Below are 72,089 nucleotides of genomic sequence, written 5' to 3'. Positions count from 1 at the left end.
CATGTACATAACCACTGAAATATAGAGACGCAGTAATTTTCTGTACCTAATCACAATATGAGTCACTACAAACTAGTAGAAATAATAGTTTTTTTCATACCATCAAGCAAGATTAGTACTGACAGCTTTTGGCGCACGTGCTGTGCATTTTTCGCTGCCTATGCACGGTCCATATCCCCGACGTTATCACAATTCGGCGAGAGTCAGCAACAGCAACTGATATGAACATATGAACACGGCGGCCACGGGGATCGCTGAGATGTTGTGTCAAGCTGGTTTCAGGATCCGGCACCAAACTCGAAAAGAATGTTGTAAATGTCAGAGTAGTATCATTAGACACAATAAGCAGATAACATACAGAAAGTCACTTTTATTGCTAATTTAGTTTGCAGTTTTTAAAATACGGTCGGGAATAGAATATAAAGTGCAGGCTGCATTAGACCATGCAGCATATCAGCACGCTTTCTAAATTCGTTTATTTTTTTTTTAATCTGAGCTGCTGCGCTATGCACAAATCTATAAATAACCAGAATGAAGTCACAGACTGGGCTCAAGCTTTTATAACCTCTACCCATATTTTTCCACGTAACTTGATAATCATGAAAGCGATCTGCCGCGCGGGATTAGCCGAGCGGTCTTAGGCGCTGCAGTCATAGACTGTGCTGCTGATCCCAGAGGAGGTTCGAGTCCTCTCTCGGGCGTGGGTGTGTGTGTTTGTCCTTAGGATTTAGGATACTTTAGGTTAAGTAGTGTGTACGCTTAGGGACTGATCACCTTAGCAGTTAAGTCCTATAAGATTTCACACACATTAGAACATTTTTTTCTTTTTTGATAGCGATCTATGGAATTAACTGACTCTATTTAAACGTAGCTGCTTTACAACATTTTGGATTCTCAGAATCGAAACTTATAAACCGTTTTGAATTTCTAATCATTTGTGGGTTCTCATATTCCATTTGTGCGTTGTCATATTCCTAACTTGTGGTTCAAATTTTTTTCCGGTCCCTCGTCTTCTTCCTGTTATTCAAATTTTCATAAACACTGGTGCGTTATTGTCATACTTACAATTTCGGAGTACAAAATAAAACTTTTTGTCGACCAAAAACGTTTTCTACTTCGCAACTAGTAAGTCAGTTCAAACGACTGCTTTGCTGCGCTTTTTTCCATCAACCTCATGCTCGAACAGTTGTTTTAGACTTAAGCGCCAAAGAAATTGTTATATGCATGCGTAAACAGACAGAATACGGCGCTGCGGTCGACAACAAGACAACAAGTGTCTGGAGCAATTGTTAGATAGGTTACTGCTGCTACAATGGCAGATTATCGAGATTTAAGGAGTGGTGTTATAGTCGGCGCACGAGCAATGGGACATAGCATCTCAGAGGTAGCGATGAAGTGGAGATTTTCTCGTACGACCATTTCACGAGTATACCGTGAATATCAGGAATCCATTCTAACATAAAATCTCCGAAATTGCTGTGGCCGGAAAAAAATGCTGCAAGAACGGAACCAACGACTATTGTAGAGAATCCTTAAGTGACAGAAGTGCAACCCTTCCGAAAATTGCTGCAGATTTCAAAGCTGGGCCACGATCAACTATCAGAGTGCGAACCTTTCAAAGAAACATAATCGATGTGGGCTTTCGGAGCCGAAGGCCCACTCTTGTACACTTGATGACTGCACTATTCCTCGCATGGACCCGTCATCATCGACATCGGGCTGTGGATGACTGCAAACATGTTGCCTGGTCGGACGAGTCTCGTTTCAATTTGTATCAAGCGGGTGGACGTTTATGGGTATGGAGACAACCTCATGACTCCATGGACCCTGCATGTCAGCGGGGGTACTACTGTTTAAGCTGGTGGAGGCTCTGTAATGGTGTGGGGCGTGTACAGCTGGAGTGATATGGGACCCCTGATGCGTCTAGACATGACTCTGACAGGTGACACGTACATAAGCATCCTGTCTGATCACCTGCATCCATTCACGTCCATTGCGCATTTCTATAGACTTCGGCAATTCCAGCAGGACAATGCGACGCCCCATACGTCCAGAATTCCTACAGAGTGGCTCAAGGAACACCCTTCTGAGTTCAACCTCTTCCGCTGGCTTCCAGGCTCCCCATACATAAACATTATTGAGCATATCTGGGACGCTTTGCAACATGATGTTCAGAAGAGATCTCCACTCCTTTGTAGTCTTACGAATTATGGACAGCCTTGCAGAATTCATGGTGTCAGTTCCCCCAAGCACTACTGCAGACATTAGTCGAGTCCATGGCACGTCGTTTTGCGACCTTTCTGCGTGCTAGGTGGGGGGGGGGGGGGGGGGAGGGGGGGGCTACGCGATATCAGACTGGTGTATCAGTTTCTTTGGTTTTTCAGTGCATCATTTTCTAAGGAACCAGGCACGTCTACGAAGTCCCGCTGCTGGATCTCAAGAACGCAGTTTTGGGTTCCGTACCTCAACCGGTAAAAACGGAACCCCTTTAGAATCGCTCTATTTTTCGACTGTCTCTCTTTCTGTCTGTATGTCCGCCCGACTGTTAAGAACCCTTTTTTCTCAGGTACGGGAAGGCCTATCGAGTTCAGATTATGTCACATAGTGAGGACTACGATCTCTTGGAGGTGTAAAACATTTAAGCTTCTAAGTCAATCCAATGCAAAAAAATATAGCCATTTACATGACAAACCAAAACATATGTGCTACTTCCCGTTGACCTAGAATTATGAAATTTGGCAAGAAGCGGGGTTTCACAGCGTAGGTAAGGGATAAAAATTCTAAATTTGGTTAATTGTAATTATATCACACATAAAATATTTTTTTTCCATTAGAACTTGCATTCATCATCCGCCAAAGGCATAAAATATTTCATTAAATCTTTTCAGCCATAAATAAAAACTGAAGTCCTCTGATCGCTTCTTTTTGTATGCCAAGGCTAGTCTCAGGAACCACTATAGACATTGTGATACGGTCTTGGAATACCTGGGACTGATATGTTGCCAGTATCTATGTAGATAACAGGGAAAAATCGATCCCGGGACGGATGAACTATGTGTGTATATAACTGAGTTTTTACGAAACCCTCTGTGCGCGAATCCTACTCGCACTTGGTCAGTTTTTCATTTTCCAGCTGTTTCGTTTTCATTTGACTGCCACCTGCTCATCCACCTTGAATCATGGTGCCGAGTGGTTCCGAGCTGAATGGTTTGGCTAGCTGTTGCAAACTATTTATATTGTCGAATCTCCATGAGTTTGCGGTCAAATAAACACAATTTGGCAACACTGTAAACATATTTACGGCAATTGTGTTCTTTCAGTACTGTATAGCTGCACTGCCCAGTTGGTGCAGTGCGTTGTTTTGAGTTATAAATGGTTCAAATGGCTCTGAGCACTATGGGACTTAACTGCTGAGGTCATCAGTCCCCTAGAACTTAGAACTACTTAAACCTAACTAACCTAAGGACATCACACACATCCACGCCCGAGGCAGGATTCGAACCTGCGACCGTAGCGGTCACGCGGCTCCAGACTGTAGCGCCTAGAACCGCTCGGCCACTCCGGCCGGCTGAGTTATAAATGGTTCTATTTCAGGTCTGCATGTAGATTTTATTCTTAAATATAGTAAATGTATACTGCAGGACAATGTGTCCAGCTTCTTAATAAATACACAGTATTCCAGCAGGTTTACACAGAACAAGAGTAATTATTATAGCTACCACATCAATGACGTGCAGCTGTCTTCATTATTCCACTTTTGGGATGTATTCTGCCTTTAAACAGTTCTTCTGTTCTCCATACACTACGCTCGTCCACGCTTCACGGTCCATTACGAGCGATGATTCGCTTTCCTTCAGCTTATAGCCTTTCCTCCCAAAGTGAAAATAGAAAACTGACTCCAACCCTCTCGTCATTGTTCTATAAAAACAATTAATTATTAAATTTGTGGCAAGATCTTATGGGTCAAACTGCTTGGGTCATCGGTCCCTAGGCTTACACACTACTTAATCTAACTTAAACTAACATATGCTATGGACAACACACACACCCATGCCCTAGGGGGGACTCAAACCTCTGAAGGGGGGAGCCTCGCGGACCGTGACAAGGCGCCTGAGATCACGCGGCTACACCGCGCGACGTTGTTCTATACCTTGCGTCTTTCAGCGTAGGTAGCTTTCTTGCAACAATGGAAATCATATATTGAAATCGTCAAAGTGTTTTATTTCACGGTACTTCATCAACAACATTTGAGCCGGCTGAGGTGGCCGAGCGGTTCTAGGCGCTTAAGTCTGGTACCGCGCGACCGCTACGGTCGCAGATTCGAATCCTGCCTCGGGCATGGACGTGTGTGATGTCCTTAGGTTAGTTAGGTTTAAGTAGTTCTAAGTTCTAGGGGGACTGATGACCTCAGCAGTTAAGTCCCATAGTGCTCAGAGCCATTGAACCATTTGAACCACTGACTAGCCGTTCTCCAGTTGACGGATACAGCAAGACCCCCAGAGAAATACGAGTGAGGAAGCGAGGCAACTACATGTCTCGCAGTACGTGGTCGTTGTGTTGCACGTTGAAGAGATGTACCCGTATCGTTATCCCTTATTGAAACGCCACCATCCTGCACTTTTGTGAATGGTTCCAAGACCAGCAGGAAGCCGCCAATGACTACATCATAAAAATTGTTATGTGATATGATGAAACTGCGTTCCAACGTGACGGCATCTTCAGTATGAGCAACTGCAACCATTTTAGACTCAAATTATGGGATATAATTCTGGGAGACAGTGTCCTGGATCCCTAAATGGTGTCGCACCCGTTACTCGAGGAAAGGTATCATGCATATCTCGCAAACGTTTTACCAACATCACTAGCAGATATTCGACTTTTTGTTCGGAAGAAATTGTGGTTCTAACACGACGGCGAACTTGCAAATTTTGGAAGAAAACACGCCTAGATATTTTAGTAGAGTATTTCTTGGGAAACGGATCAGTCGTGAAGGTTCTGCTTTATGGCCTCCATCTTCGCCTGACATTACTCCTCTGGATTTCGTATTTTCTTCACTCGAAGGAATTCTAAATCATGGTTTAAATGACTCTAAGCACTATGAGACTTAAAATCTGAGGTCATCAGTCCCCTAGACTTAGAACTACTTAAACCTAACTAACCTAAGGACATCACACACATCCATGCCCGAGACAGGATTCGAACCTATGACCGTAGTAGCAGCGCGGTTCCGGACTGAAGCGCCTAGAACTACACTACCGATAATGTGTGATGCTAATGTGCTTGCAAGCTGCTCTTGTAGCAGAAGGTGAAGCTATGCTCTGAAGATTCGCTAAATATTTTGAGATGCATCAAGAACGCTGGGAGCTTCTGCTCTGAAGATTATGCACATTTTATGAATGACGTGCTGTCACTGACAGCGTATTGAAAACATGGTGACTGCTCGTTCTTACTGAATGTAGTATGTAAGTTAACACTAGTTGAGAGGTGTTATAGTCATTTCGGTCCTATCAAAAGTAATTTATTTTTTAAACGGAATATTATTCTTCATGAATATTTCTGACATTTCTGAGCAATAATTATGTTCCACGGTAAAGAAACTGTTATTGTAGGATATGTATCATTCAAATACAGCGTATAATATGCCACTGTTGGAAGGATCAAAATCAGAGCCGTGCGGGTTAGCCGCGCGGTCTTGGGCGCCTTGTCACGGTCCGTGCGGCTCTCCCCGTCGGTTCGACTCCTCCCTCGGGCATGGGTGTGTGTGTTGTCTATAGCGTAAGTTAGTTTAAGTTAGATTAAGTAGTGTGTAGGTTTAGGGACCGATGACTTCAGCAGTTTCGTCCCATAAGATCTTACCACAAATTTCCAAAAATCAAAATTAGAAAATAAAAGCGTTGCACTTCGCCCCTGAATTGAACTCCCAAACTCGCGGGTAATAACGTGAAATTTTACCCAGAGCTCTCTTTTCTGTGGTCGATTTGCTTCTGTAGTAATGTGTAGATGTTGCAGAACATCCATCACAATCTTTCAATGAAACCTTTTCTCACTTTTTAATTCTTTCAGTTTATTTCAGGCGCTGACCATTACTTTCACCGAAGACCCTGAGCCACTTTTTTGTCGTGTTATCTGTTTCATCGTCGTTTCTCCTCATCATTCTGTGCAAATGTCGCACGACGCCTCTGAAATTTCATCGATGAAATCATCACTCAGTTTGTTTTCCATTTATTACAGGACGTAGCCAGAGCCTTGAAAACACGCTCAGCTAATGTGTCGGCTTAACTGCTTGAGCAGCCATCTACGTGATACTGACTGAAGACACTTATTATACACATGGTTACAATTTAGCCTTACTTGGGGGTCTATTTTCTACTGAAAATATAAACGGGACGAAATTTTGTTACAGACTTTTTTGTACTGTTAGTACACATGGACGAAGTTTGATTCCTATATCTGACGAGACTTCGTCCCACCTAGTCACAGACGGTCCATAAAAAGTTTATCGCTCTATTCCAACGCATTTCAGAGACGAAATAAGGAGAAAAATGGCCACATAATTGGTGTGGTGTAGACTGTGTACTCCTTCTTGACAGTGTAGGACCCCATACGGCTTACATTGTTCAGGATTTTCTTTGTTAAAAACAAGGTGCAATTGTCCCCCATGCTCTGCGTCCGCCAGATTAGCTCTGTGTGACTTCTACCTCTTCCCCAGGATGGAAATCAACTTTGAGTTATACTGTATCTTTTTTGTAGTAACTATCAAATATGAAAGCACAAACACAAATACATACTTACTCATTTATCGAAAGAATGTTTATCTTCAAGTGAGATATTCCATGACTTGGTGTCTTTTAATTTCAGTGGCACAAAACCTTTTTTTTTTCTTTTTGTGAATGCGAGATATATTGAGCTTGAGGTGAACAGATTGTGCAGGTGTTCAGCAAAAAGGTTCAAATGGCTCTGAGCACTATGGGACTTAACTTCTGAGGTCATCAGTCCCCTAGAACTTAGAACTACTTAAACTTAACTAACCTAAGGACATCACACACATCCATGAACGAGGCAGCATTCGAACGTGCGACCGTAGCGGTCGCGCGGTTCCAGACTGTAGCGCCTAGAACCGCTCGGCCACCGCGGCTGGCCTTTGTTCAGCAGCTTAGCAGTGATTCAGAAATTGTCTGAACACGAAATGTAGTTCACAGTAAAAGAAATAAGTATCATAACGTTTACATCTATGCAACGGATGTGTGATACTGACGCTTTAGTTGCAGCTGTTTACAAACGAGACAGAATTAGTGCAGACAGCTGCCTAATGCGAACATACGAGTAGCTCGAGCGTCCGTCTAATTAATCATGGAACGAAAATCGAATGAGGAAGTACGCATCGCATCAGCTCTCGGCCGGCTGTGAGGCACGGATAACTAATCAGTTCGCATGGACGCCTAACACACATTGATTTCGTTAATTCTCCTCGCCCCCCCCCCCCCCCCTCACCTCTCTTACCATCCCTCTCTTTTCCACAGTGATGTTCTACTTCTCTTCCGTCAGATGCTCCGCTTTTGGTATCACTCATATTTTTGGGCATAGTGAGTACAGAGCTTATGACGCCCACTTTAACCATTCTTATTTTTGCATTCAACTAGTAAATGTTGACCGTAATCCACTAGTTTGTATATAATTCGCTGCAGAAGTAGTGGACAAGTGACAGCACAGAAATTCGTCCTGCAGCTTCGAAGGATCTTCCTTGTAAATATAACGACCGTGATGTGAAACTGTCGTAAACGAAACTAAAAATTCAAGGTAGGAACTATTTTGTGGAAACACGATAAGGAGAGAGGAAACGAGGGAAGATATGACAAAGGAAGCTTATTGAACAACTGTCCTTAGGTCATGTGTCTGTGAAGATGTTACGGCACATTCTTAATATACAGGGTGCCTCAGGAAGTATGGTTAATATTCAGGAATAAGACAGAAATGATCACGCGAAGCAAAGACGGATGCTTAAAAGGCATACTCTCTATAATGCGTACCTTAAGAGCTACTAGTACTTCTTCATCTTCGATACTGTGTAACAAATCTCTTCTACTGCAAACTCTTTGCTTTCCACGTTTTGAGAGGTGGTAGTGGGGACGAAAACAAGAAAAAAAGTGTCCAGTAAACGTGTGCTCTAAGCCGCATACCTTAAGAGTTACTGTGAAATACATGCCTTACACTGTACTGAAGAAGTATTGAAGCAGTGCTTGTAGCTCTTAAGGACTGCATTTTAGAGCCCATGTTTAGCAGACTTGTGCTTGGAATGGTAGTTCCTGTCGTATCCCAGAATATTTGCCATTCCTCCTCGGACAACCCGTATACCGGAGAATAAATTGCTGTTCATTTATACTTGAAAACTGTAAAACAAGTAGTCACATGAATGTTTCACTGTAATTCGTACTAACAACATTAAGAGAAGCTTATTATGCTTACAGTATCGTTTCTCTATAGAAACTGTGATTCTGTATCATGCTCCGTTTTCTTGATGGTCCTGGTGTTCATCTGAGGTGATTTTGAGGGACGAATTAAATACCGCCACGTTCGGCTCATATTTGATTACATGCACTCAAAGATGTTTTCTGACATTAAAGATAGCGAGTTCGTTACTTATTAACACATAACTGAAATTTCCGATGAGAGAATCCAAAAACTCTCGAACGGTATTATTTTAGATCTATTCATTTTTATTTTATGCTTGAAATCTGCACAAAACTTGTACTCGTGACGTGAGAAACAATTGATACGCAATGCGTTGGAGAAGCGCGAAATTCCTTTTCACTTAAATAGTTATAGTTCCAGAGAAAACAGGTGCTGAGAAGCGCGAATAATACAGAATCATCAGTTGAATAAGTCATTGCTGCGAAAAAAAGACAAGAATTATTTACATAAGAATGGAAACAGCGGTAGAAGTCGACCACGGAGAAGAGTCGTTGGGGTTTCAGAGAAATGTAGTAACACGAGAGACAACACTGATCCTACGCCTTAACTTAGGAAATAGGGTGAAACAAAGGCACACCTACGTTTACAGCCTTAGTAGATTTAAAGAAGGCTTTCGACAATGTTGGCTGTAACATACGCTTTCAAATTCGCAAAGCAGCAGGCATAAAATAGGCCTACAGGGAGGGAAAAGCTATCTACAATTCTACGATAATCAACTGCAATGATAACAGTCGAATGAAATGAAAATAAAAGAGTAATTGTGATGTGAATGACAGGTTACCCAGTCTGAATACTGACCAAGCTGGGAAGGAGACGGAGGTATTTGAAAAGGGACTTAAAGTTCAGGGGATAGAAATAAAAACTTAAGAGTTTGGCCGATGTTGCAATTCTACCAGCGGTGGCGCAGGACTTGGAACTTTAGTTGAAATGAGCCGTTTATTTATTGTAAGGAGTTTATAAGATGAATATCGACCAAATTAAAACAAGTATGCCGGCCGTTGTGGCCGAGCGGTTCTAGGCGCTACAGTCTGGAGCTGCGAGACCGCTACGGTCGCAGGTCATGGGTGTGTGTGATGGCCTCAGGTTAGTTAGGTTTAAGTAGTTCTAAGTTCTAGGCGACCGATGACCTCAGAAGTTAAGTCGCATAGTGCTCAGAGCCATTTGAACCATTTGAAATCAAGGATTATGGAATATATTCGAATTAAATCGCGCAATACTCCGGGAATTAGATTAGGAAAAGAAATAGTAAAATTATTAACGAGTTTTGCTATTTAGGTAACAAAATAGCTACGTTTGACCAAAGTAAAGAGAAAATGAAATGTAGACGCGTAATGGCAAGAGAATGCTGAAGATTAGATATGAAGATTTTGTAACTAATGAGAAGTTATGAATCGAATTGGGGAGAAAATAGATTTGTGACACAACTTGACAAAGATGATGTATAAGTTGATAAGACATTTACTGAGGCATGAAGCAATCGTCAGATTTGTTAATGGGGATGGGAGTTGGACGGGTAGAAATTGTGTATATGTCTATCAGTGAGTTAAGTCTTTCGAATGCAGGTAAAGAAAAACGTTTTGATTTTTGAAATGTGATGAACTTCATTTACTTGCAACGTGCATACAATGAATTACTTAGCTGTGACAATTGTGCAATGCCAACTGAAATCTTCGGAGATTACAAGTAAGTGTTAAAATAAGACGAAGATTTACTCTACTGAACGTATCAGTGATCTGTTTTAGACGGTCGCCTGAGTCTGTTGAGAATAAAACTAGCTTCCCTTTGTCAATATACTGAGCGTTAACAAAGGAACTACTTTCCAATCAATTGGGCACAGATACGCAGCGTCATGAATCGATGACTTACAATGTCAAGCTAATCTGCACCATGGAAATAATATAAGTGTGCTAAATTAAATCTTCAGTTGACTCTCTTGTGTGTCCTTTCTACTTCCTGACCCTTTCCATTTGATTACAAGCATAACAAACGTATTCCTTGAATTATACGAAATAGTAATACGTGTTGAATTATTATTTAACTTATTTTGCCAGTTGATGATTTTATTGATACATATGGACGCAGTGTTGCAGTGCTGAAGTTCTGTAATCGATGTCATCAGGTAACCATCCCCGAATAATATATTTCATCGGTAGGAATGCTAGTGTGTTTCTTGTGATCAGTGTATGCAGACAGTATTTCTTTCAAGGAAAGACCATGTAAAACACGGAATAATGATAATATAGCCTTTCCCAAAGTTACGTCTAAATACACTGCTGGCCATTAAAATTGCTACAACACGAAGATGACGTGCGAAATTTAACCAACAGGAAGAATATGCTGTGATATGCAAGTGATTATCTTTTCAGAGCATTCACACAAGTTTGGCGCCGGTGGCGACACCTATAACGTGCTGACATGAGGAAAGTTTCTCATAAACAAACAGCAGTTGACCGGCCTTGCCTGGTGAAACGTTGTTGTGATGCCTCGTGTGAGGAGGAGAAATGCGTACCATCACGTTTCCGACTTTGATAAAGGTCGGATTGCAGCCTATCGCGATTGCGGTTTATCGTATCGCGACATTGCTGCTCGCGTTGGTCGAGATCCAATGACTGTTAGCAGAATATGGAATCGGTGGGTTCAGGAGGGTAATAAGGAACACCGGGCTGGATCCCAACTGGCTCGTATCACTAGCAGTCGACATGACAGGCATCTTATCCGCATGGCTCTAACGGATGGTGCAGCCACGTCTCGATCCCTGAGTCAACAGATGGGGACGTCTGCAAGACAGCAACCATCTCAACGAACAGTTCGACGACGTTTTGCAGCACCATGGACTATCAGCTCGTAGACCATGGCTGCGGTTACCCTTGACACTGCATCACAGACAGGAGCGCCTGCGATGGTGTACTCAACGACGAACCTGGGTGCACGAATGGCAAAACGTCATTTTTTCGGATGAATCTAGGTTCTGTTTACAGCATCTTGATGGTCGCATCCGTGTTTGACGACATCGCGTTGAACGCACATTAGAAGCGTACATTCGTCATTGCCATACTGGCGTATCACCCGGCGTGATGATACGGGGTGCCACTGGTTACACCTCTCGGTCACCTTTTGTTCGCATTGACGGAACTTTGAACAGTGGACGTTACATTTCAGATGTGTTATGACCCGTGGCTCCACCCTTCATTCGATCCCTGGGAAACCCTACATTTCAGCAAGATAATGCACGACCGCATGTTGTAGGTCCTGTACGGCCCTTTCTGGATACAGAAAATGTTCGACTGCTGGCCTGGACAGCACATTCTCCAGATCTCTCACCAACTGAAAACGTCTGGTCAATGGTAGCTGAGCAACTGGCTCGTCACAATACGCCAGTCACTACCCTTGATGAACTGTGGTATCGTGTTGAAGCTGCATGGGCAGCTGTACCTGTACACGCCACCCAAGCTCTGTTTGACTCAATGCCCGGGCTTGTCAAGGCCGTTATTACGGCCAGATGTGGTTGTTCTAGATACTGATTTCTCAGGATCTATGCACCCAAATTGCGTGAAAATGTAATCACATGTCAGTTCTAGTATAATATATTCGTCCGATGAATACCCGTTCATCTTCTGCATTTCTTCTTGGTGTAGCAATTTTAATGGCCGGTAGTGTTGCACAAAATGATTGTGCCTCGCTACCTTTGATCTTCGACTATGAACATTTTACACGTAATCAAGCACATGTAGAAATGAGTGCAGGGTATTTGGGCATCACAGTGCCCTCTTGAACTTCTGCGTTAGTGGAGCGCCTTTACCACGAGCTGTATATTTCACATGCTGTTTTTCTCTGAACAGGCACTTGTGGCATTCTGCATGAATGATGCAAGCCAGCAGTGCGACAATTAGACGTTAAGTGCAGCAAGTTATTCCTCTCAGAGATCTAGGCCGTGTGAGGTGACATGACTTGTTGAGACTTACGCCTAGTACTTATGTCCGTTGCGGGCTGGAGTGCTTTCTCTGCAGAATAATTCTTAACGAGGATACTCGTATCTGTGTGGAGTCCTTCATACACACTGACGTGAACCAGAAATTTAACTGATTTAGGGTGACGCTGGAAGTGGCGTGTTCTTACTCGGCGTCAATAATTTATCAACGTAGCACATGCTTCACCAAGCAACTTCACACCCGATACTAACAAGTAAATTCCACTAACTTCAAGGAATATCCCATTTCCCACAGAAGCCGTTTACTATCGGTGTACTGACGCATGTTATTGTGAAATCGTAGTAAAGGGATACTTCGATGTGATTGTAAGCATGTGGATAGTGCAGTAAGCCCTTAAGGGCAGAGGGAAAATGCAACTTCACTTCCTTGCATATTTTTTATATCTAATGGATTTCTGAGGTGAAAGTTGGTTTCCAAGCAGCAAGCGCCACTCGTCCATCTGAATGCCTTGCGCCGCGTTGTATTGCAGTCTTTCACTGCTTTCGTCGACAGAGCCTCTCTCATTATGTTGAGGAACAGTGAGTCTTGTTGCAACTCTTGTCCACAGTACGAGCGGCCCTTAGCGGCTCACCATCTCACAAGTGTTCAGGACGACGCCTTTCCGGCTGAGATCTTTTTTAATACACTCCTGGAAATGGAAAAAAGAACACATTGACACCGGTGTGTCAGACCCACCATACTTGCTCCGGACACTGCGAGAGGGCTGTACAAGCAATGATCACACGCACGGCACAGTGGACACACCAAGAACCGCGGTGTTGGCCGTCGAATGGCGCTAGCTGCGCAGCATTTGTGCACCGCCGCCGTCAGTGTCAGCCTGACGGACTTTGAGCGAGGGCGTATAGTGGGCATGCGGGAGGCCGGGTGGACGTACCGCCGAATTGCTCAATACGTGGGGCGTGAGATCTCCACAGTACATCTATGTTGTCGCCAGTGGTCGGCGGAAGGTGCACGTGCCCGTCGACCTGGGACCGGACCGCAGCGACGCACGGATGCACGCCAAGACCGTAGGATTCTACGCAGTCCCATAGGGGACCGCACCGCCACTTCCCAGCAAATTAGGGACACTGTTGCTCCTGGGGTATCGGCGAGGACCATTCGCAACCGTCTCCATGAAGCTGGGCTACGGTCCCGCACACCGTTAGGCAGTCTTCCGCTCACGCCCCAACATCGTGCAGCCCGCCTCCAGTGGTGTCGCGACAGGCGTGAATGAAGGGACGAATGGAGACGTGTCGTCTTCAGCGATGAGAGTCGCTTCTGCCTTGGTGCCAATGATGGTCGTATGCGTGTTTGGCGCCGTGCAGGTGAGCGCCACAATCAGGACTGCATACGACCGAGGCACACAGGGCCAACACCCGGCATCATGGTGCGGGGAGCGATCTCCTACACTGGCCGTACACCTCTGGTGATCGTCGAGGGGACACTGAATAGTGCACGGTACATCCAAACCGTCATCGAACCCATCGTTCTACCATTCCTAGACCGGCAAGGGAACTTGCTATTACAACAGGACAATGCACGTCCGCATGTATCCCGTGCCACCCAACGTGCTCTAGAAGGTGTAAGTCAACTACCCTGGCCAGGAAGATCTCCGGATCTGTCCCCCATTGAGCATGTTTGGGACTGGATGAAGCGTCGTCTCACGCGGTCTGCACGTCCAGCACGAACGCTGGTCCAACTGAGGCGCCAGGTGGAAATGGCATGGCAAGCCGTTCCACAGGACTACATTCAGCATCTCTACGATCGTGTCCATGGGAGAATAGCAGCCTGCATTGCTGCGAAAGGTGGATATACACTGTAGTAGTGCCGACATTGTGCATGCTCTGTTGCCTGTGTCTATGTGCCTGTGGTTCTGTCAGTGTGATCATGTGATGTATCTGACCCCAGGAATGTGTCAATAAAGTTTCCCCTTTCTGGGACAATGAATTCACGGTGTTCTTATTTCAATTTCCAGTAGTGTATGTGACTTGTAAGACCTGCCTCTTTTCGAGTCAGTAAAAACTTTAATTTTATTAATGTACTATATAGCTAATATTTCAGTACAGTTAGTCTAATTCTGAAGACGACGCTCATAGTAGCGTCGAAACCAGGTCAATTTTGACTTAATATTTGTGACCGAGGGCTTATTTGTTACAATATAACAGTAAATTATGCCCAATTAATTTATGGTTTTAATTTTCAACAGTCTACCGGAGTTTTTACCATTTTTGCGCATTTTCTAATTTTTTTTCTTGTAGTACACAACTATGGTATGCCAAGTGGTGTATCACTAACTATTTAAACATTTCTTTCTTACATCAAATTTCTCTCGTTATAAAAAAAACGTTGCCAGGGTATCTAATGGAATGAGCCGGGAACATGATAATAAATTCCATACCGAGCTTTTTAACACAGTCACACAAGAATTTCGTTATTATTCTTATTATTAATGAAACTTTTTGCCAGATTAAAACTGTGTGAAGGAAGAGACTCGAACTCGTGCCCGTTGTCTTTTCCGGGCAAGTGCTGCGCCGACTGCGTTCCCCAAGCACTGCTCACGACGCGTCCTGCGCCAGCACCTCATCTCCTACCTTCCACAATTCTCAGAAATTTCATTCTGGAAACACTCCCCAGCCGTGTCTCCGAAGAATTCTTTCTTCCAGAAGTGTTAATGTTGCAAGTTTCGCTGAGGACGGGTACTGGTGAAAGTAAAGTTGTCAAGAGGGGTCGTGGCTCGTGCTTGGAAAGCTTAGACGGTAGAGCACTTACACGCGAAAGGCAAAGGTCCCGGGTGCGATTCTCGGCCCTGCATATACTTTTATTCTATCAAGGAGCACTTTATCAGTGCATATCCGGCTGCAGAGTGAAAATTTCATTCTGGATTAGTATTACTGTCAACTTTATTTTCATGTCATGCAATCTATCTGTTACGTTTCGGGCCCACTGCAGACTGCTTTCAGTTTTTTAAGCGTAGAACAGATTCTAGTTGTAAAAAAGCTCATGGAACATGCAAAATTTCCCCGGTATACTGACAGTGGGAAATCTGAGCTCAAACTCGAGCATACGATACTGTGAAGTTATGAAGACTACTATCTTTTACTTTATTATTTTTTTATGAATGCATCTGACTTTAATTTCATAACTGTCAGAATGTTTTAAAAGCGTAGCAGCCGGCAGACGCAGCAAGAGCAGTGACGCTGCGACCACCAGAGAGCAACAGTCTGTGACAGCGCACGCTGCTGTCGTCAGCATATTTTAAAAGCTATGCTTACAGATTTATTATTTTAACCCACCATCCATGACACCATTGTGTGCAAAACTGAGAATGAGTAACGATGAATCAATATAGTAATTATAAAAATGTACGTGCGGCAGCACCTGTAGCTGGTGGTAATTAATGTAACGTTTTATTTAAAAATGTTTTATTTAAAAATTTAAGTTTTATTTAAAATATTTTAAGGTTTTATTTCAAATAGTACTGTGACTACAACATGTGATGACAATTATAACAGTTTTACAATGGACATTTCTGAAGATTTTGAGGGAATGTAAATATGAAATTTTGAGGTATAATTCACTGTAAATGGAGACAGCGCCCATGAACACACAGTAAATAAGACGTTTTAAGATTTTATTGGCCATAAATCAAGACAGCACGCTTGAATTCGTAGCAACAGACCGAAAAACCTTTCAGGCTCTCCTACACTCATGCTCATAAATTAAGGATAACTGCAGAATGTGGTGCCACACAACTTGGCACTACGCAAAACTGGCGCTAATAGCATAGTCACATAGGGAACACACACGACACAGATCTGTAAGTCCATGGTATTGGTGATAAGTTGAAAAAACCGTCTCAAAACACATGTGCTACAAAAAGCCACTGTTTTCGGTGCATATACCCGGACATTAATATGGGATATTATCACTACGCACACGTAAACAGGCCGCACGAAGGGTTGGCATACACTGGATCAAGTGGTCGTGCAACTGCAGGGGTATAGCCACCCATTCTTGCACCAGTGCCTGTCGGAGCTCCTGAAGTGTCATAGGGGTTTGAAGACGTGCAGCGATAATTCGACCGAGAGCATCCCAGTCGTGCTCGATGGGATTTAGGTCTGGAGAACAGACAGGCCACTCCATTCGCCTGATATTTTCTGTTACAAGGTACTCCTCCACGATGGCAGTTCGGTGGGGCCGTGCGTTATCATCCATCAGGACGAAGGTGGGTTCCACTGCACCCCTGAAAAGGTGAACATACTGGTGCAAAATGACATCCTGAAACACCTGACCTGTTACAGTTCCTCGGTCAAAGACATAAAGGGGTGTACGTGCACGAACCATAATCCCACCCCACACCATCAAACCACGACCTCCATACAGGTCCCTTTCCATGACATTAAGGGGTTGGTATCTGGTTCTTGGTTCACGCCAGACGAAAACCAGGCGAGAATCATTGTTCAGACTATACGTGGAGTCGCCTGTGAACATAACATGGGACCACTGTTCCAATGACCATGTACTGTGTTCTTGACAGGGGTCAGTGGAATGCACCTTGCAGGTCTCTGGACGAATCAACCATGTCTGTTCAGTCGTCTGTAGACTGTCTGGAGACAACTGTTCCAGTGGCTGCAGTAAGGGCACGAACAAGGCTACCTGCAGTACTCCGTGGCCTTCTTGTGGTGTTGTACACTGTGGACGTCCCGTACTGTAGCACCTGGACAGGTTTCGTGTCTGCTTGAATCGTTGCCATAATCTTGAGGGCATACTTTGTGACACACGGAGGGCCCGTGCTACGACCTGCGGTGTTTGACCAGCCTCCAGTTGCCCTAGTATTCTACCCCTCATAATCAATATGTTTTCTTTGAGCCATTTCATTTTCAACACACAGTCACCATTAGCACGTTCAAATGGCTCTGAGCCATATGGGACTTAACTTCTGTGTCATCAGTCCCCTAGAACTTAGAACTACTTAAACCTAACTAACCTAAGGTCTTCACACACATCCATGCCCGAGGCAGGATTCGAACCTGCGACCGTAGCAGTCCCGCGGTTCCGGACTGCGCGCCTAGAACCACTAGACCACCGCGGCCGGCCATTAGCACGTCTGAAAACGTCTGCACACTTACTCGTTGCACCGTACTCTGACATGCAGCAACACACCTTTGCGTACGTGGACTGCTGCCAGCGTCACAGTGCGACGACTGCAGGTGAAATGCACCGCATGGTCATACCCAGAGGTGATTTAAACCCACAAACCGTCCACCAGAGCGTTTTTTCACCATGTATCAGCATTATTCTTAATCTATGAACATGAGTGTAAATACGTTTTGTTGACCTTATGTATGAACAATTCTTTTGAATATTCTCTTGTAAGTATGTTACAAACATTAGAATTGTGGGTATGTCATAACCTGATTATTATACTACTGTAATCTGTGCATACGGAATTTTATTACTATTTATGTACCTTAACATTATGTATTTGAAGTTTTTATCAGTATTTTATCTTCTGATGTAGGAAAATATTTCGAAAACAAGCATTCGAAAACACTCACCATTAAAAATTATATGCAGCTTTGGCGGAAATCTAAATAGACAATACAAAAATGTTTATTAAACTGCGACAGTAACCATTGAAAATCCCATCCTAATGTTATCACACAGTCCATACATCAAGCGCATAAAAATATCAGTTCTGATATTGGTCTCAGGTCTATAACAGTAGTGTTTATACCTCGCTAAAATGTAGCGGAACTATCCAAAACTATTAAGGAACGTCTCATTTTAGTTGCAAATATTGTTAAAAAATTGATGTGGGAAGAACTGGATGCACTCTTGCAAGAGCTCTGTTGCAATTTCTGAAGCAATGATGTCTTTGACAACCCTTACTGTTCATGGATAGCTCAAAGAATTTGACCCAAATAAATATTTTCATCTGGTAAATTTTATGAAATAATTCAGCAATGCTAATAGACCAATAAGCCATGATTATACAAGACGAAAATTCAGCAGCCGCTTGATTACGTGCAAGATAACTGCCAGGTGAATTTTAATATAATGATTCGTTGTCATTCTCTGATCTGATACACTGATTCAGAGCATGAAGATTAAGCCCATCGGCCATTAAACGAACTTTGGTTTCTGAGTGGACCTGTTTCGATATGTAATAAAGAGGAAGTGTCATACTGAAAAATTAACACAATAAAATACGAGTACAAATTTAAGTGAGACATCAGGGGAGATTTCATGCTAGAGAAAAATAAAATGAGTGATCAGGTCACGATGGCAGTAGCCGAAATTAAGTGTCTACGTACAAGCACTGATTGATTCAGGAAATACGCTTGTCATAATTTCTAAATACTCATTTGAGCGCCTCAAGGTTGTTGTGGTATTATCACGAGTTCCGTTAATAGTGTCTACATTGAGACAGCAATAGACAATCGAAGTTGTGCTGATGCTGGGCAAGCTCTAATTACATAAAGTTTTTTACTGACTAGTTCGAAGCTGGTGTATTGATTATTGAGTAATTGAATTTTTGGAGAAATTTGTGGAGAAAAGTTCTAAAGATGTTGGAGAAGATTATTTGATGTCTAGTTGTGAAGGTCGTTTAGCGATGATCTTTTGGATTTGTTAGTGATACAGAAGAGGTTATGACTTTTTGAGAGTCGTTAAGAAGAAATTTGACTAAGACGTCGAAGTGTCAGTACAGTTAGAAAATTTGGTATCTACGCCGAAGTAAAAGCAAAATAAAGATGGTGCCCAGGGCATTGACACAAACATTAGTCGTTTGGCAGGCTTGTCAGAAGCACAGAATGAAGAACTACCGGATGTTCTACATATGTGTACTGATGGTTTTTTCAGAGATTCATAGATTAACAAAGGGATGCTAATCCGAATTTAAAGTCAAACCTTATAAGCCACTTGTGATAAACTGTTTTCCAGTACCAGGATCAAGAAGTCCAAAAAGATCAGCCTGAAAGTATCCAAGAATTCTTGAAGAAGTGTAATGGTGTGAATTATAAGTGCTGTCTGTAAAATGCTGAGTAAGTCGCTAAGGAAAAAGCCGTTGACTGGATGCAAGCTGACTTTATTATTCCAATATTACGCCATTATTAAATATCCTCGAACATCATGTAGCACGTAGATATAGAAGTTACATGTTGTAGTAGTATCTATGATAAGCAGTCTGCTTGTAACTCGTTACAAATGTTACAAAACTACCCAAACTATTATATATGGGCTAATTGTAGTGCCACATATTGATAAAAATGTGATGTGGAAAGAATTAAGTGCGCTCGTGCAAGAGTTCCTCTTCATGGACAACTCAAATAACTTGACCCAAATAAATATTTTCATGTTGTAGTAGCAACGATCACAATCAGTCTGCATATGATCGTTACTACCACAACACTTATCTTTTGTACCTACGTGCAACGTGATGATCCAAGATATCTGATGACGGCAATGTCCGAAACGCGTAATATTGGAATAATTGCATCCACTCAATGACATTTTCCGAGGCGACCTACCCAGCATTTTTCAGACTGCACATTAATTTCGACATAGTCACATGCCTCCTTCTTGACCTCGTGTCGCAGCTATAGTATGAATTACGTCAGCAACCTTGATTTGGTTTTTGTAACTGAAATTAGATCTCATCTCAAGAACAGAAAAAAATCCGCATTTCGCTATTATGGACATCGTTATTACCCTCCATATTTCTCCAGTAAAATTTTTGAAGGTTTTGGAAGAGATTCTGAGAAATAAATTACTGCACAATTTTGTAAGTTACGGGGATGAGTTTGTCAGTGTGGTATACTACCTGGATGTTATAGAAAAAATCTAAGTATTTGATATCAAGTGTATATTAGTACGGTTGTTGGGAGGCATTAAACTGAACCCAAAAAGTTGAAGCCAAAAAAAAAATTGCTGTTTCACTTCTCGAAAACTGTTACAATCATTCCTCAGATTCTATAGGAGATTCACGGAAGGTGTCAACCAATGACTATTATCATTTCGGCATTCAGTACATTCTGGACGAGTCCAATGTTCCTTCCGCTGTATTATTTACAACACAGCCAGGGCAATTGAACTTTCCAAAGCGTTTTTACAGAATATCGATGCATACAATCACAGTATTTGCGTATCATGTCAGTTTACATGTACTTTAGTGCTATCGAAATTAATCTTGCTTTTTGTCGCGTGACGTCAACAACTTTCTACGAAATTCAACGTCCTGACAAAGACTGAAAAATATTTCCTTTTTAATTTGGATGTTTATACAGAATATTTTTAGTTTCTTACTAGCTAAGTACCCAGCATGACGTGGGTATGTATTTATTCCAATCTTTTATCACTCCATCTGCTCTTTCCCCCTTTCTCTCTCCCTCCATCTCCTCATACCCACCCCTTAGCTGTCCATTTCCTTCTGCTTCTCTCTGTCGATCTGTCATGGTCCCTCTCCACGTTCATCTGGTGCTACACCCCCCACCCCCCGACCATCTGCTTCTACTCCCTCTGTCCGTCTCCACTTTCACCCTCCCTCCAACCATCTCCTCCTGACCCCTCTCTCTAACCAACTCCCCCTCTCCCCTCTCTCCGTCCAACTCCTCCTTTCTCCTCTCTCTGTCCATCTCCTCCTCTTCCTCTGTCTATCCCTTATTCCCTCCTCCTCTGTCCATCTCCTCCTCATCCCTTTCTCTGTCCAACTCCTACTTTCACCTCTCTCTCTGTCCATCTCCTCCTCTTCCTCTGTCTATCTCTTATTCCCTCCTCCTCTGTCCATCTCCTCCTCATACCTTTCTCTATCCAACTCTTCCTTTCACCTCTCTCTCTGTCTATCTCTTCCCTTTCTGTCAGTTTCAACCTCCCCTTTTCTGTTATCTTCTCCTCCCCCTTTCTGTGACCATCTCATTCCTCCTCCCAGTCTGTCTGTTTGTATCCTTATCTCCCCAACTCTCTCCACATTATCACAGCCAACCCAGGAGGTTGCTGCTCCTCTCCTCCTCAGTATTGTTTGCAGATAGTACCTAATATGTGTGCCAAGTGTGATTGAAATAGGTCTAGGGTTTAGGAAGAGGTTTTTATTCGTGGCTTTGCCTGCTTACCCACATGTCACATGTATTTCACCTGCACCTCTAGTGAATTTCGCCCAGCACTTTCGTTCTCATGCAGCTCAGAGTTTATGACATAATATTTACTGAAATATGTGTCGTTCAATGATATAATTTTCTGGGTACATCCAGTGGTATATGTGGATACTATCTGCAAAATGAGTTGCGATTAGAGCTAGTAATAAGGAAGTAACAAATTAAAATGTCATTTATGATGCCACAGTTCTTCCACATATCTCTGAGGTTTATGACGTCATATATCCTGAAATATATGTGGTATAGTCACATACATTTGCAATTACATCCATCGGGATATGTGAATACTGTCTGCGAGATGGGTTGCATATAGAGTTGGTACTGAATAAGGAATAACTTGAAAGGTCATGCATCAGTTTTACTGCATGAACAGCGAAAATGTAGTAAGCAACTCAACTTCATCATTTAGCGGGGGGAGGGGAGGGGGTGAAACGGTCTAGTAAAGACATGTAAATATGTGGAAAGTTGCCAGTCATTAAGTGCTCTCGTTATCAAACACTGGAAGGATATAGCCACGTTATTTGCGCGTCGCGATTTACGCAAGTTTTCATTCCCAAGGCTTAGAGAGATACAAAGGTCGCTCTTATCCTCACAGTTGTTAGTGGTTCCTACACAGTAATTGATATGTGTATCAAGTTAGGTTGCCGTCTACCCACCGGCTTGGGAGGAGATGTGGAACGCACATACATCCATTTTTATAATATGTGTGGGTACAGGATGTCCCAGAAGGAATGGCCAGTGTTTAGGGATACGACAGGAATGCTCATTTAAAGCAAAACAAGAAAACAAAATGGTATGGACGTATAGCCTATTCCGAACGGTTTCCAAGATAGAACATAATAATGTACGTCTGTTTTTGGGCTAGTGGGAGAACTAATATGTGTCTTACTCATCCAACCGCTTTGACGTTTTATTCTAGCCCGACCTACATCGTTGCTTTCATCCTCGTCGCTCAGGATGTATTTTTGCCATAGGAATAAGCGTAAACCCAAAATTGAACCCTGTGGACATCCCTTTGTGATTTCTAACCGCTGTCACTAAAATTTTCTGTATTTACAACGATTTTTGAAATATACAGCAGAAGTTTTTGCATTCTACTTATTAAGTCTGATTCACACGAGTCGTGTGTAAGGCCATCAGTTCCATAAACAGCAACGTACATTAAATGTGCTCTCTCTCGTAAACCATTCAGAATAGCGCATACGTCCATGTGAACGTTTTTTCTTAGAATTAGCATTACTGTCAAATGTCTGTCCTCCTGGGACACCCTGCATAAAAAATATCGTGACTTTCAATTGCAGACTTTATAAACTCACCGGACAAAAAATTGATCATCCCAATGCACACGCAGAGTGGATCATTAAGTCTTTACAGATGGCGCAGCGATCGAGTCACGTGCTCAACCATGAGCTCACTGCTCCTACGTGAGCATAAGAGCAGTGGGCAGTGAGAAATTTGTGTCAAGCGGGTATTTTGCGTAAACATTGTTAAATACAAGGCCGTGACAGAGCGGCAAAAACAATCGTGTTTGGCCGACGGCCATACTGTGTTAAGTTGCTGAATTTTCGTTTCGCGGCTGACTGTTCAACGTGTCTACAAGAAGTGGTGTAACACACGTGGCCACGAAACAGGCCGTCAGAACTGGTCGGAAAAAGACCTTGACACATGGAGCAGAGATGCGTTTCGCTACTTGTGAATCAAAATTGGTTCCAAACCCGGCAGTAAGTGCTGCAGCAGTGAATGAAGGTCCATCATAGCCCGTCGGAGATAGAACATCGCGACGGGAACCACATAGAATGAACATTAGCAGTCGGTCACCACGCAAGAGACCGTTGCTCACGCAGGCACATAACGACAACAACAAAGTTCCACCTATTTACATCTCAACTGGGCCGCAGAATCACCTGAATTGAACTCCATTTAAAATCTGTGTGTCATGATGGAACAGCAGTTAAAACGCCAACATCAGCATCCGTGCAATTTGGTGTAATGGTGCGATCAAATTTTCAGCGGGCTGCTTAACCGAGATGCTACCCTGCACAACGTTGGGATTCACTTCCTAACAGAATCAAGTCGGCTATGAAGTCCAGGGGCGGAATTGCACGCTATTAAGTGATACTTGCAACAATTTTTCTAGGGGGTAACTAATTTTTTTGTCCAGTGAGCTGTTTGTTTTAGGATTTGAATATTATTGTCAAAATATTGCAATTGCACGTAATTAACTTGACGTTTGAGCTCTGGATTTATTGACGTTTTGTTTTGTGTCTTGGCATTTGAAATCGGAGACTTGTGATTTTCTGGTGTTTGTTTTTCGGCAGAAAACGAGTACATTGAAAAATATGTGCGTATCTCCATATTTTTTTGAGTATTAATAAAGAGCAGATGTGCATCTTGGGCGTCAATTTCAACATCAGTTACTTGTCATATGGCTAATTCTACACTGGACTGTCCCATGTGACTACTGGGAACTTTATTTCAAGAGACAGTTGCCATTAGTCGTATGGGGCAATACAGTGTAGGTAACTGACAATGAAATTGAAACCTAAATAAGCTTACAAGAAAAAGAAATCTAGAGTACCATGTACTGTCGGTAAAGTCATTCACTGACAGCTAAAAACAACATAATGACAATAGAATATTTTATGAAATCTTACTAGAAAATAGATATACATTACATATTATTTGTTCAACAAATATGTCTCACTTACAAATCATTTGACATGTTTCATTAAGGTTACTGACAATGAGAAAACGAAAACCAATGCAGAACAAGAATGGTTATTACTATTTTTAATTATGTACAATAAAAGTTTTTGAGTGGCATGTGGGACCCTTTCGAGAATAATGAAGTCTCGATGTACTTCTCAAGTGCAGCACTAAGACGTGTCTACAGATCCTTATGCTGATTGTGGCGCACACCGTTATCGGTGAACACATAATTTGGTTGCACGCCTCAAGAGAGCATGTTCCAAATACAGACTCAGTGCATTCTCGCTCTACAGAAATAAGCTAGCGTATAAACATGGATGTCGCTAGCTCTCGAGTAACTGCAGTTTAATGAAATACTTCTTACAGAAGTTGGTCAGACCTGCACGAGCACGAAACACTTTAACAGCCCACTGATGAGTGACGCAATAAACAGGACTCAGTGCTAGGACTGTCATACATCGTCGTCCAGTGCTTTCGAGGTACTGTCGTCGTTGGACGTTCGGTAGCCCGGACCAGCACGGTGCCCGACGTGTAGGGCTACAGGGCAGTCACAAACGAAATATGGCTGGAGTGGTAAGTTTCCGGTTCCCTTGGTAGAACGTGGGCTACGAGGGCGCGGCGTACCCGCGGCGCACCATGGCGACGAAGGCGTCGCCGCAGGGGTACAGCGAGAGGCGCTCGTTGAGCAGCTGCTTCATGACTCGCAGCGTGGTGGGCACGTCCTCCACCTGCGAGGCCCAGCGCGACAGCACCGCCGGCACGTCGCTGCGGCCGCGCTCCATCAGCGTCAGCTCGGTCGCCTCCAGGCTGCAGCGCGGCGCCGCTGCCGCCGCCGCCGTCACAGCCTCCGCAGCCGCGTCGCCGGGAGCAGCCGTCGTCGACGAGGCCGACGCCGCCTCCGGGAGCTCCCGGAAGCGAACAGTGGCGTGCACTACGCGGTCGCGGATCGTCGTCTCGAAGTCGCCGTTCGGGCCGATACCATTCACCTGCAAAGAGCCCAGTCTCTTCTCAGTTTCCAGTTTATGTCATTAGACAAAAGTGGTACAAATGGCTCTGAGCTCAATGGGACTTAACATCTGAGATCATCACTCCCCTAGAACTTAGAACTGCTTAAACCTAACTAACCTGAGGACATCACACACATCTATGCCCGAGGCAGGATTCGAACCTGCGACCGTAGCAGTCGCGCGGCTCCGGACTGAAGTGCCTAGAACCGCTCGGCCACAGCGGTCTGCTTTCATTAACACATAGCTGGCCATTAAAATTGAAACCAAAGGTGTTGCACTGGATCCATGTCGGGACTCTGAGGAATCCAGTCCATTTAAGGAATGTTAGTACCCACATACCATTGCATCACAGATGTTGCTTTATGACAGGACGCTTTGTTAAGCTGATACAGCCATCGTTTCCGAACTGTTCCCCAGCTGTACGCGGTACTGTAAAAAGTGTTCACATCCTTCTGCACTTAGCAGTATTCTTAACTACACAAGTGGGCCCCTAACCTAAACACGAAAAACATCCCCCTCCCACACGCCTCGCCTTGGTTGCTCCGTATTTTCTGCTTCTTTCATTCCTAAGGCATTTGTATTGCTGTATACCTGTCTTTGTCTGGAGGGTTTTTGAGCCGTGTGTGGCTCGTGTTGATGCCGTTCATAGCCTGGCATCTTGTAATAGCGATAGTGTCTTCACTGGTGGCACTACGTTTTGCTCGCTTTGTCTGTCCGTGAGTGGCAGCAGCAACGCTTATCGATAGCGCGTATTGTGCTACCATCTTTGGAGCGGCCTCTAGTATTTCCGGGTCGTCGTGTGTTTCGAGCGACTGGAGTTGGGACAGAGCAGCAGTGAGGGCCGGAAAGCCAGCACTCGCCCGACCGCTGGTGACACATATATGGCACACATATGAGCGGTTCTAGGCGCTACAGTCTGGAACCACGCGACCGCATGGATGTGTGTGATGTCCTTAGATCAGTTAGGTTTAAGTAGTTGTAAGTTCTAGGGGACTGATGACCTTAGAAGTTAAGTCCCATAGTGCTCAGAGCCATTTGACACACATGCACTTTCCGACGGAAGGATGTGGTCGCGATAGTGCACGACCACGTCAAGGAGCGGATTCAGCGAGTTGTAGTTGAATGGACCGTGATGTGCGACTAGTGCAACTTTCACCTGTGTGTGTGTGTGTGTGTGTGTGTGTGTGTGTGTGTGTGTGTGTGTTCGCCCGTCGAAGTGACCTCATGGGCTGGACGTGTTGATGCTGCCCCACACGGCGTGTAGTTCGACAGCCTTTTGAATTATACTGTGCTTATGTTTTTGGGAGATCTACCTCGGTTCTAGTGTTTCCTTCGGTCTTGGGCGTGTTTCTGAAGACGTGGGCTGTCCGTCTCTTCGGTCTTGCCTAAGAATATTCCATGGTTGTACCGGTAATCGGACGTTAGGCCGATTGGTTAGTCGGTCGGTCGGCGTTTAAGCTACCCCTAGTGTGAGCTGCCAACCTGTTACGTGAGTACCACTCTTGGCTGTCTGTCTCACCGCTTACTCAGCTGTAGTCAAATGGTTCAAATGGCTCTGAGGACTATGCGACTTAACTTCTGAGGTCATCGGTCGCCTAGAACTTACAACTAATTAAACCTAACTAACCTAAGGACATAACACACATCCATGGCTGAGGCAGGATTCGAACCTACGACCGGAGCGGTCGCTCGGCTCCAGACCGTAGCGCCTAGAACCGCAAGGCCACTCCGGCCGGCCAGCTGTAGTCACCTTCCTCAGGTCGATCCAGGGAGCACTGTCTGTGGATCACTCCGTCTTATTTGGACAAGTTGTCATAACTGTTTAAAATTTACCATAATGTTTTAACATGTTATTGCCTTCCCCAATTGTAATTCCGGCCTTCTGCAGTTAATTGTTTGTAACACTTCTTCTGACCTTCAGCAGACAAATTATTTTCGATTTTCTCTTAGTGACGCCATCAGCCGTCACTATAGCTTGTTACAAGTTATTAAGATTATTAGAAGGGGTTTTAGTATTTTTAAACTGTAATCGTCCACCTTATTGGAAATTCAGGCCTTGAGCCCTTGTGTATTCTGAAACTGCTTGTGGCCTTCAACCCACGAATACTTTTGAACCTTCTTAATCAGGCCTTCAGCCGTTGGTTGTGTGTAACATAGCTTGTGGCCTTCATTCGACAGTAACTTGCAATTCTTCTAATAAGGCTTTCAGCCACCGGTGTAGTAAAATCCACTAAAATGATTGCTGAGAGTTTGTTTTATTAAAAAGAAAGTGTACGTGTTTTCAGTGCAACCAAAGGTAATTGATTAGGCCCCGTCCACACCTTTCCTGCTTATCCTAAGTCGCACGGCTCAGTGACATTCTAGTAGTGCAACTTTCACTTGTGTGTGTGTGTGTGTGTGTGTGTGTGTGTGTGTGTGTGTGTGTCCATTCAACTAAAGCTCGCTGAATGTGGCCCTTGACGTGGTCGTGCACTCTCGCGACCACATCCTTCCGTTGCACAGTGCGTGTATGTCAGCAGCGGTCGGGCGAGTACTGGCTGTCCGACCCTCACCGCTGCTCTGTCCCAACTTCACTCACTCGTCACACACGACGACCCAGAAATAATAGAGGCTGCTCCGACGCGCTACGCGCTATCGATAAGTGCTGCTGCTGCCACTCACGGACAGACAAGGCAAGCGAAACGTAGTGCCACCAGTGAACACACTACGAAAAAGAGGCGCCACTATCGCTATTACAAGATGCCAAACTATGAACGGCATCAACGCGAGCCGCACACGGCTCAGTTTTGTACTTCCTTCTTTCGTCGATCAGTCGAAGTACAGTTTCTTCCCAGTCTTTAGTTGAACTGCTTTCTGAATTGTTTCCGCCCAACCCAGGTTATTTCTTTGTCACTTGTACCTGAAACTATGCAACGTAGCATGGATGGGATATTGATATAACTCTTGGATTCGACTTGCAGAGCATGAAAATTCTGATGTATCAGAACCCATTTATTGAACTGTGATCACAAATCGTAAATAATAAGTAGTTTCTCTTTGCATGCTATGAGGTTACAGCTGCAGACAAGATAGGCCGACGGGCGCTATTTCAGCTGTCGCTGAATGTGTTTGCACATTGATCTCGCAGAACACTTTGATGTTAAGTGAAAATGATATTCATAAATTAAGTCAGTGATTAACAAAACTGAGGAAGCGTCCCCACAGAACTACTGGACGCTGTAAGCAGAAAGCAAACATTTATTCACTTCTTGGTCACTTTCTTGGTGATGCATTACTTACTGCAAAATATTCAGATGATAGCTCATTTTTCAGTTGCTCTATATTATGTAAGTGTTTGTGTGTGTGTGACTAGTTCCATTTTACATTACATTTCTACCGTTTCCACGTTATTTTCTGTGGCATAAGGTTTAAACTTATTGCATAGTTTCAAAGTTCATAGTGGAGCCATCACAACTTTTCACACCACACACAGCTGAAAATTGCAATGTTTTATTTTTCAATGCACTATTTAGTTCGGCACTGAGGTCATTACAAGGAGCTGGTAATAGCGTCTTCACATAAATCAAAAATTTCCGGAGATTATACACACATGAAGATATTCGAGACAACTGGCAGGGAAGCCTGGTTGGCATATTTGATCTACACATAAAAATCTCAACGTACTTTTGATTTATGATTAGGCACTTAAGATAGGCCTAAGTTCAAATGGTTCAAATGGCTGTAAGCACTATGGGACTTAACATCTGAGGTCATCAGTCCCCTAGACTTAGAACTATTTAAACCTAAGTAACCTAAGGACATCACACACATCCATGCCCGAGGCAGGATTCGAACCTGCGACAGCAGCAGCCGCGTGGTTGCGGACTGAAGCGCCTAGAACCGCTCAGCCAACGTGGCTGGCAAAGGCCTAAGTGCCAAAATCGCAATCCGATACTGAAAATTGCGGGAAAGACGATCTCCTTCAAGAAATTCATTTTCACTCTGAACGCCAGGCACCTGAAGTCAGACTGTAAATATTCACGACCCGAATTTCACACTTATTAAAGTATTTTCTGATAAACCCGGCACTGCCCGGGTATCCATCTTGTCAATTTTCTGTCAGTAACGGAAACAATAACTGAACCGTGTTTCAGTTCCATGTATTCGTGAAAAGACTTTTGAATTTATTAAACTGTTGTACAAAGAAATATGCATACTGTACAAATGCGTAAGTACAGCTACATTGCGTGCGTTCGACGCGATTTTCGTCTCTATGTAACGCGTCTTCACAGCTCTATACACAGCAATTGTTTTCACCTGTAGCTGTTTGCACTTCGCAGTTCAAAGCTGTCAAAATCTGTACCAGATGCCAGCGATTTCCTGAAGTTGACTCGACTGTATGAGTGTCTTAGTAGTAAATAATAAATGTATTAAAACTTCATGCGTCATGTGGCATTTTTTCATGCATCTCAGTGTTTATGATGTCATATCTCTAAAACACTTGTCGTACAATGAGGTAGCCTATTTGTGTAGCGCCATATGTGGATCCTGTCTGAAATATATTTGCAAATAGAATTAGTAGCAAAGAAGTAATAAATTTAAACGTCATGCATGATGCGACAGTTTTTTATGCATCTACTGTTTATGACGTCATATCTCCGGAACCACGAGAGGTAGATGGTTCTTTCAACGACAGTGATTTTTGCCTTACAATAAGGGATAGGTGTATCTAGTTTGGTTGAAATCGGTCCTGTGGTTTAGAAAGAGATGTGGAAAACACACACACACACACACACACACACACACACACACATACACACTTTTTTATAGTATGTATGGATTTCAGGCTATTAAGACATAGTGAGATGTATTTCTTGGAAAAAGTGAACGTTTCTTTCCTATTTGCAGAGGACATTTTGAAGGGGGTTCAGCTTCTAAGAAGTTCCAATTCACACCGTTGCATGTTAATGACTGTAACAATATTTCATTTCCGTGTTCTCCTGCACAGACGTGTGATGACAAATGTTTTCAAAAGTCGAGCGACATGTTACATTACGACACCGAGATATGTGAACGAAATGTTGCTGCACTCAGGATAGAACAAGGGATTGATTAGGACTTTTATAGAAGATACAACAGTGATCCCTCGTTCTGGATGTTCAAAGAAGGACAAGACGTTGGGTTCCTACAAGAAATTCGTTCTACCAGGGCGTAATAGCTTGGAGGATTTAATAGGTTATACAACCAAAGCTTTCGCGAACAGATCTCTTAGCTGCAGGTAAATTTTTCGGGCTGTATGGTCCATTCCTACCGTTTCGTCCAGAGCTGCGGAGGACTTATACAGAAATGTTCTGTTACTGAGTAGTAGGTAAGACACCGGTACCACGAGCACCTCCGAAGATTCCCAGCGCAGCCCTTAACGATAATTTAGAAATGGAAAAGTTTCATGGATCACAACCATATAAGATTTACCAGCAGCTATTTTAATGTATTGTAATTTAAGACACAAAGGAATTAGACATTAACTGTCAGTGTCCAATGATTTAACTCATTGAGAAAAGTTAAAAATTTGTGCTGTACCGGGATTGACATCGAAATAGATGACAGAGGGGTAGAAAAGCAATTAAAATCGCTCAGAAGTGGAAAGGCCGCTGGACCTGATGGGATACCAGTTCGATTTTACACAGAGTACGCGAAGGAACTTGCCCCCCTTCTTGCAGCAGTGTACCGTAGGTCTCTAGAAGAGCGTAGCGTTCCAAAGGATTGGAAAAGGGCACAGGTCATCCCTGTTTTCAAGAAGGGACGTCGAACAGATGTGCAGAACTATAGACCTATATCTCTACCGTCGTTCAGTTGTAGAATTTTGGAACTCGTATTTACGTTCGAGTATAATGGCTTTTCTGGAGAGTAGAAATCTACTCTGTAAGAATCACCATGGGTTTCGAAAAAGACGATCGTGTGAAACCCAGCTCGTGCTATTCGTCCACGAGACTCAGAAGGCCATAGAAACGGGTTCCCAGGTAGATGCTGTGTTTTTTGACTTCTGCAAGGTGTTTGGTAGAGCCCTCCACAGTCGTTTAATGAACAAAGTAAGAGCATATGGACTATCAGACCAATTGTGTGATTGGATTAAAGAGTTCCTAGACAACAGATCGCAGCATGTCATTCTCAATCGAGAGTAGTCTTCCGAAGTAAGAGTGATTTCAGGTGTGCCGCAGAAGAGTGTCGTAGGACCGTTGCTATTCACAATATATATAAATGACATTGCGGATAACATCGGAAGTTCACTGAGGCTTTTTCGGATGATACTGTAGTATATCGAGAGGTTGTAACAATGGAAAATTGTACTGAAATACAAGAGGATCTGCAACGAATTGACGCATGGTGCACGGAATGGCAATTGAATCTCAATGTAGACAAGTGTATTGTGCTGCGAATAACATTTATCATTTAGCTTCAATATAGCAGGTCAGCAACTGGAAGCAGTTAGTTCCATAAATTATCTGGGAGTAGGCATTAGGAGTGATTTAAAAATGGAATTACCATATAAAATTAATCGTCGGTAAAGCAGATGCCAGACTGAGATTCATTGGAAGAATCCTACGGAAATGCAGTCAGAAAACAAAGGAAGTAGTTTACAGTAGACTTGTTCGCCCACTGCTTGAATTCTGCTCACCGGTGTGGGATCCGTACCAAATAGGGTTGACAGAAGAGATAGAGAAGATCCGACGGAGGGAAGCGCGCTTCGTTAGAGGATCATTTAGTAATCGCGAAGGCGTTACGGAGATGATAGATAAACTCCAGTGGAACAGTCTGCAAGAGAGACGCTCAGTAGCTCGGTACGGGCATTTGTTGAAGTTTCGAGAACGTACCTTCACCGAGGAGTCTAGCAATATATTTCTCCCGCCTACGCATATCTCGCGAAGAGACCATGAGGATAAAATCAGAGAGATTAGAGCCCACGCACAGGCATATCGACAATCTTTATTTCCACGAACAATACGAGACTGGAATAGAAGGGAGAACCGATAGAGGTACTCAAGGTACCCTCCGCCACACACCGTCAGGTGGCTTGCGGAGTATGGATGTAGATGTAGATTCTAACCCAGGTCTCCTACCTACTAGGCAGATGTGTTGACCACTGTGTCATTCACACACTCTGGTGACTACACCTGCACGGACTACCGTAGCGTGTCTTCCGACAGACCTGATTCTCAACTTATCCATTCACTACTGATGTAGTGCCTCTCGCTCATTATCTTCATTACTTGTGGCATCTCGCCGCTTCCCGTAAGAGTCGAGCTTGAAGCGCACCTGTACAGAAGGGATCATTGTCCGTCCTCACAAAAAATATATGTGTGGGGCTGTTCTTTCGGACATGTCCGAAAGGTCGGACACAACATATATAATTTTGTAACTTATTCTTCTTCCGATCAGCTTGCATTACTTTTTGTACACATTTACATCTACGATTATACTCCGTAAGACACCCAACGGTGTGTGGCGGAGGGCATTTTACGTGCCACTGTCATTACCTCCCTTTCCTGTTCCAGTCGCGTATGGTTCGCGGGAAGAACGACTGCCGGAAAGCCTCTGTGCGCGCTCGAATGTCTCTAATTTTACATTCGTGGCCTCGAAATGGTTCAAATGGTTCTAAGCACTATGGGACCTAACTGCTGAGGTCATCAGTCCCCAGAACTTAGAACTACTTAAACCTAAATAACCTTAGGACCTCGCACACATCCATGCCCGAGGCAAGATTGGAACCTGCGACCGTAGCAATATATTCGATACCTCATCCAGAAACGCACCCTCTCGAAACCAGGACAGCAAGCTACACTGCGAGTCAGAGCGCCTCTCTTGCAGAGTCTGCCACTTGAGTTTCCTAAACATCACCGTAACGCTGTCACGCTTACCAAATAACCCTGTGACGAAACGCGCCGCTCTTCTTTAGATTTTCTCTATCTCCTGTGTCAACCTGACCTGGTACGGATCAAACACTGATAAGCAATAGTCAAGTATAGGTCGAACGTGTGTTCTGCAAGCCACCTCCTTTGTTGATGGACTACATTTTCTATGGACTTTCCCAATGAATCTCAACCTGGCACCTGCCTTACCAACAGTAAATTTTATATGATTATTCCACTTCAAATCGTTCCGTAGGCATACTCCCAGATATTTGACAGAAATAACTGCTACTAGTGTTTCTTCCGCTATCATATAATCATACAATAAGCGATCCTTCTTTTTATGTATTCGCAATACATTACATTTGTCTATGTTAAGGGTCAGTTGCCACTCCCTGCACCAAGTGCCTACCCGCTGCAGATCTTCCTACATTTCGCTGCAATTTTCTAATGCTACAACTTCTCTGCATACTACAGCATCATCCGCAAAAAGCCGCAAGGAACTTCCGACACTATCTACTAGGTCATTCACATACACACACACACACACACACACACACACACACACACACACATATATATATAGGGTGTTTCAAAAATGACCGGTATATTTGAAACGGCAATACAAACTAAACGAGCAGCGATAGAAATACACCGTTTGTTGCAATATGCTTGGGACAACAGTACATTTACAGGCAGACAAACTTTCGAAATTACAGTAGTTACAATTGTCAACAACAGATGACGCTGCGGTCTGGGAAACTCTATAGTACGATATTTTCCACATATCCACCATGCGCAGCAATAATATGGCGTAGTCTCTGAATGATATTACCCGAAACCTTTGACAACGTGTCTGGCGGAATGGCTTCACATGCAGATGAGATGTACTGCTTCAGCTGTTCAATTGTTTCTGGATTCTGGCGGTACAGCTGGTCTTTCAAGTGTCCCCACAGAAAGAAGTCACAGGGGTTCATGTCTGGTGAATAGGGAGGCCAATCCACGCCGCCTCCTGTATGTTTCGGATAGCCCAAAGCAATCACACGATCATCGAAATATTCATTCAGGAAATTAAAGACGTCGGCCGTGCGATGTGGCCGGGCACCATCTTGCATAAACCACGAGGTGTTCGCAGTGTCGTCTAACGCAGTTTGTACCGCCACAAATTCAGGAAGAATGTCCAGATAGCGTGATGCAGTAATCGTTTCGGATCTGAAAAATGGGCCAATGATTCCTTTGGAAGAAATGGCGGCCCAGACCAGTACTTTTTGAGGATGCAGGGACGATGGGACTTCAACATGGGGCTTTTCGGTTCCCCATATGCGCCAGTTCTGTTTATTGACGAAGCCGTCCAGGTAAAAATAAGCTTCATCAGTAAACCAAATGCTGCCCACATGCATATCGCCGTCATCAATCCTGTGCACTATATCGTTAGCGAATGTCTCTCGTGCAGCAATGGTAGCGGCGCTGAGGGGTTGCCGCGTTTGAATTTTGTATGGATAGAGGTGTAAACTCTGGCGCATGAGACGATACGTGGACGTTGGCGTCATTTGGACCGCAGCTGCAACACGGCGAACGGAAACCCGAAGCCGCTGTTGGATCACCTGCTGCACTAGCTGCGCGTTGCCCTCTGTGGTTGCTGTATGCGGACGCCCTACCTTTCCAGCACGTTCATCCGTCACGTTCCCAGTCCGCTGAAATTTTTCAAACAGATCCTTTATTGTATCGCTTTTCGGTCCTTTGGTTACATTAAAAATCCATTGAAAACTTCGTCTTGTTGCAACAACACTGTGTTCTAGGCGGTGGAATTCCAACACCAGAAAAATCCTCTGTTCTAAGGAATAAACCATGTTGTCCACAGCACACTTGCACGTTGTGAACAGCACACGCTTACAGCAGAAAGACGACGTACAGAATGGCGCACCCACAGACTGTGTTGTCTTCTATATCTTTCAGTCACTTGCAGCGCCATCTGTTGTTGAAAATTGTAACTACTGTAATTTCAAAAGTTTGTCCGCCTGAAAATGTACTGTTGTCCCAAGCATATTGCAACAAACGGTGTATTTCTATCGCTGCTCGTTTAGTTTTTATTGCCGTTTCAAATATACCGGTCATTTTTGAAACACCCTGTATATATATATATATATATATATATATATATATATATATATATATATGTGTGTGTGTGTGTGTGTGTGTGTGTGTGTGTGTGTGTGTGTGTGTGTGTGTATATATATATATTCTGAAAGGTTGTAGGGGACGTCAAAACAATTATTTTTCCCTAATGGCATTTTTTCTATCAGGAGTATGTAAACCGGTAGAGGAAGATTTCTTTGGTGGCAAATTAATTAAAGCAACATACACTTTTCCATTTTCTTATGACGAAGAGGCAACAACTAGGTAGCAGTTAGGCCCAATTAAACAGTCTCCAACAACAGCGATAGACACATTAACGAAGAACCGCACTTAATGAGCGTTAGTAACTGTGGCATGTGGGTTATTATCACTCCAAACATGCGAATTGTGCATGTTGAAGACTCCATCACGCCCGAACGTTACTTCATCGGTAAACAACACCGAGGATGGAAATGTAGGATGCATTTCACACTGTTCCAAGTTCCACTGCAAAAACTGTGGTCTGTGTGGATAGTCAACTGGTTCCAGATTGTGGACACGCTGTAAATGAAATGGACGTAACAATTTCTCTCGAAGTACTGTTCTTACATTCGTCTATTCGTCTCTATGTGACGTGCAATAGCACGAGTGCTGATTGAAGGATCCCTCTACACATGCTGCAAGACAGCTTCCTCAAATTGCAGCGTTCTTACCGTGCGACGGCATCCCGGTCCAGGTAATCTGCTAAATGACCTGGTCTCATGCAGGCGTTGGAACACAGCATCAAAGGTCGTATGATGCGGGATACGGCGATTGGGATATTGTTGTTGATAAACCCCCGTGCAGCTCGTGCGTTGTGGTGCCCTATGTAGTACGCACCAACCATATCAGTGTACTCACTCCAGGTGTATCGCTGCATTAGTAAATAGAGACAATGGACTACTACACTGGTGGACAGCAGTTGTCTACATCTGAAGAGCGTAATACGGCCTCTATCAACTGAAGAGCGTAATGCGACCTCAAACGGTTTAAATAATCCTCGTAGGAAAAAATGACATTGGGGAAAAATGTTTGTTTTGGTCCCTACAACCTCCCAGAGTTTGTGTTGTGTACATAGTTCCGCGTAGTCAGCGTGTACACAACTTTGCCACTAGAGCGCGCCCCGCTAAGCACAACAGCGCAGGCGCGGCGCTCGTCTGTCTCCGCACTACGAGATGGCACTGCCTTAGAGATGGACCAAATTCTGCTTCCGCCGATCCGCGTATTAATATGTAACGCAACCAATGAGATTGCTGCTAACCTTTTCTCCTCGCGGATCACACTCGTGCAGTGATACATGAAGCGCGAGGTATTATAACGAGTGTACAGACCTCCGATTAGTCAGTCTGCATTAGTCTGCACCAGTCTGCACCAGTCTGCATTTGTCTGTACCAGTCCATAGTCAAGTTTCAGTCTGCGCCTAATAAGATTACCATATTGCTGTACATAGCCATGAAATGGATAGACACTTTGTCAAGTATCAGACATATGTGAGAATAAGATTGACGTACCAAGACCAAAGGAACTTCAGATTGTCAATTGTAAATTGCATCCAGAATCAGGTTGCGTAAGGTTTATGCTTGTTACTAATTTAATAAATGTGTGTGAAAATTAATCAAGTTCTGTTTAAAGTTGGTCACTGTCAATCTGCTACTCTAAGCGTGCAAGTGGCATTTCTATCGTCTGACCTAACGGCAGAAGATAAACACGCCACGATAAGACCACGAGACATATTGCTGACACTCGCCTACTTTGTTAGAGCGACAAGTCAAATAATCTGATGGTGTGTGTACCGAAGGTCTTACAGCACGCACACCACAGTTTGTCAGTTTAAATACTTATATGCTGTGTTCTGTTTGCTAAAAACTCTTCAATCCAGCAACACAGCTGGTCTGGTATTACGTAGGCTCTTACTTTGTTTATCAGGCGACACTGCGGAACTGTATCGAACGCCTTCCGGAAGTCAAGGAAAATGGAATCTACCTGGGAGCCTGTATCTAATATTTCATGGGTCTCATGAACCAATAAAGCGAGTTGGGAATCACACAATCGCTGTTTCTGTATGTTGTTGTTGTGGTCTTCAGTCCCGAGACCGGTTTGAAGCAGTTCTCCATGCTACTCTATCCTGTGCAAGCTTCTTCATCTCCCAATACCTACTGCAATCTACATCCTTCTGAATCTGCTTACTGTATTCATCTCTTGGTCTCCCTCTACGATTTTTACCCTCCACGCTGCCCTCCAGTACCAAATTGGTGACCCCTTGATGCCTGAGAACATGTCCCACCAACCGATCCCTTCTTGTAGTCAAGTTGTGCCACAAACTCCTCTTCTCCCCAATTCTATTCAATACCTCCTCATTAGTTATGTGATCTACCCATCTAATCTTCAGCATTCTTCTGTAGCATCACATTTCGAAAGCTTCTATTCTCTTCTTGTCCAAACTATTTATCGTCCATGTTTCACTTCCATACATGGCAACACTCCATACAAATACTTTCAGAAAAGACTTCCTAACACTTAAATCTATACTCAATGTTAACAAATTTCTCTTCTTCAGAAACGCTTTCCTTGCTATTGCCAGTCTACATTTTATATCCTCTCTACTTCGACCATCATCAGTTATTTTGCTCCCCAAATAGCAAAACTCCTTTACTACTTTAAGTGTCTCATTTCCTAATGTAATTCCCTCAGCATCACCAGACTTAATTCGACTACATTCCATTATCCTCGTTTTGCTTTTGTTGATGTTCATCTTATATCCTCCTTTCAAGACACTATCCATTTCGTTCAACTGCTCTTCCAAGTCCTTTGCTGTCTCTGACAGAATTACGATGTCATCGGAGAACCTCAGAGTTTTTATTTCTTCTCCATGGATTTTAATACATACTCTGTACTTTTCTTTTGTTTCCTTTACTGCCTGCTCAATATACAGATTAAATAACATCGGGGAGAAGCAGCAACCCTGTCTCAGTCCATTCCCAACCACAGCTTCCCTTTCATGTCCCTCGACTCTTATAACTGCCATCTGGTTTCTGTACAAATTGTAAATAGCCTTTCGCTCCCTGTATTTTACTCCTGCCACCTTCGGAATTTGAAAGAGAGTATTCCAGTCAACATTTCCAAAAGCTTTGTCTAAGACTACAGATGATAGGAACGTAGGTTTGCCGTTCCTTAATCTTTCGTCTAAGCCAAGTCGTAGGGTCAGTATTGCCTCACGTGCTCCAACATTTCTACGGAATCCAAACTGATCTTCCCCGAGGTCAGCTTCTACCAGTTTTTCCATTCGTCTGTAAAGAATTCGTGTTAGTATTTTGCAGTTGTGACTTATTAAACTGATAGTTCGGTAATTTTCACATCTGTCAACACCTGCTTTCTTTGGGATTGGAATTACTATATTCTTATTGAAGTCTGAGGGAATTTCGCCTGTCTCATACATTTTGCTCACCAGATGGTAGAGTTTTGTTATGCCTGTTTCCGTAATCCATGTTGATTCCTACAGAGCAGATTCTGGGTTTCCAGAAATGACAAGATACGCGAGCAAAAAAAGATGTTCTGAAATTCTACAACAGATCGACGTCAGAGATATAGGTCCATAGTTTTGCGCATCTGCTCGACGACCCTTCTTGAAACCGGAACTACCTGTGGATATCAGATAATCGGCAACTGATCGCCAGACGTTTCTGAGGGGTCGTGTCAGGTGGATGCAGCTCACCTTGACGTCGTACTGCCCCCAGGTCTCGAAGTCGCCGAGGCGCACGTTGCAGGACATGTCGACGTCGCCGCCGGGCAGGACGTCTGCGGTGACACGCGAGACGCGGCGCAGCGTGGCGGGCACACGCAGGCGCACGCCGGAGACGCTCATGCGCGTCGTGACGGTGAAGAAGAGCAGCTTCTCGGACGTCTCCTTGCGCATGTCTGGCATGTCGACCTCGCGCCGCCCCTGGCGCTGCACCTCGGCGTGGTAGTCGAGCAGCGCGTCGAACGCGGCCGCGTAGCCGCTCGCGTCCGCCGGCTGCTCCTCGCTGCTCTCGCTGGCCGACCAGAAGCGCTTCTTCCTGCCCTGCGGCGCCCGCTCGCCTCCCACCGCATCACCGCCGACCGCTGGGTCGGCACCGGCAGCGAAGGCAGGCGTGTCTTCAGCTAGTTCCTGCTGCAAACGCTCCACTCCAATCTCCTGTTCATTTTTGTGGCCGAGCTTCGGACTATACTCGACTGAATAAACATCCGCTGGAAGTTCATATTGCAGTCTGTGTGGTATCTCGTTTCCCAGTGCAGAAATAAATGTGACCAGGGCTGCCACGATGAAGACTTGTCCGCAGGAGGAGACCCTGAAACACGGTAAATCATACCCGTCAGTCCTTTATGTAATCTGTCTCAATGATCACCTCTGCGTATAGACGTGACCGTTTCTGACATCTACATCTACGTGATTACTCTGCTATTCACAACAATGTGCCTGGCAAAGGATTCAATGAACCACCTTCAAGCTGTCTCTCTACCGCTCCACTCTCGAACGGCACGCGGGAAAAACGAGCACTTAGATTTTTCTGTGCGAGCCCTGTTTCTCTTATTTTATCGTGATGATCATTTCTCTCTATGTAGGTGGGTGCCAGCAGAATGTTTTCGTAATCGTAGGAGAAAACTGGTGATTGAAATCTAATGAGAAGATCCCGTCGCAACGAAAAACGACTTTGTTTTAATGATTGCCACTCCAATTCACGTATCATGTCTGCGTGTCACTATCTCCTCTACTTAGATTTTTCTGTGCGAGCCCTGTTTCTCTTATTTTATCGTGATGATCATTTCTCTCTATGTAGGTGGGTGCCAGCAGAATGTTTTCGCAATCGTAGGAGAAAACTGGTGATTGAATACTCATGAGAAGATCCCGTCGGAACGAAAAACGACTTTGTTTTAACGATTGCCACTCCAATTCACGTATCATGTCTGCGTGTCACTATCTCCCCTACTTCGCGATAATACAAAACGAGCTGCCCTTCTTTGTACTTTTGCGATGTCATCCGTCAGTCCGACCTGATGCGGATCCCACAACGCACAGCAATACTCCAGAATAGGGCGGACAAGCGTGGTGTAAGCAGTCACTTTAGTGGACCTGTTGGACCTTCTAAGTGTTCTGCCAATGAATCGGAGTCTTTGTTTTTACTCTATCCACAATATTATCCATGTCATTGTTCCAATTTAGGTTATTTGTAACAACCTCAGAGGGTACCGATGATACGAGGGATGATCAATAAGTAAGGCAACATTTTTCTTTTGTCAACCAGTTTCGGTGGGAAAAATACGGAGCTGGTTGTGAGACGTCTTTGAATCTTCCGGCTTCATCCGCTATAGTTCCATGAAGTTGCGATAGGTGGCGGCGCTATACGTAACATTCAAAATGGCATCTCTGACGGAGATGCGTTCCAAGCAGAGAGCTGTCACGGAGTTTGTTTGGGCGAAAAACCAGACCATCGCAGATATTCATAGCCGCCTGCAGAAGGTCTACGGACACAGGGTAGTGGACAAAAGCAAGATAAGTCGTTCGCCGAGGCATCTGTCATCATCGCAAAAAGGTCGCGCAAACCTTCCCGATCTACTGCTTGTAGCCGAGCGGTCAAGGCGGAGGTTCGAGTTCTCCCTCGGGCATGGGTGTGTGTGTGTGTCATTAGGATAATTTAGTGTGTAAGCTTAGGGACTGATGACCTTAGCAGTTAAGTCCCAGAAGATTTCACACACATTTGAACATTTGATCTACTGCTTGCCGGCCAGCCGTATACAGCTGTGATTCGTGTAATGTTCGAACGTGCGGACACTCTCGTTCGAGGTGATGGATGGATCTCAGTCAAACACCTCGCTGCTCAGCTGGATGGCTCTGTTGGTGGTGCCGACACACTCGTCCACCAGTTGGCGTACTCAAAGGGGTGTGTGTGCCCAGTGGGTCCCTAAAAAAGACCATAAAGACCAACGAAGGATCATTTGTGCGGAATTGCTTGCGCGTTACGACGGTCACCGTGACAATTATTCGTAGAAAAAATCGTCATAGGCCATGCCACATACGTTCATCCCTTCTAACCAGGGAAAAAAGGGCATTGCATGGAGTGTGCCAGATCATCTCTCCTCCGAAGAAACACTTCAAAGGCGCAACCTGAGCCGGTAAAGGGTCGTGAAGATGTTTTTCTGGGACTCTGAAGAGTTATTCTGTTTGATGTTCTCCCTCACAGTACAACGATTAATTCTGAAGTGTATTGTGCTACCCTCAGGAAATTGAAGAAACAACTTCACTTTGTTAGTCGGCGCAAAAATGGAACGAACTGCTAGTTCTCGCCGGCCGGAGTGGCCGTGCGGTTCTAGGCGCTGCAGTCTGGAACCGAGCGACCGCTACGGTCGCAGGTTCGAATCGTGCCTCGGGCATGGATGTGTGTGATATCCTTAGGTTAGTTAGGTTTAATTAGTTCTAAGTTCTAGGCGCCTGATGACCTCAGAAATTAACTCCCATAGTGCTCAGAGCCAAACATAAAAAAAAGATAAGCTTGGAACCGTGAAGAGCTTTTTGCAGGAGCTCAACATCATACATGCTTCGGGAACCACCTTGTGCGTCGGCGGGTATTTTGCGCTCCGTTATCATTTACCTCCCCCGCCCCCTCTCCTCCCTCCCTCCCATTTCCTGTTCCAGTCGCAAACGGTGCATGGGGAGGTACGATTTTTGGTGCGTCTGTGAGTGAACTATAATCTCTTTAATGGAACCTTTATACCGTTTACGAGGGTTATATGTAAGAGGAAGTAAAATTTGAGTTGACTCTTCTATCAGCGTACGCTCACAGACTTTTAGCATTAATCCACACAGTGATCCAGATCGGCTCTCTTGTAGCGCCTGCCGCTGCTGGAGTGGGATGAGTACCTCTGTGGTGCTTTTACACTTATTAAGTTAACCGGTGACGAAAAGCGTCGCTCTTCTTCGGTCCTATCTGGTAACAGGCAAAGATTGATGTGAAATGTTTAAGTAGCGGTCAAACAAGGATCTTGTCAACTATCGCCTTGTTTGCTAGACTACCCTTCTTGAGTATTCTTCTGATAAATTATTTTTATATGGCTGTTTCACTTTACATTACTCTGTAAACATACTCCCACATTTTTAATATACATTACTGCTGCCACTTATTGTTCTGCAGTCGTGACCGTAAGGAGGATTTATGTCGTTTTATGGACAATACGCTGTGGCAACCATTCATCATGTGTTAATGTGCTATAAGCACACTAAATAATAATCTAAGACTATATCATTTCTCTTCGAATGCGAGCCAGATATCGCATTAAAATTACGCCATTTCTCTTCGAATGCTTGCTGGAATGTAAATAAAACGTATGAAAACGTATCGTGTGGCGTTCTCCTCTCCACGATAGCTAAAAACCAGCATCAAGTGCTTGTAAAGTACTGTGCAAACGCAGAGTATGAGGGGTTTTAGAGGAGCAGCTGACATATTGGTACTGGAGCCCAACTGTGTTTTATAGTGAGGATGGCTGTCCCCTGTAATAATAATAATGATAATAATAAAAGGAAGAAAGAAGTTTTCAACGAACAACTTGAAGAGGTGTCATGTGGCATCCGCACGAACCAAATGAAGAGAATAATGACGAAAGAATAGAAAGGTACAATGAAAGGGGAAAAAAAATTCGAGTGCACCGAAAGTCTGTTTGTTGAGTCGGGTTCGATTCCCGCTGCTACCATCATTTTTCTCCATATTTATTTTATTCCTCTCGATGTTAAATTATTAATTCTAAACTTAAACAATTTAAAGAATTCAGTCAACAGATGTAAAATTAATTAGTCTTTTTAGTTACAATTATTACCCTTGTAAGTCAAAAGAAAATACGTGGTGGGAAAAAAAGGAGTATGGGAGGAAATTTAGCATGAAAGTGTATGAAAAGAGTTGGAACTGTGGGTGTGATATTCGCAAAGCACTATTTTACTTTCGATGTTTTTCTTATTAAGGAACAATGATGCGTGGAATACAAGGAGAGTGAAAGATCTAGGATACATTAATGCTGAAATCATAAACATAAAGCTAATATCTCAGTAATATTAAGTCGCATCTACGTAACGACGTAGTAAAATAACGTCTTCTTATTTTTGTAATATTGTAGCACATTGGTAGAGTTTTACACGAGCCGCTATTGACAGTATGTTACATTTGGATATGCTGGATATGCTAATCGCTACATTGATTGTCGACCTGCAGAAGTGCAGGTCTCAATATCCCACAACTGCAACTTGTCTATAGATGAGCGGATGAGATGCCACGAGCTGCTACAAAGATTAGGTAAAAGAAGTAGCTCCCATTTTTTGCAGCTTTTTCAAGAAGCATCCTCGGATAGGTGCATATATACACTAGTCCACATTGTTAACGTGAATTTACTGTATAGTTATGAACTAGTCTTATGCTTACGTATTACCACATTTTTGGAGAACCACGTGTCCTCTATAAAAATCAACATAAATATCGCAAAGACAGATATATTCCAAAACTGAGCTTGCTCTGTGAGATCCGGAGCACTGTAGATGACGGCGTCCAGTTTGATCCCGTGTCCCTTGGCTACCGGAAGGAATCCGATACAGTTGGGAGCTGTTTGCATTACTCTCAGATATGAAGTCCGGTGCAGCCGTTTACGAAACAAGATATTTCGGCAGCGTACCTTGCTGTGAGCTTCAGGTGATACCTGCAGAATGAACACCTTTGATACATCGCGTCTCCATTGTACTCGTGCCTTTGTACTCTTATCGTAGAGAGGAGGCGCAATGGAACAAAGACGCACATTCAGCAGGTATCATCTGAAGATTGCGACAGGGTACGCCGTCGAAATATCGTGTTTCGTCGACGACAGCACCCGAATGGACACCCGAGAGCTGATTCGCCGAAAAACGCAGGAAAGTCCGCAGAGGGTCGGGCCTGATGCAGGAACTGGCAGTTAGGCCAGAACATAAAAAGATTGCATATATAACAGAACAGATTCACTGCTGTCTGATTACAGCATGCCAATGAATTACTGGAAACTATTGCAAAATACCTAGAAGTAACCTTCCGGGCTGGACTAAGTGCAATGACCACACCAAACAAACTACAGGAAACTGAGATGCGCGGCTGACTTTCGTTGGAAGAGTCTAACCGAAATATAAAGGAATAAGGTGGCTTTTTAAACTGTGTTCAAGTAACTCTTGAGTACTGCTCATCAGCGTCGGATTTTTACGAAGCTGGGTTAATGGAACAGATAGACAAGATCCAAAGAAGAGCGGCAAGTTTCGTCGCGGCGCCATTTGGTGGGCGCGAGAATATTTCGGAGATGCTCTATGACTTCGAACGGCAAACGCTACTAGAGAGGCGTCGTGGAAGAGAAGATACATTACAAGAATAGAAGGGCAACAAAATACAGCCTCCCACATAGTCTCGTGAAATAAACACGACAAGAAAAACCTAAGAAATAGGAGTTCGAGCGAAGGTTTACCGCCAATCATTCTACCCACATACCATTCGAGAATGAAAAAGGGAAGGGTGGAAAGGATAGTGGTACGCCTTGGTATGGTGATGACGAAGAAGAACTACGTAGACCGGAACCAGAACCTAATACAAACGCACTGCAAGAAGACTTTGGTCTCTGACACCTTTAATCAATGACGCCTTAGGATACACAATGGGAGAGCATTTAAGGGGATAAGAATATTTCAGCACAAGGTGAGCAAGTTTTAGACTTTGCACTGTGACACACACACGTAGACGAACGCACAGTCGACTGTTGTTTTTTTCTGGGACGTTGTCCCGCCAAACGAATTTAGGAACCGGCCGCTGTGGCCGAGCGGCTCTAGGCGCTTCACTCCGGAAATCTGCGCGACTGCTACAGTCGCAGGTTCGAATCCTGCCTGGGGCGTGGATGTGTGTGATGTCCTTAGGTTAGTTAGGTTTAAGTAGTTCTAAGTTCTATGGGACTGATGACCTCAGATGTTAAGTCCCATGGTGCTCTGAGCCATTTGAACCATTTTTGAACGAATTTAGGCAAGTGCTAGACTTGATAAACCGGCACAAATTTCTCCAGTAGAAGGCACCCACATCCAAACCTGCTCTCGATGGGATCTGGTTGGAATGGACCGAAACTTCAAACAACCCACTCTGACTACGCGTCCAACGAATAAAATATAGAATAATTATAGTAAAATAAATGAAACAATGACCCTCAGGTTTCGCATGGGCATTTAGGCACGATTGTTAATTTAAGTTTTCGAAACAGCTCAAAAGTTACCTCTTACGGAAGGATACTGAATTGTATGTCAACCTTTCAGAATAAACGTTTTTGATGAGATTTTCAGTTAATTCTAGCATTTTATTTATAAAATGATAAAACTGTCATTCATGTATAGCATTTATTGCTAACCGTATAGTGTAAAAGTGAACGCATTCCTGGAAAGAAGAATCGTTCGAAGAAGGCTAATAAAAAAAAGAGGAAGATCGGAGAACAAGAAATTCTATCTTTGGTTTTCTGTCGAAAATCGCATAACCAGAAGCGGGGCATTAATACAGAATAGGAATATTGTGTATAGTCCTGAACAGTTAGACTCCATTGCGATCGGGACATGAAGTATGAGAAAAAACAAGAAATTTTTCATAACTAGGCGAAAAGTAGTTAAATGGGAAAATAAAAACTGTTTCTGTGTTTCCCACTCTTAAATATGACTTCTTTCAGCCAAGTACTTAAAAGAAGCTATTAATATGAGAAAGTATGATTCATATTCCACAAAAATCATTGCTATGAATGTCGGAGACAATCTAGTTGTCAATCGCATTCGTCATCCCGTTTTTAATCTGAGATAGCAACGAAAACATTCATTGCAGTTACGTTCCGCATGCTCAGAAATGGTTGAAATGGCTCGAAGCACTGTGGGACTTAACATCTGAGGTCATCAGTCCCCCTAGACGTAGAACTACTTACACCCAACTAACCTAAGGACATCACACACATCCGCTCCCGAGGCAGGATTCGAACCTGCGGCCGTAGCAGCCTCGCATTTCCGGACTGAAGCGCCTAGAACCGCTCGGTCACCGCGGCCGGATGTTCCGCATGTACTCTAATCTTATTTTTATCAGTGTGGTTCTTACAAGTCCCATATTTAGTCGTCAATAACGTGACTTTGGATACCATACAAGACATACTTGTAATCTTGAGTTCAGGCGAAGTTACAAGAAGCAACGCATTTCTTAAAGCGGCTCTCATTGGTTTTACTGAAACAGTCTGCCCCCTAGAGTCAAAAATACTTCACACGAACTGTGAACATTTTATTCTGGGATTTAAATCTCCGTTCTAGTTTGATAATAACAACAGCTCTTTAACAATTTTCACCTGTTCAGAATTTATTTATTTATCCATTTACACGTATTTTTCCGTAAGACCAAAGTGGGGAGAGAATCCATAAAGTCATGGGATGTAACAGAACATGAAATTACAACATAAAAGTAATAACAGATAAAATAAAATGTTTATGAATCCAAAAAAAGTCAAACCACAAGTTTAAGTAAACGCAATCAACAATATAACGCAGGAATGAGCTTAATTTTTCAAGGAATAGGAGGAGTGAGCCATGAGGAAACACTCCAGTTTCGATTTGAAAGCGCGTAGATTACTGCTAAGTTTTAACTAGTCGTTATGCAACAATCTTTTGAGGTGGTTATCGCAAGGCAAACTGTCGTGAAAAACTTAAGGATGAGAATAACTTAAGCATGATGTGTGACTTCGACTAAGGTAGCTCGATGAAACTTGACCACGCATAGAAAGAACTGCTACAGTTCAGTACGTGAAAGAAATAAGCAGTGAGACGAACAGAAGAGACATTTTCATTCAAAAACACTGATGTCATTGCGATTTATGACAGTATCCCCGACATTACTAAAAGTGGGACATGGTTTTAAACTGGGCGTGTGATCACTGCTCGCCGATGTACACCCATGCTAGCCACAAAGTTAATAAGGAGTTCTTGTGGTAATGCGTTCCATTTCTTCACCAGCGTGGTTGACAACTGATGGACGTTCGTTCGTACACGTGTAGGTGCCCCAATACGTCTCCCCAAATCATCCCGCAAATGCACTATGGAATTTAAGTCGGGGAACCGGGCAGGCCAATCCATTCGCCGAACATCATCTAATTACAAGAGCTCCTCCACTTGAGCAGTTCAGTGTGATCGGACATTGTCGTCCACAAAACAAAAGTCACGGCAAAATGCTTCCATGAAAAGACGCACATGGGGAACGAGCAAGGCGTCGCGATCTACATCAACATCTGCATGGTTGCTCTGCAATTCACACTTAAGTGCCTGGCAGAGGGTTCATCGAACCCTTTCCATACTGCTGTTCTACCATTCCACTCTCGAATGGCGAGTGGGAAAAAGGAACACCTAAATCTTTCCGATCGAGCTCTGATTTCTCTTATTTCATTGTGATGATCATTTCTCCCTACGTAGGTGGGTGTCAAAAAAATATTTTCACCTTCGAGGAGAAAGTTGATGACCGAAATTTTGTACATAGATATCGCCGCAAAGAAAACCGCCTTTGTTTCAGTGACTGCCAAACTCGCGTATCATATCAGTGACATTCTCACCCCTATTGTGCGATAACACCAAACGAGCTGCTCTTCTTTGCACTCTTTTGATGTTCTCCGTCAATCCTACCTAGTAAGGACCCCACACCGAGCAGCAATATTCCAGCAGAGGACGGACTAGTGCAATGTATTTTTATTAAAATGAAATTCCTCCAGCTGTACTTAAGATTTTTTTATTTACTTCGCTACTAGTTTCGGCGTTGCGTCAACGTAATCTTCAGGCCCGTACACATTGATGAAATCAGTTGTGCGTGGCTCAGTCTACAAGGCAACGCGGACTTCTAGACTGAGCGACACACAACTGATTTCATCGAAGTGTACGGGCCTGAAGGTGGCGTTGACGCAACGCCGAAGCTAGTAGCGAAATAAATAAATAAATGTTAAGTATGGCTGGAGGAATTTCATTTTAATAAAAATTATACCAGCTGTGTCCCACCTTCATCCAGTTTAAATATTGATGTACGAGGAAGTGAAATATATGCTGCCTCTTTAGTGTGTTTGTCGCACCTTCTAAGTGTTCCGCCAACAAAGCGCAGTCATGGACTGTGCGGCTGGTCCCGGCGGACGTTCGAGTCCTCCCTCGGGCATGGGTGAGTGTGTTTGTCCTTAGGATAATTTAGTTTAAGTAGTGTGTAAGCTTACGGACTGATGACCTTAGCAGTTTAAGTCCCATAAGATTTCACACCCATTTTTGAACAACAAAACGCAGTGTTTGTTCCGCCTTCCCCACAATATTGTCTATGGCGTCTTTCCATTTTAAGTTGCTCGTAATTGTAATTCCTACGTATTTAGTCGAATTGACAGCCCTTAGATCTGTGCGATTTATCTTATACCCAAAATTTATCCGATTTCTTTTAGTACCCATGTGGATGGCCTCGCACTTTTCTTTGTCTAGTGCCAATTGCCACTTTTCGCACCATACAGAAATTCTCTCTACATCATTTTGTAATTGGAATTGACCGCATAATGATTTTACTAACGGGAAATTACAGCGTAATCTGTAAACAATATAAGGGGGCTGCTCAGATAATCACCTAGACCATTTATGTAAATCAGGAACAGCAGAGGGCCTATGACACTACCTTGCGGAACGCCAGATATCACTTCTGTTTTACTCGATGATTTACCGTCTATCGCTACGAACTATGAACTCTCTGAGAGGAAATCACGAATCCAGTCACACAACTGAGACGGTATTCCATATTCCCATTCGACAGTGGAATGGTAGAGAAGTAGTATGAAAATGGTTCGATGAACCCTCTGTCAGGCGCTTAAGTATGAATTGCACAGTAGCCATGTAGATGTAGATGTAGATGCATCAGTGGCCAAAAGTTATTAACCGCGCTGTCTGACAAGTGGTACGCTCTACCACAAGGATACTTTACCAACCTAGTCAGCAGCACAGGAGGACGTTGTAGAGCAAGCATTACCATTCTTGGTTATCACACATCGTATTAAGAGTCACGTCCCGCCTTTTCTAAAGTCCAGGCGGCATCAAAAATGGCGGTGACATCAGTGTAATTATTGTGTTTTAATAGATGTGTCATTTCTGTTCGTCTCATCGTGTACGTCTTTCAGTAACTTCGTGTACTGTATTGTAGCAGTTCTTTCTATGTATGACCTAACTTCCAGCGAGCTATGTTACTTGGCAGCGACACATCATGCGGAAGTCTCTTTCGTCCTTAAGTTTTGCACAGCAGTGTGTATCATCAATGTAATCTACTCTGTGAGGCTTACGAGAATGTTGATAAAAATGGTTTTCGCTATCTTATGTGCATTAGACTGCTTTTGCATGTAGGCGTTTAGGTAGTTCCAAATCGCGTTAGTACTGTTTATTTCTAGGCATGGCACGCACTGAGGAACATTCAAACTCATGTCAAGTCATACATTTTCTACACGGTCCAGTAACATCAATGTGACTACCTGTCAAAATCCCCGAATGACCACTTTTGGAGCGCGGTCATGCTGAAAGAATATCAATGAGGTTCTGGAAGGTACCGACAGGTCTGTGGGGCCATGTACACATAAGTGTTGTGGCCAGCTGCTCTAGGTTTCATGGTTGAGGATCCTTGGCTCGAACAGCCTAATGGAGGAAGTGCCACAGAGTCTCGACTGGATTTAAATCAGGGGAGTTTGGTAGCCAGTGCAGTACAGTAAACGCATTCTGGTACTGAAACTTCCTGGCAGATTAAAACTGTGTGCCGGACCGAGACTCGAACTCGTGAACTTTGCCTTTCGCGGGCAAGTGCTCTACCATCTGAGCTACCCAAGCACGACTCACGCCCCGTCCTCACAGCTTTACTACTTTCCAAACTTCACAGAAGCTCTCCTGCGAACCTTGCAGAACTAACACTCCACAGAGAAAGGACATTGCGGAGACATGGCTTAGCCACAGCCTGGGGGATGTTTCCTGAATGAGATTTTCACTCTGCAGCGGAGTGTGCGCTGGTATGGAACTTCCTGCCAGAATAAAACTGTGTGCCAGACCGAGACTCGAACTCGGGACCTTCACCTTTCACGGGCAAGTGCAGCGCACACTCCGCTGCAGAGTGAAAATCTCATCCTGGAATCATTCTGGTACTCTTCGATCCCCGCACGTACACTGCGAGGTTTGACAGATTACATTTTCCTGTTAGTAGATGCCATCGAGCTTTGAAAAGTAGAGTGCATTTAGGGATGGACATAGTCTCCAAGGATAGATGCATACTTGTGTTCATCCATTGCGCCTTTCAGAATAATGAGATCATCCAGGGAGTGCCACAAAAACGTTCCCTAGAACATAACTCTCCCTTCTCCGACCTGGAGCCTTACGAGGATTGTTGCAGGACCATACAAGGGAACGGCTATCTGTCCGATGGAGCATAAAACGTGATTCATCTGAATATGCCAACTGTCACCAGTCAGTGGACTTTGAGTAGCGGTACCGGCATGCAAATTCCAGCATTCGTCACTGATGAAAAGCACTCAGGTTGGTTGCATGAACCAGGCGCCTGCTGCAGAGGTCCCTAAGCAGCAACATTCGCTGAACAGTCGTTGAGGAGACACTCTTGGTAGGTCCTTGGTTCATCTGGGAGGTCAGTTGCCCAACAGTTGCACATCTATTCACCCGTACTCATCTCCGCAGCTGTCGTTCACCCCTGGCATCCACGGCGTGTGGTGCAACGTAGTTGCCTTGGCGCCGGATTTGGACAGCGCTATTTTGCCATGCATGGTATAGTTTAACAATGTCAGCACTCATACAGTTTATAGACTTAGCCGTTTCGTAAATGCTTGCAGTCTTTGCCCGAAGGTTAATCATCATGTTCTTTTAAACGTCAGAAAAATCTCTCCGTTTTCGTATTAGGACAACGACTGCACTGTTTTCCGCCCCCCCCCCCCTCCCCCCACTGGCCTCAAATACTCTCCACTGCTAGTGCTGCCATCTGCCATCTCGGAGTAATTATTGCAAGTTTTCGTCGAACATAGACAGTGGCCACATTAATGTGACTGGACTATGTACAAGCAAGAGCGTCATTTACTGAACGGCAACACGAAAAAAAAGAACATTAAATGTCTAGGAAGAATCAAGAACAGTAGCACCAACTTTAGCGCATCTTCTACGAGGAGAGCTATATGGTTTATGTGACAGTTGTTTCTGAGTTACATGTCGACTCAAAAAGGAGAGTTGCTCAGTCTTTTACAAAGTTATCGAACTCGAGCCCAGAAATATAGTTATGCTATTATCAAGTGTCATTAACATAGATGTGTAGTTCTGTGTATGGCTGCTACATGTTGTAAGAACGTCACAACTTAAGACAACGAATGAAATACAGCACTTTCAAAGATGTTGGTGCGCTAGAGATTGTCGGCAGTAAATATCGTTCAAAGACACAGTAAAAATGAAATACCGCACACAAGAACGAACCTATGACCTGAGCTAAAACAAAAAAAAAAAAAAAAAAAAAAATGGGTGAGGGGAGGGAGTGTGGTGAAGAAGGGGCAATTTAGTTTGATGGCAAATATCGAAATACTTTTGAGATTTCATGACTCTGGATACACTTCCTACTGGTCAGTATCGCTTACAAGTAACAGCTTTCTTCAAAGTGGCATGGAATCGTTTCGTCTGTCTGATACGAGAGGAAGTGAGCTTTGTTTGCGAAGATTTTTTCTAGGGATTTAGTGGACGCCTTTCCCCTCTTGCACCTCGTTGGAGATGCATTTAAAAATATGTCTTTTCTAGGATGATATACTACAACATAAAAGATAGAACTTGTAGGCACGAATTGTGCATAGGATAAGGAACAAGTGTCACATTTTCGGGTTTCGGAAAGCCAAAAGCGCTACATCAATCGGACTGGGCGGACCTCAGGTGCACATAATCGGACAAAATTCATCTTTGTTAATTAATTCTGTGAAAAAGAAACAGGCAATAACAGCTTGTGTGTATGCAAGTGATAAGTTTTACCGGAATTACAGAGTACACAGACGAACCAAGACTACAGCATACTGATTTATGGCTAAATATTGGGCACTAATAATATCGTGCAGAGTCAGAGAAGAAAATCCTTACTCGATTATTTAAGTGTATTGGTACTGCCCAACAGTTCGGCCGTTGAGAATTAATTTCTGAGAAAGTGGAAACATAATACGCTCTTTTTCTAGTTAATCTGTAAAGTCGATCAATAAAATATTTTCAAGCAACCCAGAAATGTGGTGATTAAGTACCGTATCCCGATATAGTATCAACAATTATGGAAGCAGTAATAATTGCAGTGCACTGACATCAAATAAAGTTATAAGAATTGAATGACACCTCATGACGAATATTCATGCATCGAAACGTACACAAAGTATGCATATATTCATTCATTAAATGGCGTATTTAGGCTTGTAGGATGGCCGCTGGTGCAGTACGAAGAAAACTTACATTGTGGGTGGTGAACGCGCCCGCACTGCCGAAGGAACTGCTGGAATGTGGTAATGCGCGTCCGAAAAAACAAGGCGATAAGACGGACGACTCCCTGCTCAGGCGGCGCTAGGCTGGACGCGCGCGCGCCTTGAACCCCTGCCAGCGCAACAGATAGCGGGGTCACGGTTGCGTCACCGCGAGTCTACGCCCTGACTCGCTGCAGTCAACCGGTACACGCGTCACAGAATATGACGAGTGCCTGGCCTGTCCACTGACGGTACGCCCATCTCCTGATCCACTCAAGCCCCTTACGTAAGCAGTACACCTACGTGTTGCGGCGAAGTACAAGATACATTGTCCCACGGACAGACAAAGACAGTGTTTTCTCACTAATAGCTTACATACTTTTCTGCGTAAACCTGCTAGGTCAGTAAACTTCGCCTAATGTTCTTACACAGGAAGTCTGAATAAAAACGCCTTCAGTCAATATTTTTTTCATGTTTTATTAAACGACGCATTTCTGGCTCATCAGATACAAACGTAATTTACATTTTCTCTGGAGTGAGGTGAAATGCATGTTTCTGTTATGAAAATGTTAGATGTTAGATTTTGTATCTCGTGCATCAAGTGCGAAAATTATGTGAACAACAGTTAAAACACAGTAAAAAAATTACCAAACAAACAACGAAGAATATTTTTGAACTTTTGAGGTCAGCATAAGTTGGATAATTCATTCTGTCGTCGCACACACAGAGAAAATATCTCTGGAATGAGCATTCACATGCGCAGAACAGATTTTGTGTTATCATACATTGCCGGCCTGGTCACATGATCTCGGGACGTCGTGTGTTGTCCGTATAGCGCCCTATATATTTAGAATGTCACTACATCCCTATTAAAGACGGATACTTTTCGTACGTGTCGTGGATTTATATGTTGCGCTGACATTTTAACACTATCGATTTGATACCGGGAATAAACCAGCTACGTAACTTTTAAGGGCAAGTGATATTACATTCTGCTTCTTTGCGATAGGTGTCACAGTTCAGATGCACTCGATTTTTGGTAGTTTTCGGTATGATACTGCACTTCATAGTATTACGGAGCCTGACGGACATTTTTGCAGTGATGGTCTTGCGAAACGACTTGCCGGCCGCGGTGGTCTCGCGGTTCTAGGCGCGCAGTCCGGAACCGTGCGACTGCAACGGTCGCAGGTTCGAATCCTGCCTCGGGCATGGATATGTGCGGTGTCCTTAGGTTAGTTAGGTTTAAGTAGTTCTAAGTTCTAGGGTACTGATGACCACAGCAGTTGAGTCCCATAGTGCTCAGAGCCATCTGAACCATTTGAACCAAAACGACTTGACAGTAAGCTAGTACTTTTGCAAGTGTCCGAAAAACACCGAATTTGCCACACATTAGCGACTATATCCCTGCTAATTCGTCCTTTTTCTTGTATTTCTGCGTATTTATTTTCTCGTTTTTGCGACCTAAAGCACAATTTTTCTTACTGCTGGCACTTTGAGGTATTTATTTAACGCATTTTAAGTACTTGCTCCCAGTTTATTAAATATATAGTAGACTGAGTAATCTATATACATAATCGACAAGTCACTGATAAATGCATGGAGGATAGTATTTACTGAAACAACTAACCATTCCCTTTCCTGTTCCACTAGCAAATTTACGAGAGGAATCGATTGTTTGTAAGCTTTCGTACGAGCCGTAATATCTGTTATATAGTCATAAAATATTAGAAAAACAGGTCTGGAGAATCAAGCCTTAATTATAAGGCGTCTCGAAATTTTTAAACATATGCAGTGTCTCTTACTAATATGATAACTATAATTAGAGCTACATGGTATGTACCCATGAAAAGTTACTATCCCTCCTTTCACGTATTTTTCTTTGCATCCGTAGCAACAACAGTAATTCACCCTCGCTATTAGACTACCATCAAACGGTGAAACACAACAAAAACTCTTGATATTATGAACTTCTAACGCTGCAGAAAGCACACACGCACAGCGAAGTCCCGAAAACACGTGACATTCGTGGTTTAATGTTGACAACATGCGCAGAACGCAATGCTCATTCCAGAGATATTTACTCTATGGTCGGACATCACGTCACTCAAGGCGCACATTTGTTTGTACTTCCTAGATATAGTTTAACATGATGCGATCAAAGATGAAGTTTATCACCACAGTCTAGCATAACAGTTGGGACCATAGACGATATATAACATAGACCACGCATGACCCTATCTCTGGCGCGTTAACGCTTGAAACCAGCATGTAAGTCACGTGACTCGGGGTAGAAAGACGTGTTCCTGCCATTACGCGCTGCATGAAGTGAAGCTGACAGTTACAATTTCTCTCATTTACAGCTGAAATCAGGCATTGGTTGTGACAATTCAGTACAAATGTAGTGCAGTTAACTTAATTTCCCAGAAATTTCTAATAATAAAGCAGTGGTTATCCTTTCTTGCATGTGGTCAAGGTGAAACGTATTGACAGTTCTTTTAACAAGCGACAGAATGACTGGTCTCTAGTGAATACAGTTTTTTTTCTCTGCGAATTCTTGTAGTTTACCGCTTCCAAAGTAGTGAGGTGGGAGACAAAATATCAATTTCGAACGCAGAATTAGTTTTCTAGCGATTCCACAAGAACATGTGTGAAATGTTTTATTAAGCTTTTGTAAGATATTCGTTTATTTGCGTAATGTCAGGTATTTACACAAAATAAGCACATATGTTTTCTGACTTTTGCTTAATCCAGTACAGATACGGAAATGATATCAAGATAGGAAACGTAATATATGACAAAACCTTGATTATACTGGTGTAGTGAGCTAGATATTAACGATATGTCGTCTCTAAATCTTAGTCATTCACCAAGTTTTGCATTCAAAGACCAACTTCCACCTTAACTATTAACTTACGGAAATCCCTCTGTAAGTATTTTAAAGTAATCCACTTACATAACTGAGATTTTCGTCACTTTATCTAATCCGTAGGATACAAAACAAATCTTATCTGTTCATATGTGAAAGTCTTTGCTTCTGCATTTAGTAAAAAGCACAACATTTGATCTGTAACAAAACTGTGATAAATTGTGTACTATAAATGCCTAATGACATATTCGGCTTCGTGCCACGAGTCACGTGACTTAGATGTTGGTTTCAGTAAAATGACGTCATGCACAGTCTATGTTATCTATGGTCTATGGTCGGGACACTCCGTCTCTCTTTTGTTGCCCAGTTCGATTGCCACGCGCCAAGCGGCCAGGAAGTTGTACTGTTGAGTTCGGCGAGCTTGTGAAAGTGAAAGCAAATCGTAACTGACATACTGTTTCGTAGAATGGTTTTCACAAACGGGAGAGTCTGTAGCGCAATCAGTTGCAGCAACAATACGAAGAAGACACCACATTTGCCCTTTTTTAGATTTCCTAACGGTCCTAAAAGGTGTGAACCGCTACATTAGACAACAGTGTATTTACGATTTCCTTGCAATTTACAGATATTTACTGGAAAATGTCGTGTTATTTAAGAACAAAAAATGTTGTTAGTAAACAACACAAGGCCAGACCTTTTGCAGTTTCCTTTGCTATGCTTCCAGTGAAATCAGTGAATGTGGAACATAGGTAACGTTATGGAATGCAATATGTACGTTATTTAACGTAGCAGACAAGTTACCATAACTCTGGCTGAAGTGAAAACAGCACAGACGTGATAATAAAAGAACAAAAGCAATAAAACTGTTTCCCAGCGCAGAAGAAGCCAATTCAACAATTTTAGCTGCATCTGAGCCACAAACGGCGAGAACCGTCAACACATTCGCTTTGAAACAAAAGTAATTAAATTTACAAAAATATTTATGTATTAGAAAATCGAGTGAAGTGTAAGAGTTTACGAAACATTAGGCCCCCTAAAACGTTGTAACGTGTCAAAGAAAGTGCCTGGCCGGCCGGGGTGGCCGAGCGGTTCTAGGCGCTACAGTCTGGAACCGCGCGACCGCTACGGTCGCAGGTTCGAATCCTGCCTCGAGCATGGTTATGTGTAATGTCCTTAGGTTAGTTAGGTTTAAGTAGTTCTAAGTTCTAGGGGAATGATGGCCTCAGAAGCTAAGTCCCATAGTGCTCAGAGCCATTTGAACCATTTGAAAGTGCCTGTCATAACAAGAACAGACAACAAAAGAAATATGTTCTTTTCATGCATGAAATATGTGCTTATATTCTCTTGTTTTCAGTTGAGTAAGCTGCAATTATACACACATTCGAATGTATTTCTTTATCATGAAGTTGTAGCTCATGTCACTGAATCAAGGAGATCCGGTTGTTTTTACAAGTATTTCACGATCATTCATTTCTGTTGATAATTTAATAATGCTTTGAATGCAAACATTTAATAACTATTTCGCTAGTTAACTAGAAGAATGATTAAAAATAAACTTTACTTTTACGGCTGCTTTCTCGGTGTTGGGTGCTTGGGTCGCACCAACTCTCAGGTGGTAACAAAATTCACATCGGCGAATCTCGCAATTTTATATATTAGATTGTGTTTATCAAATTGCGTCAAAGACATGGTTAAGAACTTGACATATGCAAAATAAGTGTAATAACTAAGGCTGGTAAAATAGGTCTGTTCATTTATGATATATTAAGACCTTTTGGTTTTGTGGATGTATATTTCCAGTTATTCTAAGAGACTTATGGTCTTATCATTGGCTGAATAGTGTAGTTCTATATAATTGTTTTTTATCCTGAATGAGATTTTCACTCTGCATCGGAATATGCGCTGAAATGAAACTTCCTAGCAAATTAAAACAGTTTACCGGAGCGCGACTCGAACTCGTGACCTTTACCTTTCGCGGGAAAATGCTCTACCAACTATGCTACCCCTGCACGCGTCAGGACCTGTCAGCACAGCTTTAATCACGCCAGTACCTTGTCTCGTACCTTCCTAACTTCACAAAGCATTTCTGCGAGCCTGGCAGAGCTAGCACTCCTGGAACAAAGGGTATTGCGGAGACATGGCTTAGCCACAGCCTGGGGCTGCCCGGCACACAGTTTTAATCTGCCAGGAATTTTCGTTTTCTATCCTGGTGATAGTGAGTTTGATTTTAGCATTTGATGTGTAGTAACTGATTTTTCAAAGTGGTTGAGTCTGAAAGCACGTACGTATTCTTGGAGACGGTTTTGAAATGTCTGCCTGTTTTCAGTACGGAGAAAGCAGGACAATTGGGGCAGGATAATTTGTACACTCCACTGCTGTTGAAAACGCAGAATGAATAAAGCAACGTATGCTGAACTCGAAAGGTTAAAAATGTTTTCCCTTCTTCCTGTGGTAAGTTTTTTACTGTTTCTTTTCACATAATTTTCGCACTTGATGTGCGAAATACAAAACCTAACATCTAAGTTCTTCATTACATAAACATGGATCTTACTTCTCTCAACAGTAATTGCAAATTATGCTTTTGACGATTTGCACCTGACGATGGACCCACATTTTCCGAAATGCATCGTGTGATTAATAAAACACGAAAAATGCGACTGAGGGCGTTTTTATTCATTCTGTGCATACTGAATACAGTCACGTTCACAACTGAAAATGCGGATAAAATTACAATGTTCCTTTCATTACCAAACTGATGATGTCACAGACTGTAACCTAAATGTACTCTACCAACCGATAGTTTCTTTTAGTCAAATCGGTTCAGTACCTCTCCATCAGTTACCCGATCCACCCATCTAATGTTCAGTATCCTTCTGCAAACTCCACAAATCAAAAACTTCGTTTCTTTCTTATCTGAAATGTTTGTTGCACATTTTTCACTTTCGTGTATGGCTGCAATCAAAATAAATACCTACATAAAAGTCCTCCTCAGAAGTAAATTTATGTTCGATGTTTAATTTCTCTGTTTCAGAAACGCTTCTTTTATTGCTACCATATGCAGTTTATATCCTGACTACTCCGGCCATATACAGTTATTTTTCTGTTCAAATAGCAAAGCTTATCTACTACTTTTAGTGTCGCATTTCCTAGTTCAATTTCCTCAACACCGCCTGATTTAATCCGACTATACTCGACATACCGCGTCTCTCCGTAGATTGTGCGGTGTCGCTCGACTCTGAGGTACGCTGCTTCGTATCTTGACGCCTGCCGTATTTGCCCGGCATTTCTTGATCGCCAGTCTTTGCGCCAATGTCCTGGATTACATACGAAATACCTTCGCAGCGGCCGGCCGGAGTGGCCGAGCGGTTCTAGGCGCTACAGTCGGGAACCGCAGGACCGCTAAGGTCGCAGGTTCGAATCCTGCCTCGGGCATGTGTGTGATGTCCTTAGGTTAGTTAGGTTTAAGTAGTTCTAAGTTCTATGGGACTGATGACGTCAGATGTTAAGTCCCATAGTGCTCAGAGCCATTTGAACCTCCGCAGAGTCTCGTGAAGTCGGGGCATTGACACTGTTGACGGTGATCTGTCCATTAGATGAGGACGTTAGACTCGGCGGCCGTCTTGGTGTTATTCGAGAGGTGTTTGCTGTGTGCCGGCACCGGCTCTCACACTCTCCCTTCCCCTCATCCACAACAACAAAACAGCAACACCACACTTCACAAGCACTGAGCACAATGATCCACACGACACGAGTACACACCGGACACTACATAACAGGTTGAGAAAGGCAATGGCAAACGACTTCCACTTGGAACTAGCCTAGAAGCAGTATTTCCGTATTTGCTTCCCTACTCTCGTTACCTGAAACTACTTTGACTTTCGGTTCCACTTCCCTTGTGCAACTGCGGCTGATATTCGTTTTATAAGTTCTTTTGAAGACACTGCCCATTCCCTTCAACTGATATCCCAGTCCCTTGCCGTCTCTCACAACTGCAGTATTATCGTCTTATACTGAAGCGCCAGAGAAACTTGTATAGGTATGCGTATTGTAAATACAGAGACATGTAAAAAGGCAGAATACGGCGCTGCGGTCGGAAACGCCTATATAAGACAACACTTGTCTGACGCAGTTGTTAGATTGGTTACTGCTGCTACAATGGCAGGTTATCAAGAGTAAAGTGACTTTGAACTTGGTGTTATGATAGGCGCACGAGCTATGGGACACAGCATCTCCGAGACAGCGATGAAGTGGGGATTTTCCCGTAAGTCACCGTGAATATCAGGAATCCGGTAAAACATCAAATCTCCAACATTGCTGAGGCCGGAAAAAGATCGTGCGAGAAGAACGGGTTCAACGGCAACGTTCAGCGTGACAGAAGAGCAACCTTTCCGCAAATTGCTGCAGATTTCAATACTGGACCATCAACAAGTGTCAGCGTGCGAACCATTCAATGAAACATCATCGATATGGGCTTTCGGAGCCGAAGATCCACTCGTGTACCCTTGATGACTGCACGACACAAAGCTTTACGCCTCGCCTGGACCGTTCAACACCGACATTGGACTATTGGTGACTGGAAACATGTTGCCTGGTCCGACGAGCCTTGTTTCAAATTGTACAGAGCGGATGGACGTGTACGAGCGTGGAGACAACCCATGAATCCATGGACCCTGCTTGGTGGAAGCTCTGTAATGGTGTAGGGCGTGTGCAGTTGGAGTGATATAAGACCCCTGTTGCGTCTTATTACGACTCTGACTGGTGACAGGTACTAAAAGCTCTGTCTGATCACCTGCTTCCATTCATATCCATTGTGCATTCCGATGGACTTGGACAACTCCGGCAGGACAATGTTACACGCTACACGTCCAGAATTGCTACAGAGATGCTCCACGAACACTCTTCTGAGTTTAAACACTTCCGCTGGCCACCAAACTACCCCGACATGGACATTATTGAGAATATCTGGGATGCCTTGTAACGTGCTGTTCAGAAGAGGTGTCCACCCTGACGTACTCTTACGAATTTATGGACAACCCTGAAGGATTTGTGGTGTCAGTTCCCTTCAGCAGTACTTCAGACGTCAGTAGAGTTCATGCCATGACACTTCGGAGTGCGCTAGGGTGTCATTTAACGATTTTAGGCAGGTGTACCAGTTTCTTTGGCTCTTCAGTATATCTTCAAGGTTTTATTTCTTCTCGCTGAACTTTAATTTCGTCTCCTTTACTGATTGCTCAGTCTACATTTTGATAAACGTCGTAAATCGCTTCCTATTCAAGTACTGCTTCATCATCCTATGGCTCGTGTAATCTTTACTGGGCTCATGACATTTTCCAGGCACAAATTTTGAAGTCGCAATGGCGGAAGCTGAGGACTGTAAACTCTGATGAAGTGGATGGACTTTCCAACAATTCTTTTTTAAGATGTTCCAATTTTCTCATAGCAAAAATAGCCTAATGGTATGTGCGTTGCCCTGAAAGAAATGAGTTCTACCTTTCCTTTTAAGGTCTAGTCTCACATGTTTTTTTCCATCCACTAGTTCCAGAGACTTTCCCGAGTATTTGGCAGTTAATGTTTTACCTCTTTAAAGGTAACCTATAACACGTATACCACTCGCATCTCAAACCGCTAGTGATGACCTATCTGTCAAATGAAGTTGACTGTGTTGTGTAAAATACAACGAGAGTGCTGATCTTACAAAGCTTTGATCGCCGTTTCATTTCTAGCAAGAGGTGATCAATCCACGTCATCTCCGCAGTAACCATTCTGTACACAAGATCAGTTGCATTTTATTGATTCGAGGCCTGGTTTTTCAGGATGACAGGTCCGGAACTGTGTGGTATTCAGGGAAATTTGATAATTTTTTATTTTTTCCGTCTGAATTGCAAGAATATAAAATATGGCGTCATGTTTCCTAAGTAGTTACAGTTACTAGCAAAGTGTGTTGTTTGAGAATGGGTGAGTGAGCCCGAAACTAGTAAACAGTGCAATAAATTGTATGTTCATGCAACTGACTACGGAGAAAATAAAAATTTATCAAAACTTCCTCAAGTTGTATTTTAATTTGAGGGTACATAGGCGTATACTATCAAGACAATGAGACTGGATACATATCATCGTCCTTTCAGAAAGAAATTATTAAGGCAATCTTGAAGATAATAAAGGCGACAACAATCGCTCAATAAACATCTTATGCATCCAAATTGATGACAAGAATAATATACAGAAGAAGTGAAAAGAAAATGAGAATTTGTTAAATTACTATCAGTTTGGCGTTAGAAAAGGTAGAAACATCACAGAGGAAATTCTAACGTTGCGCTTGATAATGGAAGCTAGATTCAAGAAAAAATATGACACTTCGACAGGATTTGTCCAATTAGAAAAACCATACATCCATGATGCTAAACATTCAAAATGTCCAGTAAACACATATAAGCTATAGTAAAAGGCGGCTAAAATAAAATTTCTACAAAAATCAAGAGGGAGCAGTAAGAATGGAAAGCCAAGACAGAGGTCTCCGGATTGAAAGGGGCAGGAGGCAAGAAAGCAGTCTTCCCTCTACAGTTACCTTGTACATCGAACGACCAATGATAGATTATAAGGCAGTCCACTAATTCACAAAAATTATAAAGATGCAAGTACATATGTGTTTATGTATGTTCCACAACTCCCCGTAAACCCCAAGACCGATGCAACCAAACTGAAAGTATCCCTTTGGGGCTAAGAACCACTCAGTTATCAAAGGGGTGGGGATTAGGATGAAAAACCAGTGGAGCGCTTCACACATGAACACCTATACTTCAGTCATTCAGTATTTGAGAATGAAAGCACTTAGAAACTTGCGAAGGACTTAACACATAATTTGAAACCTTTATGAATCATTTTATCTTGGAAGCCCCACACAAAATAAAGGAAAATAATTATCACTGGCCGCATTTTGGCTGTCACGCGAGGAAAATGCCACATGAATCATGAGATTTTAATTTATTTCTTTACTACTAGCTGTATTCGCGACACATTTTGCAGAGAGTATGCACATATACTGCTGAATGTACTAGAAAAATACTTATTTGTGGGGCACTTAGTTCAGGAGACATAATGTATAACAATGAGATGCGTAAAAAACTACCGCATTATGCAAGATGTTTAAATTTATTACTTCGTTATTACAATCTCTGTTCGCAACACTTTTCGCAGACGGTGTCCACATCTGCCTCACAATGCAGTACAAAAATATACCATTGCACTAGTTCAGGATATATTTCTGAGAAGCGTGACAAACTGCCGCATTAAAATGAAAGCGCAGGATAAAATTCGCTAGACATATAGGTGAAAGGTGTGTACAGATGCGTCTGAAATATAATATATACCTGTGACATATATTTGAGACGTGCGTATTCGGGTAAAGCCATAGGTAAAAGGCTCGTCCTAAGCCCTTGAAATAATTTGAATCAAATTGGGTACATACACTCCAGGAAATGGAAAAAAGAACACATTGACACCGGTGTGCCAGACCCACCATACTTGCTCCGGAAACTGCGAGAGGGCTGTACAAGCAATGATCACACGCACGGCACAGCCGACACACCAGGAACCGCGGTGTTGGCCGTCCAATGGCGCTAGCTGCGCAGCATTTGTGCACCGCCGCCGACAGTGTCAGCCAGTTTGCCGTGGCATACGGAGCTCCATCGCAGTCTTTAACACTGGTAGCATGCCGCGACAGCGTGGACGTGAACCGTATGTGCAGTTGACGGACTTTGAGCGAGGGCGTATAGTGGGCATGCGGGAGGCCGGGTGGACGTACCGCCGAATTGGTCAACACGTGGGGCATGAGGTCTCCACAGTATATCGATGTTGTCGCCAGTGGTCGGCGGAAGGTGCACGTGCCCGTCGACCTGGGACCGGACCGCAGCGACGCACGGATGCACGCCAAGACCGTAGGATCCTACGTAGTGCCGTAGAGGACCGCACCGGCACTTCCCAGCATATTAGGGACACTGTTGCTCCTGGGGTATCGGCGAGGACCATTCGCAACCGTCTCCATGAAGCTGGGCTACGGTCCCACACACTGTTAGGCAGTCTTCCGCTCACGCCCCAACATCGTGCAGCCCGCCTCCAGTGGTGTCGCGACAGGCGTCAATGGAGGGACGAATGGAGACGTGTCGTCTTCAGCGATGAGAGTCGCTTCTGCCTTGGTGCCAATGATGGTCGTATGCGTGTTTGGCGCTGTGCAGGTGAGCGCCACAATCAGGACTGCATACGACCGAGGCACACAGGGCCAACACCCGGCATCATGTTGTGGGGAGCGATCTCCTACACTGGCCGTACACCTCTGGTGATCGTCGAGGGGACACTGAATAGTGCACGGTACATCCAAACCGTCATCGAACCCATCGTTCTACCATTCCTAGACCGGCAAGGGAACTTGCTGTTCCAACAGGACAATGCACGTCCGCATGTATGCCGTGCCACCCAACGTGCTCTAGAAGGTGTAAGTCAACTACCCTGGCCAGCAAGATCTCCGGATCTGTCCCCCATTGAGCATGTTTGGGACTGGATGAAGCGTCGTCTCACGCGGTCTGCACGTCCAGCACGATCGCTGGTCCAACTGAGGCGCCAGGTGGAAATGGCATGGCAAGCCGTTCCACAGGACTACATCCAGCATCTCTACGATCGTCTCCATGGGAGAATAGCAGCCTGCATTGCTGCGAAAGGTGGATATACACTGTACTAGTGCCGAGATTGTGCATGCTCTGTTGCCTGTGTCTATGTGCCTGTGGTTCTGTCAGTGTGATCATGTGATGTATCTGACCCCAGGAATGTGTCGATAAAGTTTCCCCTTCCTGGGACAATGAATTCACGGTGTTCTTATTTCAGTTTCCAGGAGTGTATATTAGTTACGATCTGGAAACCGCTAGCTTCCTACTGCGGTGAGTGATTAAGTCGTTGCTCACTTGAATCATAAATATATGTCTGAGTGATGCTAAATGTGCAACCAGGTGTACCACAACCTATGGTTCAGCAGGGAACAGGGAGTTGTCAATATTATTTAAGAATCCTACGCCGGTGCAGTAGTATTTTATCCTTTCATCTTGATTCAGGCGACAGCACAAAACGGCGTGCCGTGGGCGAGGAGTGGTGCACTGTGGTGGCTGCAATGTTCTGTCGCGCCGACGAAAATTTTCAAAATACACGCACCGGCGTTCTGATTATCAGAATGCGGAAAAGTTCCTTTTAAGAGCCCTGAAATCCCGGAAGATTTCAGCGTGAGGTGCACCCGTTCACTGGTGTGGCCGAACCAGTTTGACTCACAGACACAATAGTGCGCGCCGGTATTCTCAATCATCAGACGGTTGACTCACGACAAATAACTTCACTCTTGTGACACACGATACATCCCAGATGATACGCAGTTTCACTGCCTGTAATTTTTCCTCCTATCTATGTAATTATGTAGTTACGTAGTTCTCAATTCGTTCGAGCAACCAATCATTCATAATAGGAAACGCAGTCATAACTCAGTCACTCAAAATGATTCATAAATTTTACTTGTTAGAACGAAATCAGGCGATGATTTTTCTTATCTGCAGGCTCGTGCTTTGCGACAGTCTGCTAATCTGTACAAATAAAATGTCCCGTTATTTTGGGAGTGTTGTATAATCAGTCGGGAAACCTCAGATTAACAACTACGCAATATATCGATGAATATCAATAATTCTCAAATGTCAAATACACACCTTTTGTATGAGGGAGCAATATATATATATATATATATATATATATATATATATATATATATATATATATATCCCTTTTAATGGTACAATTTCGTATCAGTTATCTTTTGTCATAAATCTCAATATTCAGATTACAATTCTTCGAACAAAGCTCAGGGTAATCGGCACGAAGACAATCTCGGGAGCTTTTTTCTAACAATCATCAGAGAGAGTACTAAAAAGAATAATTATGTGCTCATGGCACAGCTATTGTATGAAACTACTTTGCACATGGATTCTGCGAGTATGAAGATAGAAAATTAGTAAACGTTATTCAAAGGTAGACTTTTATCAGAATAATTCATCGAATATAAAGAGATATTACATGTAGATATGGTTGCAAACTATTACTGGCTCTTAGTCCACCACATGATACACCACAAGCCAAGAGAGGACCAGAAGACGAAGAAGGCAAAGAACCACAACCACTTTCCATCAAGTTTAGGTCTGGGAGCCGAATTAGCAAAAGCAAAACCACCCTCCACACTGCACAAACCAAACGAACTATCCGCTACTCCTTAAATCCCCACTCTTGACTGTTCTGTTGGCCTGGTAGCCAATACAGATGCGGCACCGTCGCTTCCATGCGGGGGGGGGGGGGGGGGGGGAGCAAGCCCCTACTTTGCGATCCAATATGCGACTCTAAATCTTTCTTGTCTTACCAGGCCGAGCATTTCCAATTTCTGAAAGAAGACTGTTGAGTTTCCCAGACAGTCGTGTCCATGAAATATACATTTTTTTGCCACTCACTAAGAGAACCTTGTGACTTCTTGGCATCAGAGGAGTTACAGTCTTGCCTCCAGTAAACATATTTACACAAATATAAGTATTATATTTTCAATAACCTTCAAAACGTGATATCCTGGCTTCTGACATAAGAATGCATGGAGTTTTATGGCCTTCCCACCATTTGCACGAAGGTTAATTTTACAGCAGTATCTCTGAAATGGCTTCCTCCATCCACTTTCCATCAACTGGCCATCTTCACTGTAGACTGTCGCCTGACCCAGATGAAATGTTTTGCAAACTGGCGCCCTCCTGTCTGACCCTAAGCAGAAGGAGGAGACTGCTCTGGCCAGAAGTCCCTCTGTACATACAATCCACTGAGTGCTGCTTCCCAGAATCACTCATACAGCCTGGTCGCTGCACTCAGAATGTATGGCCCCCAATCCATCTCTCTCTCCCTGTTCTCTATCGCCTCCACTATTGTCGCTAAGATACAACCTCTCTACAAGTTGCACATGCAGTTATAAGAACATGTTACAGTTATAAGAACATTTTTCAGCATTCTTCTGTACCACCTCATCCCACCCACTTCGAATCTCCTTTCTTGCAGTTTCCTAGTGTCCAAGATTCACTAGCATACAGTGATGTGCTTCAAACATACATTCTCAGAATTTTCTTCCTCAGATTAACGCCTATGCTTGATACCAGTAGATTTATCTCGATGAGGAATGCCCCCTTAGCCTGTGCTAGTTTGCTTCTTATGTCCTCCTTGCTTTGTCCTGTCATGAATTATTTTGCTTCTGAGGAAGCAGGATTGCTTAGCTTGATCTTATTTGTGACTACCAGTTTTCACCTTAAGTTTCTATTTTCATTTCTGCTGCTCCTCATTACTTTTGTCTTTTTTCATCTTACTCTCAATCCATATTCTGTGTTCACTAGACTGTTCATTACTTTCAACAGACCCTAACTCTTCTTCACTATGACTGAAGATAGTAATGTCGTCAGGGAATCTTATAACTGAAATTCTTTCACCTAGAATTTTAATCGTGCTCTTCAACATTTCTTTAATTTTCATCATTGAATTCTACAGATACAAATATGAAACCTTCAGCAATAAATTAAAGCTATTACTATTTACTCATAATTTCCATTATGACTTTCTGTGCTCTAAATTTTTAACCTTTTAAAATGACAAAAACTTTTAACCTTTTAAAATGACATAAACTTTTAACCTTTTAAAATTACATACAATTTTTAAACACACAGATCATAATTTGAGAAAAATTAGTTGAATAAGGTGGCTTTGATTAAAAATATCCGTCTGTTGCTCTTTGATTATTGCTGCACAGAGAACAAATTTACATTTACTCGTACAGCTTCTTACACTAATTATTTACGTTTAACCACCTATTTGAACAATCCATTTCCCAGAATTACTCATATCATCTCTACCTGTCCTTGATGTCAAGATGGTACCTCTATAACACACAACAAAATACAAACCAGCTCGCCACACTACAAGTTGTGGTCAGATTGGAAGTTATGCAAATGACTGCATTAGTTCCTTGAAACACCTTTCTCCTTTGGTCAACAACATCAGCTGCCAACAGGTGCTGTTGATATACCTCAATGCGGTCAGTTGAAAATGTGCGCTCCGACTGTGCTGTTGGCAGCTGAGGGTTTCGCTTGGTTATCATTTCTTTCTAGAGAAGCTGCATGGCCATCATTGGTATCTGTTCTTTCGGAACAGTTACAATTTTCATATAGTTAAAGGCTACCAGGCCATTAATCTTATTCTGTTCCAACGCGCACACTTTGCCCTACCTTTTAGGGGAATCGTCACCTTAGTTGGCGCGAATAATGTGTGAATGGGCAAATATCCTTTAGGAACATTACGAAAGTAGGTTGTGATCAGTCGGGAATGTGAATCACAGGAAGCGTGCAAGGGATAAGTCCCTGCAGTCGCGCTATCCACTGGGCCCTCGGTGGCTCAGACGGATTGAGTGTTTGCCGTGTAAGCAGGAGATCCCGGGTTCGAGTCCCTGTCGGATCACACATTTTCAGCTGTCCGTATTGAGGTACATCAACACCTATTGGCAGCTGAGGGTTTTGAATAATTATCATTTCTATCTAGAGAAGCTGGATAGTCATCCTTTATATCTGTTCTTTCGGTACAGTTACCATTTTCATAAGCTTGTGGGGGCTCTATAATGGTGTGGGGCGTGTGCATTGGAGTGATATGGGAACCCTGGTACCTCTAGATACGACTCTGACAGGTTGCACGTAAGCATCCTGCGTGATCACCTGCATCCATTCATGCCCATTGTGCATTGCGAGGGACTTTGGCAATTCCATTAGGACGATGCGACACCCCACACTTCCAGAACTGCTACAAATTGGTTCGAGGAACACTCTTCTGAGTTTAAACACTTCCGCTGGGCACCAAACTCCCCAGACATGAACATTGTTGAGCATATCTGGAATGTCTTGCAGCGAGCTATTCTGAAGAGATTTCGACTTCCTCGTACTCTTACGGTTCTATGGACAACCCTGCAGGATTAATTGTGTCATTTCCCTGCAGTACTACTTCAGACATTAGTCGAGTCCATGAAACGTCACGCTGCGGCACTTTTGAGTGTTCGCGGGGGCTTTAAACGATATTAGACAGCTGCACCAGTTCCTTTGGATCTTCAGTGTATATTTTCGCGATGTGAGTGTGTGTTCTCACTTTTAAGTCATTATTTCAAATTAATATTTAACAATCTTTATACTTTAATTCGCAGTTTTACAAATCCATTCAGTTTTGGGCGTCCGCCTTTCTATCAAGGCTGTGGCAGAAACAACAGAACTTAGTTAAGTGATGATACGTACGCCAGATGCCTCATCTTTTGTTTTCAGCTGGTGTGTCAGTCTAACAACATGTAGTCAAGTGTGATTAGTATCAATTTTAAATGAAACCTTTCTCCACGACCCAACTTTGTAAGTAGACTCCCTTAGCTTTGCCAACTGCAGACCCGCATCAGCCTGATGCGACACTCCCCTGGCAGGTTTGAGTGCAACCAGTGTGCGAGAAGATAGACTTCTACAAGCGAGTAAAATTTTCAATTCATTAACATTGTAAACAGTCTTCAGGATGATTTTGCTAAACGGGGTAAGTTCCAGAAGTCAATATCTAAGAGAATAAGAAGCAAACAAGCTCTTTTGGACATGTAACCGGCATGCTTTCCAGGACAGGTACACACACTTGTATCTGATGATAAAATACTTTTGACAGAGCAGGTTTCAGACATTGAATTACCACAGGAGAACACATCAGGCATGTGGATATGTCCTGTCTGTATTACTGTTTGAGCCCCACGCTTATATAACTATATTAGGGTTCATCCGATGCACTGCTGTTGCCAACTCAGGTGTGGACGTGCTTCAGACAGTGCATCGTTGAGAGATACTAAGCAGAAAAAAGCGGACATGGTCTTTACAGACAGGCAGGCAAATGACAATGGACGGAAGACAGCACAAATGGACCAGGAAAAGTATCCATATTGACAGCGACTGCACCATACACTACTTGCAGCAGTGCCTCGCCGTTTGCGTGAGACAAGCTCAGTCCCTCAGTCTGTACATATGCTTCGGAGGAACACTGTAAAATGTGACTCTGAAATCAGCACCAGTCATGTAACCTGCCAGCATGGAGTAACGCAGGCGACCACGTGGCACTTTTTGAATGGCATCACTAACCATATCACTCACAGAGTGAGAAGTCCTCATTAACTGTGGCCTTGCCGCTATGACAAAGGTTTTGTCTCTGGTTCGTCACTCAGGCCGCCACAGCGACGAAATTTCACAGCTGAGGCTACCTTGCTCGTGTTGGAAAGCTCCTGTTGACGTTTTTTCACGTTTGCAACTTACAGAACCTAAATTTTAAATGTGGCTACCTTTACGAGGGCACTATCGTCAGCTTTAAACAACACCCACCTGTGGACTAAGGGAAATACCCACGGTATGATAGCAGCGAACCATCAGTATCAGTTCAGTTTCAGTGGGTGGATGGGGTTATTGGCGACCATCTCAAGGGAAGAGTCACACACAGTACGAGGCACATCAGTCTTTATATCGTTGACCATGCCTCCCCTGCTGTAAGACATGCGTTTGGTAGTATGAAATGTAATGTGGCTACTATATGATGGTGCTTCCGCTAACTTCCACACTTTTTAAAATGCGTTATAGCTATTAGCTGTTTATTTGTGCCATACTTATCTATCAGTTTCGGTTATCAACCATCAAGCAGGATAACCGAAACCAGTAGATGACTAATGGGACAAATAAACAATGGAAAATTGTACTGAAATGCAGGAGGATCTGCAGCGAATTGACGCATGGTGCACGGAATGGCAATTGAATCTCAATGTAGACAAGTGTAATGTGATGCGAATACATAGAAAGATAGGTCCCTTATCATTTAGCTACAAAATAGCAGGTCAGCAATTGGAAGCAGTTAATTCCATAAATTATCTGGGAGTACTCATTAGGAGTGATTTAAAATGGAATGATCATATAAAGTTGATCGTCGGTAAAGCAGATGCCAGACTGAGATTCATTGGAAGAATCCTAAGGAAATGCAATCCGACAACAAAGGAAGTAGGTTACAGTACGCTTGTTCGCCCAATGCTTGAATACTGCTCAGCAGTGTGGGATCCGTACCAGGTAGGGTTGATAGAAGAGATAGAGAAGATCCAACGGAGAGCAGCGCGCTTCGTTACAGGATCATTTAGTAATTGCGAAAGCGTTACGGAGATGATAGATAAACTCCAGTGGAAGACTCTGCAGGAGAGACGCTCAGTAGCTCGGTACGGGCTTTTGTTAAAGTTTCGTGAACATACCTTCACCGAAGAGTCAAGCAGTATATTGCTCCCTCCTACGTATGTCTCGCGAAGAGACCATGAGGATAAAATCAGAGAGATTAGAGCCCACACAGAAGCATACCGACAATCCTTCTTTCCACGTACAATACGAGACTGGAATAGAAGGGAGAACCGATAGCGGTACTCAGGGTACCCTCCGCCACACACCCTCAGGTGGCTTGCGGAGTATGGATGTAGATGTAGATGTAGATGTAGATAATAGTTAAAATGCGTTTTTTACGGTTGTAGAACCACACCTTATGGAAATATTCCACATTTCCGTTTGGAGGCATCTCGAAAACATCTCCCCTGGTCCAGATTGTACCAGATAGGCCAGTCTCACACCCTAGTCGGTTGCTCGGCCCCAACTCGTTAGATTTCTACCTGCTGATAAGGCTGAAGGAAGTCGTGTATGCAAACGATCCTGGACGTGTAGGTAATACAACGCATTAATGCTGCTTGTAACGCCATTCTGTTATACGATGGCACCAGTTGTTGCAGCATGTGCTTGAATGTCCTTAGAGGCCTGTGAGGACCACTTCAAACACCTTACCCACTTGTGGTCGCATCACAGCATGCCATGTACGACATGGTAGTGCAGAGTCATGATGAATTACTAAGTACCGTGTAGCACAGACATCATTCAGGTCCGCACAAATGGCCATTTGCTCCTATTTTTATTCTTTCAGGAATCGTTTCCTGCAGTTTGTCCCCATTTAGCAAAATCACCAACTAGGACGGCCATAATGCAGATCGCTAGCGGCTTGCGGCCTTTGCTTAGATCTGCTGTGGTACTTTTCACTTTGGTAATGCTGTACACGAACAATCGCCTTGCAGCAGATATTTTTAATACCGACATTTAATGCATTCAAATATGACGTCTATGGAATACATCTTGTCAAGTGCCAAATGCACACACTTCAAATCCTTCATA

The 72,089-nt window shown here is 43.5% G+C and overlaps 1 protein-coding gene across 1 annotated transcript; it reads right to left on the bottom strand.

The window, feature by feature from the left end:
* Window positions 1-24,211: 24,211 nt before the first annotated feature.
* Window positions 24,212-53,113, bottom strand: LOC126322870 (uncharacterized). The gene is made up of 3 exons (XM_049994591.1): window positions 52,882-53,113; window positions 39,058-39,673; window positions 24,212-25,284 (listed from the first exon to the last, which is right to left on the bottom strand). Coding segments are annotated over exons 1-3 (999 nt in total). The 5' UTR covers window positions 52,884-53,113; the 3' UTR covers window positions 24,212-24,903.
* Between the last annotated feature and the right edge of the window lie 18,976 nt (window positions 53,114-72,089).

The sequence above is a fragment of the Schistocerca gregaria genome, chromosome 2, assembly GCF_023897955.1.
Source record: "Schistocerca gregaria isolate iqSchGreg1 chromosome 2, iqSchGreg1.2, whole genome shotgun sequence".
Classification (NCBI taxonomy): Eukaryota; Metazoa; Arthropoda; class Insecta; order Orthoptera; family Acrididae; genus Schistocerca; species Schistocerca gregaria.
The sequence above is the reverse complement of the archived record's forward strand: the minus strand, read 5'-3'. Positions and strand labels throughout refer to the sequence as shown.

Bases quoted from the DNA above. Each gene is read 5' to 3' on its own strand.
- LOC126322870 (XM_049994591.1), bottom strand. The intron at 25,285-39,057 runs GTGAGCTGCATC...GGCTCTTTGCAG, and splicing joins GGGGGCAGTACGACGTCAAG to GTGAATGGTATCGGCCCGAA.